The sequence below is a fragment of the Boleophthalmus pectinirostris genome, unplaced genomic scaffold (genome assembly GCF_026225935.1).
Source record: "Boleophthalmus pectinirostris isolate CB_2022bp ecotype Guang Dong unplaced genomic scaffold, ASM2622593v1 HiC_scaffold_13, whole genome shotgun sequence".
In the NCBI taxonomy this organism is placed as follows: domain Eukaryota; kingdom Metazoa; phylum Chordata; class Actinopteri; order Gobiiformes; family Gobiidae; genus Boleophthalmus; species Boleophthalmus pectinirostris.
In genome coordinates this window covers 34,646,320-34,718,408 of record NW_026571036.1, presented here as the reverse complement: position 1 = coordinate 34,718,408, position 72,089 = coordinate 34,646,320, and the positions used below count along the sequence as shown (strand labels likewise).

The window sequence follows — 72,089 nt, the reverse complement described above, 5'->3', positions numbered from 1 at the left end:
CGCGCACCATTTAAGAACCCTTAAATGATGATTGATGATACTTCGGCACAATGAACACAGCCCCCTTTCCTCTTACTTTGGAAACAATCTGTTATCCTCCAAACACCAAAAGCAGGCCCACTTTGGAGTATTAGCTGCTCATTTCTTAGCATCAGGGGAATGGGAGCTATTAGGGGTCTAAGTGACAGGGTGGAGAGGAGAAGGGCGAGCTGTCCGGAGCGGAGAGGGCTGGTTAAGTAGGGGTCAAAGGTCGGCGGTCGGTCATGCTCTGGGGGCCTACCATTGCACTTAAATGCCTCATGTTAAAAGATAGCCCCCCAAAACATACGGGCCCATGTTGTTTATCATTCTTTGACTTGTGCTGCAGAAGTCGACGAGGTATTCAGACAAAGATGGAACTATAGAGAGTCTGCTCACAGGTTTGGCCTTTGTTAGATGAGTGGAATTAATTGTTCTAAATATATAAACAAATAAATATGAAAAACAAATAATATTGCAAAAGTTTACTGAAGTTAATTCTGTCTTAATTGTTTTGTGTAGGTGTCTCCTGGTGTCAAAAATTTTAATAACAATAACAATGGCCGTGTTATCTAATCAGACATGTATTCAATTCAGTTTGGTACATTTACACAAATTTATAACGTTTAATTTCTAATCACAGATATTATCGTCTTGAAGGTATGTATGTTTCCTGTTTGAGGGGTACTCCATTGAGATGTTTTTCTATCACCTGGAATGTTCCACAGTATGACATTAAGCGTATCCACCTTGCGTTTATTCAGTTATTGTGTATTTATGAGCTGAGTTATCTCTGGCCTGTAATGTTGCCTGGTAGCGTGACCTGCTTGTCTCCATGGAGGTAGATAAATTTAATTCTATACCACGGAGCATTCAAGGTATAATAACATCTCCATGGGGACAAGAAAACTAAGGACCATCAACCAAAAAATATGCAAAGCGCACCTTCAGGATCAGCAAGTATAATAGGTGTAGGATTAACCTATACTGAACATATGTTATTAGGTTCATTTTTCAGACCAAGAGTTTGTTTTCATACTTGATAGTTTCATCTGCTCACTAGTGGTCTTCCTGAGAGTGGTCACATGATGTTGTGACATGTCCAGTCAGCTGAACAAACATCGTCGCTGGATTAGAGGCAACTGAAATACAGAAAGGTGCCCACGAGGCTATAAACCATGACGAGGGGGCTTTTTAACTCTCACACACCTGGAATACTGTTGTGAAGAAGTCGGACTGCAGATGGCGCTGTTGTCCTGCCTCCACCGGTATGAAGACGGCGCCAAAACCTGTTTAAATCAGCTGATCGGACATGTCACAGCAATATCACATGACCCCTCTGAGGAAAACCGCTAGTGAGCAGTTGAAACTGTCAGGTATGAAAACAAACTCTTGGTCTGAAAAAAGAACCTAATAACATAAATTATCAGAAAACCAAATGAACCTCATTGGACTATATTGAAAATAGACAGCTTGAACAAACTCTTCATAGAAAATTCATCCCATGCTCTAAGCACTGAAACTATGCATGACCTTGTTGTTATGAAGCAGGCATTCTAAACCACATGGCTGTTGGGTATTTTGTTCAATAAACCTTTTGAATAATGAATATTGCATTGATTTGATACACTACTTTCAAGCACCTTTGAGACTTTCTATTCATACTTTGCAGCTGATGCCATCAACATTCCCTGAAGGTGTGACACTAACTTTAGGCTCTGCTCTGTCTAAGGCTTTGTTAGGCTTTAATCTGTTCTTCGTTTTAGCACAATCTGATCAGAAAGAGCTGATGTAGTTGGAACTACAACAGATGAGATCATTTGTGCTGTTAAACGAGTCTGTCACACGTAAAATTACAGTAACAAGCCATTTCTGTTGGAAATCAAATGCCTAAACAGTACCGTGAACGCTTGTGTCAATCCTGTACCGGGTCGGGTCCCCGCAAATATTTGCTAAAATGGGCAGGTTTTAACCTTCCGGAATTTTACGGGGGGTATGCGGGCGGGTAGTGATTACACAAGGACGGGTCAGGTGAATCAAATGAGCGACGAACGGGAGAAAAATACTTGACGCAAGTCCAGGACGTCCGTTGCCCTGGAAACAAGAGTCATTTCCTGGTCATGTCCTGGAACGATGACAGAGAGTGACTTTAGTGTATTTATTACACTAAAGTCACTCTCTCATACACTTATTATTTATTACTAAAAACCCATCAGCAGAAGTGATTGGTTTAGCAGTTGTGCTCCTGGTTAAGTCCTGGTTTAGACCTGGTTCAATCCTGGTTCAATCCTGGTTCAGTCCTGGCAATCGGCTCTGTGGTTGCAGTGTGTATATATTTATAATCTACTAATGACACAGCGTAGGTTCAGTACTGGACTATTGGGCTCTCGGACTAATGGGCTGACCCCGATTTATCATGGGCATGGGTGGGTAACGGGTGAAATGTTGACGGGTCTGGGTGGGTGTGGATTTAACTTTGATATAACCACGGGTTAACAGGCGAGTGTGGTGCTGTACTGTGCAGGTGTGAGTGGGTGCAGGTCTCCAAAAATTGATCAAAGGCTCTGGGATATTAGTTGTTTAAATCCAGTTTGTATTTTTTCTATCTTCAACCATTTTTGACAGTGTGTGTTAATGTGCGCATTGTGTCACAATAGTAACTGCTGAACATTCCACCACACACATATACACATAGAACATCCCTACCTTTTTTTTGTTTTGTTTTCTGAACAGTGGAAGGTGAAATTGTATGCACTTTTGGAGAGCCCACTACAAAAAGGCATGCCTACTCCACTCAGCCCCTCACACAAAATTGGAGTTGCCTTTTCCAGGAATCTCTGAACCTCAATCTTCTTGGTGAGAGGGAGCACCACTCAGCCACACCGCGCATCCACAAATTTGAGTTATAAATCAATTGGACTGTATACGATTGTGATTGAACTTGACATGTGACACATATCTATGCCTGGGTGAATTACTTATCTCTGGCAGCAGATTGCGAGAGATAAAATCAGAAGAAAGCGCCTCATTCACAGAGACAGGCCTGGGTTTTCGTACCTGCACAAAACATGGCTGAATCAACAATGAAGACAAATATGATCCAGAGCGCAGTCTTTGGCTCAAATTGATTGTCAGTTTGGTATTTTCATTCCCTCCACTCGTAATAAATTGTCCTGTGTGGATCTCTATTGACAGTACAGTGTGTGAGAATAGGAGTGCGGAATCGAAAAAGCCAAGGAGGACAGTGAGGGATGAAGAGACAACATGGGGAAAAAGTTCAGTTGTTGTGGGATGAGGAATTGCAAAAGATGAGTAGTTTTTTAGTGTGAAGGGAATACATTTGTGGAGTACTTTCAGCAACAATATCAAAACATCATGGATGATAGCAGCATTTTGGAATAATATATGTCAGCAAATTAGTTGTGCATTTAAAGGGCTCATATTACGCTATTTTCTGAGCTATGTTATAATGTAGTTTCTTCATCCAAACACCTGGAGGTGTGCTGTTGAAGAATTGCCAAAAAGAGAGACAGAGAAGAGTGATTTCATCAAAGAATCCTGGACATTAACAGCATTTTGGAATATTATAAGCAGCAAATTGAAATATTTAAGACCTTAGATCACGGGTGTCAAACTCAAATTCACAGAGGGCCAAAATTAAAAACTGGGACTAAGTTGTGGGCTAAACTAAATATTTATTGAAAATTTTCAACAACATCTGCATATTTTCTCTTCTTTCAAGATATGTAAGATAAGATATGTGCCTTTTCTTATTAAAATAAATGTTTAATAATAGTTTTGCTTAAACATTGAATCCAGAACAAGCATAATATAAAATAATAACACAATTTTAAATAAATAATGTCTCTATAGTCTATCTAGTTAGCAGGCCAGCTCTAATACATATTTGATATGATCTCGCAGGCCAATTATAATTAAATCGCTGGCCAAATTTGGCCCCCAGGCCTGAGTCTGCCTTGGATCTGATTTTGAAGAATTGTAAATCTTGAAGGAATATTGATTAAATGTGAAAAGACATATCCTGCTTTGTTTTGGAGGTTTTAAGCATGTCATAAGTAAAAATAAAATTTAAAAAATAGGTATGGAAACAAATTTTGAATACTGAAAGAATATGGACTCGCTGGAGCATAATGTTCATACTGTAATGTTCCCTCATCCAAAACATTCCTGGAGTTGATCTGTGGAGAGGCAAACCTGCTCACAGTCAGAATGCTTGTTTTTCCAAGTATTTTTGAGCTATAAAACATGTAATTGAATAAATGTAAGGTAGAACCATTTGTTAGACTCCGCTGAAGACTGAACACTCCAGACAGAGCAATAACATATCCATAGTAACAAGCAGCAGACAAACCCAAAACCAAAAGTTATAGTGCACCTTTAACTTGCTTTTGCGCTCAATCCCATTAGTTTCTCTCAGCTCCCTATCATTTCTTTCTTTCAGACATTTTTACAGTTTTATTTATTTATCTATTTAGCTGTCTGTTTTTTGTCTGAATGAAATAAATGAGAAAAAACAGCAGCAAAATAGCAAATTCTTGTAAACCTGAACAGCGTGAAGACTAAACCCTTTAAAAGGATTTTTTCATCAATGCTCCTAACACAAAATAGCAGGGCTTATCGGAGCGCCTGGCGAGCCCTTTGCCCTCACATTACGGATTTCCAAACAAGAGACAAATGGGAAAACCTGATCCTTTGTTTCTGCTCGCTTCGGGACAACAAATCTTTGTGTGTGATTACGGCCAGCGCGAAGGGACCTCGAATTATTGGGATATTGTATTTCTCTTACCAGAACTGCAGCTCGCTCTGGGCTTATACAGACAAAACACGAGCTATTCACAATACAGCAGATCAGAGAGGAGGATTTCAAACGGAGTGTTCTCATGGACAATGGGAAACAGTGGCATATGCAATGAAATGTTCTAAATTAAAACAATACAAGCAAAAATGTGTACAGTTAAATGGAACTCAGTCGCATTTAATTTGACATTTAAGTCAAAATAGAATTGTCTTATTATTAGCTTTGAATTTTATGGTTTTTCACATCTCTGAAAGCTCATAAGGCCGTTCTTTTACTCAGTTTGTGAGGGTTTTGACAATGCTACAATATACGCTATTTTTTTCATGAAAAGCCGATATCCATTGTTTGGAGTCTAGAAAAATTGACAGTTAATAAGCTCTGCTGATATTTTTGTGACAATATATAGGCATACTTTGATTTTTTTCTGTAATTTACATTTACCACTAGGGTTGGGTAATAGGGCTGGGTATCATTAAGAAGTTACCCATACGATACATACCTCGATACATAGACCACGATGTGAAACATATCTCAATACAGTGCACTTTTCATTCGATACGATATATTTCAAAATGATTCAATATGGTTCTATAAAAATAATGGCTAAATCATGGCTGTGATACTATAAATCTTTGTCAAATATTTTAATCTCCAAAACTTTTCTCATAAACAAGTTTCCTTCCTCTAAACAAGCAACAATACCGTAGTGCTGTAATAAAATAATTGAGTAAAGTATACCAAAAAATACTCTTGACAATATATCAGTGCAGCCCACAACATCGATACTGTATCATCACATTAAACGATACGATATATCGATATTTTTGTTCACCCCTACTGGGTATCATTACGAAGTTGCCACATACAGACCTCGATATATAGGCCAAGATATGATACACATCTCGATACAGTGCACTTTTGATTCGATACGATATATTTCAAAATTATTCAATATGGTTCTATAAAAATAAAGGCTAAATAATGGCTGTGATACTAAAAATCTTTGTTAAACCACTTCTTGTGCAAAGTGAATATGAAACACACACATTTTAATCCTCTAAACAGTGAAAATGTCAAATGTGTCACATAAACAAGTTTCCTTCCACTAAACAAGCAGCAAAACTGTAGCCCTGCAATGAAATAATTGAGTAAAATATACCAAAAAATACTCTTGACAATATCGATACTATATCATCACATTAAACAATATGATATATCAATATTTTTGCACACCCCCACTGGGTATCTTTACGAAGTTGCTGATATGATACATACCTTGAAACGATATGATATGTCGATACAGTGCACTTTCGATTTGATACAATATATTTCAAATTGACTCAATGCAGTTCAATAAGAAATAAAGGCTAAATCATGGCTGTGATACTAACAGTTTTGTTAAACCACTTTTTGTGCAAAGTGAATATAAAACACATTTTAATCCTCAGTGAAATATCAAACGTGTTGCATGTTCCAATAAAAACTGCCTGAGATCTAGAAAACACACTTCTCCAATACTTTAGGAAGATGCAAGTCTGGTCTCTGTGTTTTAAATTGTTATGTATTATTTTTATGGACAACTATATTTCATGTTAAATAGCTATTTTAATTGATGACAATACTGCTAATGAATACATATAGTCTAAAATATAACCAACATTAAATTATAGTGTTTTATGGGAATCTACCTCTGCCTATTTGAACTACTGTGCATTAAAAGATTACAGTCATGTTTCATTCTGATTACGTCCAAGTCCGTCTTACTGGGCTGCAAAGTCAATCTGAAAACTATTTATTCTGGAGGATGACATGATGGCCATTATTGAGGCTTGATGGCCAATTATAACCTCCTCCGTCACCATCTGTGCGAGCGGTGGAGACAGACTTTCAAACGTTCGAGCTGAGTGCTGCCTTTTTAATGACAGTTTATACAGAGGACGTCTCTTCATCACTGAACCGTGTGGAGCATTCAGCCAAAAGTGTCAAATACCAACAGCAGACTCCAGTCCGCCTCCTCCAGACAGCCCCTCACTGCTATAAATGAATTTGGTCACTGTAAAGCCTCGCCTGACGACAGTTTAAAGAGCAAGTTGGACGGAGACGCAAAATAGGGAATTTGAAACGCGCAGTGATCAGTTGAACGGTAGACACAGACAGACTGATGAAAATTTCCTGGTTGACATTTGTGGTGTATTTTTAGCTTACAGGGCTGATAAAATTCCCTGAAATCTGGCAAGCAATCTAGTGTTAAAATGGTGGTGATTCAGTGGGAGTAAAAGCAGGCTTTCTGAATGGGCTTGGGGTACGCAGCGGTGTACAAGAGCGCGCTGACCCGGAACCTCTCCATGGGGTGATCTTGACATTTAAATGCACAATGTAATCAGGCAGTGGGATCCATGTAGCCCCCCCTCGTCCTCTCTCGCTGTCTCTCTTCCTCTCTCTGTCTCTCTCTCTCTCAGAGCCCCTGTGAGTGAAGACGAGCAGAACAATGGCAGAGATAGTGTCCAATATGTTGCTATTAAAATGCAGTGGGATGAGATGAGTCACTATGAACAGCTTAAAGAAGAAAAATGATTTCTTATTGGGAACAATGCCAGTAAGTATCAACAAATGAGAAGAAAAATGCCTTGTGAAAATTTTATTTATAGCTACCTTAAAATGTATAACAATCAAGGGGCGGAGGCAGCAGTCTAAGCAGGGACTCCCAGACTTTCTTCACCCCAGACACTTCCTCCAGCTCGTCCAGGGGGACCCCAAGGCATGTCCTAGGTCTTCAACAGAGCCTCCTTTAAGTGGGACATGCTGGGAACACCTCCCGAAGGAGGCACCTAGGAGGCATCCAGAACAGATTCCCGAGCCACCTCAGCTGGCTCCTCTTGACGTGGAGGAGCAGCGGCTCTACCCCGAGCTCCTGTGCGTCTGAGCCCCTCACCTTATCTCTAAGGCAGCCCCCCTGCAGAGGAAACGCAGTTCAACTGCTTCCACGATCTTGTCCTTTCAGTCATTACCCAGAGCTCATATCCATAGGTGAGGGTAGGAATGTAGACTGACCAGTAAATCGAGATCTTCGCCTTTCGACTCAGCTCCTTCTTTTACTACAACAATTTGATACAGCAACCACATCACTGCAGAAGCTGCACCGATGTGCCTGCCTGTGCAGCGGCGGTGGGCTTCTACCCATAAAAGTTAATGCCGCTCTGCAGCTCAAATCTTACAGTGTCACAACAAAAATCTCCCCATAATTGTACCAACAATAAATATATTGTTCCAGAGTTTATATATTAAAAGGAGAAGTTGATGGTAATTATCGTGACAGGCCTAGTCACAAGCAGGTATTAGACCCTCCACCAGAAAAGCTCCACAGTGCAGCTTTAAACATTCCTGGCAGGTATCTTTTGGAGAAATATACTGTGAACAAAGCTCCTTGTCTCTGTGTAATGCGCTTCATTAATGTCATAAATCAGAGCACAGCTTCAAAGTTGACTGGTTTGTGTCTAATTGTGTTTACCAAAGTGCCATCATCTACAATCACAGTTACGGTTTCTGATGAATTACCCTCCAGATGTGAGCGTATCCAACCCAACTCAAGGACAGACACCTGGCATCCCCGCTGTACACTGAAAAGCCAAAATCTAATGCTTTTTTCTTTCTATAAGGGCAGATAATTATAGACAGCAGTGATGGAACAAGATCTCGTGAAACAAAATTGCCACAAGAAACGATCTTGTGAGATTTAAGTTTCCAGAAAAGTGCTAAATAAATACAATGTTTTTTCCTCATATTTTTACATTTACCTTGGATTAAAAAAAAGGGATCAATTTGCTGAGTAACTGCTCTTCAAAGGCTGTACTGTGCTACAATGACAGCAAAACTATAAAATTAAATGAGTGAAAATTGTGAAATGAATAGCACAATTTATTAACAGTCCTAATTAACTTGTAGCCATGTTACAATGGTATCTCCTCAAAAACATTCACACATGAGTATCTTTTAATCTTTTATTATGAGTGTGCCTACATCGCCAAAGCTCAAAATGCTCTCTTCCACCTTGTGATGTCATGAAGCAATAGTTTTGAAGTTAACAGCTACATTTTACCTGTAGCTCGTAAGAGATTAGCAATTCCACGGCTGAAATCATCCAAATGATTCTAGTGAATGGTTCTGGTGAAGATGTGATGAAGAAACAACACTGAAACAGATCAGAAAATAGCGTAACCTGGGCCCTATAAAAATTTGACTGTAGACTGAAACTCATAACATGTCTCATCTCGTATCTCGGCTCATCCCAAATAAACAGAGAGAAATCGTGATAGGAGATCATTTGTACATATTACGAAAGGTATGCGCAGGACCACACAACTGCAAAAGCATACAGAAAGAGGGAGTGTTCTTGTGTTATCATTACCCATCCATCACCACAGACAGGACGGGCTGGAGCTCTGCAGTGTCAGGTGGGGACAGACCCTCCACCGGCCCCAATCTGCGGCCTCTGAACCCGAGCAGCTCTGTTTGTTTCTTCATTCATGCAGTTAGATGGAGTTAGGGTTACAGATATTTCAATAATGTCAAGCTATTTCAAAGGCGTTTAGTAGCTGAAAAACAAAATGAGACAAGCCTAAGTCCAGTTGATTTGTTCACATGCTTTTGAATCGCTACTTATGATCTTTTGTTTTGTGCTTTTGGTAAACAGTTCAGAAATAGTTATAACGAACCGAAATAAAAGGACTTTTTAGGGCCCATATCACACTATGTTCTGATCTGTGTCACAATGTTGTTTCTTCATCAAAAACCTACCTGGAGTTGTGTTTGCATTCACACATTTAACACACAAACCTGTATATTTAGGCTGTGTTCTTCTTTCAAGCATAAAACACACTGTTCCACCTTGTGATGTCATGTGGTAGTACAGCAAGTGCTCCTATGTGTTTTTCAACTCCATACACCTTCACTAGAATCATTATTTTATCAATCCCTACTGAACAAAAGGTAAAAGGTAGCTGTTAACTTGAAAACTACCACTTCATGACACATCTAGGTGGAAAAGAGCATTTTCAGCTTTCAAGATGTAGACAGACTGAATAAACTCAGACATTTTGCATAATATAGGACCATCAGTCTAAGTTACAGGTGAGATTTGTATAGAGGCAAGCCCACCAGTGTTTCCAAAATTTTTTTTCTGGGGAACCATATTTTAAAAATCACAAACCTTTATGACCCAAGTCAATAGACATTATTCATAAATCACAAAATAAATTTGTGACCATTATTGAACATTAATGAGCATACTTTACTGTTCACTGAGTGCTCGTGTCTCACTGAAGAAGTATTACCGTATTTTTGGACTATAAAGTGCACCAGTTTATAAGGCGCATGAAGCAAAGTACTCAAGTTTTAAACAAGGCAAAATAGTAATCAGTGTTTCCCACAGAAAAATGGTTAGGCAAGACAATGCTGCCCAAAAAGTGAGGAGTGGGGGTGCGTCTGACCCCCCCAAAAAATCTCTTGCAACCCAGTCTTTGGGAAACAATGCTGTACACCACACACGTAATTGTAGTTTTAAGTTTAATGCCCAAATATGTAAAAAAAAAAAAAGGACTTACTAAACACAAAATGAGGGAGAAAGTATAAAGATCTAAAATATAAAGATCTACAATTTAACAACAGAATAACAGAATAATAAGAAACTACAGTGAAAAATTATAACTACAATTAAAATGATTTCTTTTTAATTTATCATGCATTTATAGTTTTGCTCTTATTAGTTTATATTGCGTATAGTGTGAGCTACTGTGTCCAAACAGTTTCCCTTGTGGATCATAAAGTTTGTCTAAGTTCCCTTCCATTTTCATACACAGAACTTCTCCATTCACAGTAGTATCCACTATAATATGTTTAGTACTTGTTGACTTGATCAAAACATTACTTCCCAGTGCAGTCTTTCCCTTTTCAAACACCCATCACTCACTTTTCCCATATGTGGATTTTTATCTCCTTTCCCCAAAGCACCACATTGTTTCTCTCCGTCTTGCACTGTCATGATGTCAACAGACCATTCTCCCGTCTCGACTTCTTGGCACCACTCATAAAACTGCTTTAAAACTGCTTTCATACCATGTTCTTTTTGTCATTTTCCCAGTATATGTCTGTGCTGCCATTAAAATAAAATCCGAGCTGTATAAATTATTGCAAGTAATTCCCATCTTCGTGACAGCGCTGTGAGGTTTACTTGGTTCAAACATAGACTTCGGAGTGAGAGCAAGATGGGAGCGTTGATGTGCCCCATTCATCTTGATGTCAGCAGCCCTGGACTTGCGTATACGCTGAGTGTGTATTATTGATAGATGTTCTGACATGTCTTCCAACCTGTCTGAAGAAGAGGAGGCACGAAGCAGGCTGTTTGGATGTGAAGAGAGCTCCAAAAGTTGTCAAAATACTCAAGCGTGAATCTCGTCTTGAAGGTAAAATAGAAAAAAAAAAAACATGCAGATATTGTTGGGTCTGTGCAAAACTACTGCAGGGTATTATCTGAGGAGTAGTCGGCAGAACTTCAAAATAGAAAATATTTTTTAAAGATAAAAAGTGGGTAAACAGAACAACCCTGGTCAGTATTTGAGGAAAAGTTAAAAGCCATGTTGTTTGTCAAAATTATTAACTGCACTTGCTTTGATATCTTAAAATTTCATACTGGACATGAATGTTTCTTCTTCTACTTCCACAAAATACTTTTTACTCCATTGCCTGAGATCCAGAATGCACACTTCTCCAATACTTTGCAAAAATGTAAGTCTGGTCAACGTTGAATCTCTTTCAACATTTTCTGATGGGCATGATTGACAGCTGTATTAGCCAATCATGCAATCAGGGATATGTATGGCCCTTCTGTAACAAACAAAAATGACTTTTATGAGGAAAAAAGAAAAAATATACCATATTTTTTTAACTATAAGGCACAGTTAAAATCCTCAGTAGTGTGCCTAATGTATTAATTCTGGTTGTGCTTACGGACCTCAAGCCAATTTTACGTGGTACGTGGTTAAAATGTTTTAGTACAACTTTGAAAAGAAGAAACCCAGAGCCCCAAAACCCTTTTGACATCTAAACTGAGGATAAATGTATGCTATGTATAAAAGAATATGTTGTGTTGGATTTATGACATCAATGAAATGCTACAGAGATTATTATATATGTGTGTGTGTGTGTGTGTATATATATATATATATATATATGTATATATAAATAAATAAATATATATATATACATACATACATATATACACATATACATATATATGCATACACATATACACAGTCTATGGTATGAACTGCAGATTGCAGACGCCATTGGCAGCACATCCTATTTCACAGAGACAACACTCATATTCTACTGATTTGTGTCCTTTAATCTGACAGAAGGTGAAAGCAGCAGAGCACAAGGAGCGAGCTGTTTTTTCAGAGCTTATAATTCATGCAAATTAGCCATGTGGTTTTAAGTTTAATTTCAGTAAAAATGTAAACAAATGTTCACAAAGCTCCAAAAAAAACCTTAAACAATCCACCCACATTCACATTCATAATAAACATTCACCAAGACAAGGAGGCAGCGCCGGGAAATTTACGCCATGATCTGCCAATGGATCGTGGACGTCTGGGCTAAGGGATCAGTCTCAAATGTCGTCCTTTTGCTTTGTTTAATGCGCCGTATAATCCAGTGCGCTTTATGTATGAAAATAGAAGAGAGAATTCAACATTGTTGATATTGCGCCTTATAATCCAGTGTGCCTTATAGTCAGAAAAATATGGTATATCACAGTATCTGAAAAAGCTGAAAGAATCAACCATCGAGGTTTTAAATTGAGGTGAGACAAGTTTCACTTTGTTCAAAATGATGGGTCACTGCAGTCAAGGGTGTGGTGACCAGACCAATATCACTCACTCTATAAAATAAATCCAGAGATGTCATTCTGAACTTCCCAGGGAAGAAAATCTCACTATTTGTAATGCTGAATGATATTGCCATTTTGCCAAGGAAATTCTGCTGGATGAGAATCATGAGGCTGCGAAGGCAACTGCTGTGAAGAGGTAATGTTATCCAGGCACAACATTTTTGGATGAGCTCTGTGTGTAAACAACTGCCAGTGGCTACCTAGACAGTTGCTTCTCGGTCATGGTTCAACTTCAGTGTTAGATAAAGTAGAGCAGGGAATACAGTTCATTCTGAAAGTTATTGGTTCAAAATAGGCAAGGCATTCAAGTTTATTTGTATACCACAATTCATACACAAAGTAATTGCTTTACAGAATAAGACATACATTAAAATCACAATACAAACAAGTCAAAACATAAATAAGCTTAATGAAATTAAAAAGAGAGAGAGAGAGGCATTAAATGAGAGAGAAGAGTGCAGAATGAAAACATAAGATAAACACTTAAGATAAAATTAACCCAGATTGTGAGCTTCTGCCGTTTAATCACATCGTAGCATGATAAGATATATCCAATATTCACTAACGTACAAATGGTTAACTGAATTTAGTATTTGCTCAGGAAATACTAATGAATGCTATATTTAACAGGTAAGCACTAACCGTACATCTGTTTTCCCAATCTACATGACCTCCCACTTGTTTAATTAAAAGGAGCTTTAATGTAATTTGCTGTCTTATATCCCTCTCACTGCATTTCTATAATCACTGAGCCGCGGCACACGTTTTAGTTTATCCTAATCAATCCCATTGATTCTGATGCTTAATTACTTTGTTCTATCAACAGCAGCAAGGTAAGCAGCTCATGTCTCCTTCCCTTACTCCTCATGTGGATGTTTGGATCAGCACAATTTATTTTCACATGGTGGTTACACGGGATCTGATTAGACTGTGGAGATTTACGCAGACTGTGGCATAAGCAGTATAGGCAAATGCTAAAGGTGCGCTGTGATGTGATGGGAGGGGCACCAGTCACTAGTCCTGTCATCATAATTACTGTATTGAGTAATCATTCAATATAATATTAGATCAAACAATTTTTATTTATAATTTTTATTGTGGGCGAGTTTTTGATATTTTTCTGTTCTAAGATTAGATTAGAGCTGTAGAGGGACGAACTCACTACTTATATTTATTTATCGCCATTCATGCTTTTTTAACCATATTATACATTTAGAATCGTTTTTTGGGGAGGATAATACTACTTAAGGTTATTATATCAGTGTCATAAATTAGTTTCAGTATTATCAATTATCATCTATATTTTCTTCAGTAATATGTATGTAAGTTTGTATGTTTGTATGTAAGTTTGTATGTTTGTATGTATGTATGTATGTATGTATGTATGTATGTTTGTATGTATGTATGTTTGTAGCTGAATGAGCCTGATCATTAACAGTGAATGGGCTCAAGACTCTAGAAAGTTTGAAGTACAAAATGATGTCCTACAATTTCATTTGATACAAATTTTGGACATAGGACCTCTTTTCCTAGTGAGCCAGAGTGTTGGAGGTGAATGGAGACAGTTTTTGAAATATTCCATCCAGTCCTTTTATTTGCAGAGGTCGCTGGTGCTAGGCTAGTGCATGTCAATGGCCAGAGTTATCCTGCCACTAAAAACAGTCTTACCCACTCCACAAAACACTCAGCAAATCTGTTATTAAGTCAGACTATTGATGTGAATGTCTGTGTCAATAGAATAATTTTAGATGTAGAACCAACCTTGCATGTTAAGGATTTATGTCTGAACAGCAGCAGCGAGTTGTACTTCCTGAAAGCTTGGCAGCGGTGGACTGATATCACCTACCAGCAAAGTAAAATTCCACTTCTGCTGAGAAAACAGTCCCTCAACATGCAGTGATTCATGCAATGCAAGGTTAGTTTTATTTCAGACTTTATTCTATCAACACAGACATTTACATCGACAGTCTGGTATAATAGACTATAAAAATAGATTTGCTTCGGATGCTTTGTGGAGTGGGTAAGACTGTTTTTAGTGGCAGGCTAACTATGGCCATTGACATGTGCTAGCCTAGCACCAGCGACCTCTGTAAATACAAGGATTGGATGGAATATTTTAAAAAGTGTCTCCAGATGTCTCTAACACTTTGGCAAACTAGGAAAAGAGGTCCTATGTCCAAAATTCTACACTGTCCCTTTAAGTTCAGAACTAATTGCTAATGTAATATGCTCCATTTATCAGGGTTTGGAATACTGTCTCCCATTCTAACACTGAACCATGATTTACTTTAATGCATTGGCAATATTATTCAATGTAATCTTCCTGCTGCTACAACACATTGCATAAACAAGTCTTTAATGTGAATAGCAAATACACTTATATAAAGTTTTAGATTCACAGCACCACAGAGATGCCATATGGAAGTCAGGCTTGTACAAATCAAAACTATTTATTTTAATACTGATAAGAACTAAAATGCATGGCCGAGTACCAAGTCATGACAGCATATAATAAAATGTGTAATGTTCTGACCTAAACTATTTCAAACGTCTTTGTCCAATATCAATCAATCACCTTTTTGTTGCCGTATTTACAATAAGTAGGTTTTTAATAGATCAGCATTCAAATGTGTCTTGACTGTCTCTTGTAGCAGATCTTGGCCATCCAAGGTAGTACAAGCTTGAAGTAATTTCAATGCTCATTTCAATGCAGAATGAGCCTCTTGAAGAAAAAAACTAAACAAAACAAAAAATAAGGTGGAGTAAAATTGAATTGTTAAATCAATTTCTCCAGAGCACATCCTGCACATGGTAAAGCTGTGAGTGATTTTGGCCGGGGTCTCCTGTCTCAGTGAAAGCATTACGGCCCTCATCTGTATCAATAAGAGTCACTGTGAAGCACACTGGATTCTTTAAGAGCACATGCATCACTGAAGACGCTCTCCGAACACATTTGAGGCTGATGTCAAACAGGCACAGTCTATTAGAATGGATGGGGCAGGTTGGGGATGTCATGAGGGTGGACAGACTAAAAATCCAAATGACTCAATTTCCCTCTAAAGCAATTTTATTTTATTTATTTATTTATTTTCTTCTTGTTTTTATTACATGGTTCACTCCAAATGTTGCCTAAAAGATGCAAACCTAGGTGATGTTCCACAGTGTAGCATTTCATAGATAAACCTAAACCGCTACCACGATGTCTTCTGAGCAAGAAAAACAACAATAAACTGAATAAATGCAATACTGTGGAACATTCAAGGTGAAGCAATAACATCTCCATGGAAACAAGCAGGTGACAGACCGCCCACCAGAGTTTTAAAATGTAGAGCAGTTTAAAATATCACAATATGGCATAATACCTTACATGAATACATTCTTGAAAGTGCATATTACTTTTATTGACTGTTTTATTTAACTGTTTGAGACCTGTTTCTTCACTTTAATTTGCTGCAATTCTTCGATCTTTGGCTCCGTGTTTTGTTTATTCAATCACAATGAGCTTCTTTAATACAGAATACACAAACAATAAAGGAGATAGGGTTGTGTAGATGCTCTCAGTTTATAGCGAAACTATAAAATATGAATAAAATCATTTGAAGGAATATCAAGTAAACATAGAAATAAACAAGATTTGGTAATATTTATGCAAATGTGTATAATGTATCTTGTGTTAGATTATGTCATGTGTAGAGTGCAGAGCTTGCAGTGTCGGAGGTGCTGATGAGGAACAGTGGGATGAGGCTGGACTTGTTCTGTGAGGTGATAATGAACACGGGGCCTGACATGGAGCAAATGAAACATCTATTTGTAAAAAATATATAACACTTCTATTTTCATGAATGGTGTTATTTATTGGTTTTCAGATTCCAGAGTGTGGCGATGTTTCGAGAGATTGAACTTTGGTATTGAATATACAAAAGATAAATTCACAAATGTTGAATCTGATCATTTCTATGACTTGACCCAAGAGCTCATTGTATTACATAAAAAATCAGCATATTAACAATACAAATTTTAGCTGTTTCCATCTGTATTAAACATTACTGGCCAATGGAATGTTGTGATGACATCTGAAACCCAACAATTACTTTGGAAACTGTCATGTTTATAAAATGTGCTATATAAATAAAGTGGATTGGATTGAATTTGCCTTTTCTTGACTGAAATTGAACAGTTTAGATGAATGGTGTAGTGCTAACAATAGCTTTTGCGATGTTTTGTAACTTCACTTTGACCTAAACAATAATAATTAATACATAACAAATCATTATATATTTTAAACAACTGAAAACAGACACTTGCATATTCTGTTTTGATGTGAAACTCATTACTTTGGACGAACTTTGCCAATACAGAAACACACATGGATAGCTGCACATTTTCATGGAAACACCACTTTCATTTTGACACTTTCTTTTTTTCTAGATTTTGAGACGTATTTATGTTACATATATTAGCATTGTAAATTGTTAGGGTTCAGTCGGTTGTCCTTTGGCTCCATCTAGTGGCGAGGTTACAAACACTGATTTCAAAACAGTTAAAAAGGTTCCTTTTAATGACCCTCACAGTATGGTAGCCCAGCAGGGACACAATTTTCAGTAAGTATGATAATTCAGAACAAGTGCTTGGTCTGCTTTATCCATCTGGACAGAAACACTGTAGTTTCTAGTAGCCAAGTATCTTTTATTTATTCCTTTAATTTCACAATAGAACCATTTGATTTGAATCATATATTTGGCTCATTTGTAGCAACTGACAGGTCCACAAAAACCAGCAAGGCTCTCAGTGTACATCAAAACTCCACTGATACTTCTTGACAAGACAACAGAACACAATGCACTTTTGATTTATTTTTGTTGAAAAGGCCTAAACTCATTCTTCAGGGTTGTGGTATCAGGTGTCCAAGGCTGAAGTCCATCATGAAGACAAAAGATTGTTTTCCCCAAATATATAATTGAGAAGATGGACCATTTCTCTTCAGGACACTGTGCCAATCAAAGCTAGACTCATGGGCCAGATGTACTGAGAAACACTCGCTCAGGCTGTATATGTTCTTCAAAAAAAAAAGAAGAAGAATGTATAATTGTAATAAATGAGGACAAAAATACTTGTTTACATATGAGATATCGTTGAAATTTTAAGAATGATAGTTCAGAACAGTCAGAACAAACCACGTTTCTTTTGCAATTGCCTCATTTTTAGAATAATACTGTAAAACATTTCATACTGTTCTCTGTGGATACTGTTCACTGACTTGCACCAAACTAAGATTTCAGATAACCCAAAAATACTTGAAATAAAAACCCATAGCAAAAGTGAATTACAGAAAATGGTCACATTCATACAGCGCTCCAGTGGAAACTCAAAGCATTTTACATCAAGGAAACACTCACACCCATTTACACTAACAACCACGAGACTATACAAACACTGAATGTGAGGGGGCCTGGGTTAAGTGTCTTGCCCAAGGACTCAATAACAGCATGAACCTGTGGGAGCTGAGATTGGATCTATCAACCTACCAACCTATGGGCCAGTGGATCTGACCTCTGTTATTTTTGTAACCGTATTGGATCATTGACCAGCCACCAGAAACAGAAAGTCACACCCATAAAGACACTAAAATTTTTCTTAAAAAGTTTGATTGAATTATCGTATTGAAGTAACACTATACTCTACTGTTTGGTTCTATTAGATTTTAAATTGGTTTATTTAGACTACATTTATTGTTATTCTGCCTCTTTACAGTCATATTTAAAGAAAGTATGTAGGACTAATGGCATTTGTGCATGACATTCTAGCCAGTAAAGAAAGTAAATAAACTACCTCGATTAGCTTTTAGCGGTAAATGTATGCATGCTGTGGTAATTAATTATATGCGTAAATGCAGATCATTCATACCTCTACTCACAGCTCATTTACATATCAATGCAGGTTCAAAAACACATATACAGCCACTATAGTCACTTTACAGTAAGCCAATGTCAGAGAAAACAGGTTGTTTATGTGTGAGAGCTACAGCAGCTAAACAATGAGAAAGAACCAAAAGTAGCTTCAAAACTGACACATTTGCAACATTCACCACTCACACAGACACCTCAGGTCTTCACAAATAAGTGTCCTTTCAATCCTGACTCAAAAAGATCGTCCGTAGATATAATATAATCCAGCATGTTGACAGCAGCTGTGTGCACACGAGTGATGTGACTCTGGCGTTCAGGGCAGTATGGCGCATAGACACAGACAAATTACTCCGCAGATAAATATTGATACGGAGCCACATATTAGGACAATTATCTGTCTGTAATTTGGATTAAATGGACATAATATTGAGAGTCTAAGCTTTATAACGAGGTGTAACATGCCCACATGGACTATCAGACCATATCAGCAAGATTTAGGCCGATAGCAGATATGTCTCCAAGTGCCCATATCGGCTGATAATATCGACCAACCAATATTTCGGTTGGACCCTGCTATATGGAATGTGGGCTTTGATTCTGATGCTTCCTTTAGTACAGCAGACATCTTCTACAGAACACTAGTATATGTATAGAGAATTGCAAGTTATTGTTATCTTTGAGTACTGCAAAAAATCTAGTTGCCTTTTGTGCATGTGGAGTTTGAAAAGCAGAAAAAAAAAGAGAGATCTATAGAGTTGTCTGCCGTTTCTTTTAGTACACATATAATGTACAAACTACTACTATGCAACTAAATTAATTTGAATCAAGATTCTGTCATTTCTAATCGGCATATTACCAACAGCCCTAATCCAACCTATAATGCGTGATAGAGTTTTGCCCTTTGCTAGTTTCCCTCTTTCTCAGGGCTCACTTGCAAAATCCCTTCTAAAGTATGGTAAGCAGTGGGAGCCTTTCATCAGCGCAGCTTGAGTCCAAATATCCTGTGAAATACTATTTAATATTAGCCGCCCCTCAGTGACGTTTCCTTTGTAGTGCAGTAACGCGCGGTGTCAAGGCCCATTGTACTCTATGTGAAAACTGCAGCAGCTTGCCACATTCGGCTCTCACTTAAATGTGTAAAAGGATCTATTCTTCATCATGGTGGATTTCTGTGTTTGGGCACAGTTTGAATTTCTGCTGGATTTTCAAACAAAGAAAAACTCAACTGTTGGACATATCTTTCACTTTCAAATGTTGTATTGGAGTAGTAGTACTTCATTTTGGAAAAAAAAAAAAAAAAAACAGGACTTCTTCAGTTTGCAATGGTCCAAACTTATTTCTCATGTTCCAAACACATCCTAGCATCCAGATTATTCAACTCCTCTTCCCAACATTCAGAGGCCAGAGTGGAGTTTTGGCATCACTAATGACTAGACTGCTATCAGTGCACTTCCTGGACTTTTTGGACGATAAAGCATTTTATAATTAGATACAAATGGCACACAGTGGTCTCATTCCTATCTTAAAGGCTGTTTTTAATATTTGTACCCTAAAATAAATAAGACATGCTCAAATGTGGAGAGAAATCAGGTTCAATCACTTTTAATACCGATATGATTGCTTAGAATACAAAGAAACTAATGGCCGTTGTGGACTGTCGATATTTTGGGCACATTTAGATTTTTACTCCAAACTCCCCCAAGGCTTTGTTTTAGTTTTTAGTTTTTTGTTAGTTTTTTTTAACCATAAACCTGTAAGAGAGCTGTATAGTTATGTTTTGTGCCACTATTTATTCATATTAAAGTGTTGATTTAAAGCTTTGTGTGTTTGTAGGAAGCAGATCGACCAAAACAAATTATGGAGATTTAAGGCAGATAGTCGATACACTAAAAAGTCCAAATATCATCACTATCCCTATTCACTATTCCAAAGCAATATTATACAATGGTCTCTGCTTTTCAGGTGAGATTTGATAGACTTAGACTTTCCCACAGAAATTTGTTTTCACTGTCAGTATCAAATACATGCATCACAAACATACCATGCAGCAACTGGGCAAAACACACTTCAATGAGGAGCGTATTTTATTTATTTTTTCCCAGAAAATGTACTAGTACTACATTTTATACTTTGCTCCAATGGAAACTCAAAACACTTTACAACAAGGAAACCCATTTGCACAAACATCTATACACTAGACTAGGGGTGTAACGATATCCAAGTCTCACGATACGATATCCTCACAGTATGATATTTATTGCAATATTGTGGGAAAGCTCACAATATGGTGGGGAGGCTCACAATTAGGGATGTAAGGATAAAACTGTTAATGTGCTACTTCTCTTAAAATGCCTTGACAAGACTTAATCCAAAGAACTAAGACTTAAAAGAGCTTAGAAGTGTTATTTCTTCATGTAGTCTGCACTGAAATGCACTGATTTTTTTTTTTTTTTAAACTATTGCTGCACCATAGCTCTTCATTTAAGCAAAGAGATTTGTAATTCGATATGATGTGATGGTCCACGATATTATTGTGAGAACTTTGAAGAAACGATATCACAATATTTGGGTTATTGTTACATCCCTACACTAGACTATACAGACATTGGGGCGAGGTGGTTAAGTGTCTTGCCCAAGGACACAATGAGAGTATGGCCCTCACTTTTTTAACCATATCTGATCAGTTTATGAACACTCTCCCAACCACCAGAAATTGTGAAAGTTATGGTATTTTCAGACAGTGTGTGCAAGGACACGTTAGGGTCAACTAGTACTAGAATTTTCTTTTGTAATGACATAGCAATTAATAATTCAACTAAATATTATATCATTTAAATGGTCAACCTTCCCCAAACTGGCAAACTTGAATACTTTTATTACACTAATAGTTTTCGAGTCCTTCATTTGATTTGAATTATTATATTTTTGTAAAGAGATCTGTGGATAGCTCTCAAACCCAGTGCCTGAAAAAGCTAAGTAATATCATAATTCATAAATCCACTATTTGGATAGAGACGGACCTTGAATGACATGGAGCTCCGAATTCACAAAAACTGCAGGATTTGAGCGAGCGGAGACATCTGCTGGAGTGGTACTGGATCAACCACACAATAAAACCACATTTATTCTGTCAAAGCAATGAAGCACTGTCACCAGGAGTATTAGAAGGCCGTTTTCAAGTATGTCTATCATTACTTAAAATAGTGAAAAAATTATCCAGCAAGTTAATAAAATACTTTACTTCATTTCATCTGTTCCTTTAGCTTCGTCTATCAAGGTTTACATAGTTCTTTTGTCCCAGATTAATATCAGGTCTCTTATTCTGACATAGAGGAGTTTATACAAGCCCGAGTGGAGCTATAACTATGCAGAAACAATGGCCCAACGGAGGAAGGGCCCTGTCAACGGCACAGTTAATATGAACATGATGGATGTCGTTATTAAAAGATGGGGGAAAGTTGAGTGCGGAGTACAATAAAGACACTTTGGAAAGACAAACTGGACACGAAAGACGAGGCAAGTACAAATCTGTGCTTAAAGAAATGTCTTGTGATACTGAATAATGTTAGTTTTGTTTAGTTGAGATATTATTACAGTGGAAATTACGGTCCATGAAATGTTAAATATGGATCATCTATAATGCTTGTCAAAATTTCACAATGGCAGTCTGACTTGCTTTTAGTCTTTGCCAAGGATTGAACTGTAAATTCTCTGGTTAGAGACGGAAAGACTCAAAGAAATGAAGTGCTACATGCCTTGTGCCCTGGAGATGTTTTTGCTTTTCCTGGAATGTTCCACAGTTTGACATTCACATGACCCCGCCAGGCCAAGTTCCAGATCAGATCTGTGGAGACGCAAACGCATTCACTGTAAGTCACGTTTTTTCAAGGAAAGTTCAAGCAATAAAATCACCTGCAATGAAATAAATTCTAGCTAGAAATGCTTAAAGCTATATTGTGTTTTGTTTCATTTGCACATTTTTGAGTAATCTTTTATTATTTGTCTGTCTATATGTGTGCAAAGCTCAAAATGCTCTGTTCCACCTGGTGATGTCATGTAATTAGGGAAGTAACAATAACCGAAATATCGTGATATTATATCATCAAAGGTCTCACAATAATATCGTGGACATTCACAATATATCGAATTACAAGTCTTTTGCTTAAATTAAGAGTTATGGTGCAGCAATAGCTAAAAGACCATGATCCTTTGCTCTATTTTGGTGCAGACTACAAGAAGAAATAACAGTTCTAAGCACTTTTAAGTCTTAGTTCTTTGGGCATTTTAAGAAGAAAAAGTAGTAAATTAACAAAATATCGCAATAAATATCATACCGTGAGATGTATATCGTGAAAAGATTTGGATATTGTTACATCCCTGATCGTGAGCCTCCCCACCATATCATGAGCTTTCCTACGATATCGCAATAAATATCGTACCATGAGGTTCATACTGTAAAGATATCGTATCGTGAGACTTGGATATTGTTACACCCCCTAAATGTAATGGTAGTTTTCGAGGCAACATCGTACCTTTTGTTCAGTAGAGACTGACATTACAGGGCTGTTTGAGAGAAGAACTCTGCCTAAATATGCAGGCTTTGTGTGTTAAACAGTGAATGAAACAAAACACAACTGTGGGTATGTTTTTGATGAAAAATAACATTATAGCATAGATCAAAAATACCATAATAAAGGCCCTTTAAGTTCATTACCCTTTGTGCTTCTAGTTTAAATGCCAACCAGGCCCATAGCAAAGATGGGAAACAAGATGCAAACACAATAAAACTTCTTTGGTTCAATTTACTTCACATCTCCATACTAAAACCGAGCGCAAATATCAAAACATCAATAGCCAGCTTACCTCAAATGGCATCAGAGAGTTCACCCAGAGTATAGCGATAACACTATTTCTGTCAGTTTGCGTGTGTTTACTATGGCTGGAACATTGAGCTATTTTTCCCCATCACAAAACACTTATCTGACAGTGTGCAGAGCTCACAGCTGAATAAACTTGCTAGTAAGCTTCAACAATAATAGATGTGTCTGTGTGGAAATACGGCTCCTACGATTCAGTGGAGTCAGACGTTGTGCTTATTTCAAATTCCCACAAATCTGTTCCTACTTAGTTACCTTATTTGGTGCAGTCAAATAAAACCCACATGCTTCTGTTAAATCAAACCTGCATGGATCAACACGCTATTTTCTTTCTCAGACTTTCTAAAGAGGTAACTTACTTTCAAGTACTAATGGTTTGGTACTATAGTTGGACAATATACCACAATCAAAACGAAATGTTTGGGGGTGTGAAATTGGTGAAAGTATCTAACCACAAAGACTGCAATTATTTAGATCGATGGTTCTTAAACGTTTCACACCAAGCACCACCTAAGAAACAATTTGGCTTTTGAACTACCACCAGATCTAAACCAGAAGTATAACAGGACTATTCCAGGTCTAGTCTAGGACTAAACCAGGTCTAAAAGTGGACTCCAACATTTCACAGTAGTTCTAAACAAAACAAAAATCTAAAGAACAACAAATTGATAAAAATTCACCCTACATTAGACGCACAAACTGAAGAGATGTTAAGAACCACCTCAAAGAGCTTGTACATCACTGTGGTGGATGCCTCTGTCACCGCTCTATAGTGTCGGTATAATTTCATTTCATTTACATTAAGTTAATCACATTATACATACTTTATTTAGACTTATATTCTAATTTGAGTGCACACATTTTTGTTAATATAAGTCTGATTTACTTACATTTGTTTTTTGTTTTTTGAGCACCGGACAGAGGAGTCTCGGGAGAGACCATCGTGACTCAACAAGGGGGGGAGGGAGCACTATTTAGTTAGTTAGTTTGTTTAGTTTGCTTTAAGGTCACTTTATTATCACTTATTATTTTCTGTATTATAATTATTTGCCTTTTTGTTACTTTGATTAAGTTAGTAGTTTATTTAATAATTTTGTGTGATTCTCTCCTCTTGTGTTTAGCTCTAGTTGGTCCTCATGTATTTAAACACCCCTGTTCCTTTGTCTGGTGGGGTTAGTTTTGTTCTGTTCAGTTTGATTTGAGTTACCCCAGATGTCTAAGTAACTAACTAACATTTTTAGACAGCCAGAAACATATTCTGAAATGCCTGCGATTCTTGTATTACTTTATCAGTTCTTATTGCAGTCTCTCACAAATGCTCCTAAAGTGGTTTACAATGTGCACTCCGAAAAGAAAACAAATATTTAAACATTTATCGCAAATCTAATCACAATACTTATCAGAGAAATTGTAATTTTATTTTTCCCCCAAATCATGCAGCCCTGACTGACTTCTGAGCAATCTTTTTGACTCTTTAAGTATTACAGATTTGCCTTACATACCTGAAGTGATGTTTTGTTTCATTCATGCACATTTGAGCAATTCTGTAAATCTAATCTGGCTCACATTTCGGCTCTCAAAACGTGCAAATCCGTTTTGTATTGTATTGTAAAGCTCCTCCGTGTTTTGTTTTTATTACTTGATACTCAAAGAAATGCCTTAGTTAGAAACCTGATTTGACCTGTTCAGTGCATCTTAGTTCAAGGTGGACAAATGTAGTTTAGAACTGTTCAGAAGCCAGTAAAAGGTTAAATATGGGACAATATAATGTGCTCCAAAAATAACACGTATACTTCTGAGCAATGCCAACTAGGCCTGCCCTGATAATTACTATAATTACTAATTACTTATAAACTATACTGATTTATCATTCAGTACATATTAGATGGAACGATAATTTTGGAGGTCAATATTTATCATGTGTACCTTTCTTTGTACTAGTGAGGGACTTTTTGTTATTTTTCCTGTCCTACAATTAGATTTGAACTACACTACACTACACGTCATTAGATAGATTTAATTCTGCTGTTTATTTATTGCATTTTGGGGATAATTCTACTTTTTATTCACTATTATGCTACTATATGTCAGTGGCATAAATTAGTTTTAATATTATTGTTATTAGGGATGCAACAATAACCAAAATATCGTGATATTGTATTGTCAAAAGTCTCAAAATAATACTGTAGGCTGTCACAATATATCAAATCACAAGTTCCTTTGCTTAAATGCATTGTTTTATAGTAGCAACAGCTTATAAACATCGGGAACTACATAGCCCATGATTCACTTCAGCGCAGACAACATGAAGAAATATGTTTTTTTTACTTGAATTCTTGCAATTATGACAGTAAGAATTCACACTAAAATATTGTCAGGGTATTTTTAAAAGCAAAAAAATAAAAAAAATTAAATCATCCATCCATCCATCCATTTTCTTCCGCTTATCCAGGGTCGGGTCGCGGGGGCAACAGTCTGAGGAGGCCTCCCAGACTTCCCTCTCCACACACAAGTCCTCCAGCTCTTCCAGGGGGATCCCAAGACTTTCCCAGGCCAGCCGAGAGACATAGTCCCTCCAGCCTGTCCTGGGTCTTCCCCGGGGTCTCCTCCCAGTGGGAGGGAGGCGTCCAGGAGGCATCTGAAACAGATGCCCGAGCCACATCAGCTGGCTCCTCTCAACGTGGAGGAGCAGCGGCTCTACTCCGGGCTCCTCCCGTGTGACTGAGCTCCTCACCCTATCTCTGAGGGAGCGCCCAGCCACCCTGCGGAGGAAACTCATTTCGACCACTTGTATCCGCAATCTTGTCCTTTTGGTCACTACCCAGAGCTCATGACCATAGGTGAGAGTAGGAACGTAGATTGACCGGTAAATCGAGAGCTTCGCCTTTCGACTCAGCTCCCTCTTCACCACAACGGTCCGATACAGCGACCGCATCACTGCACCGATCTGCCTGTCAATCTCACGCTCCATCCTCCCCTCACTCGTGAACAAGACCCCGAGATACTTGAACTCCTCCACTTGAGGCAGGGACTCTCCACCCACCGGGAGAGGGCAAGCCACCTCTTTCCGGTCGAGGACCATGGCCTCGGATTTGGAGGAGCTGATCTTCATCCCAGCCGCTTCACACTCGGCTGCAAACCGCCCCAGTGCATGTTGAAGGTCCTGGTTTGATGAAGCCATCAGGACAACATCATCTGCGAACAGCAGAGATGAGATCCTGTGGTCCCCAAACCGGACCCTAAAAATTAAATCAGCCTCTCCAAAATTTCGCAATAAATATCGTACCATGAGATGCATATCATGACAATATTGTACTGACAGATTTGGATATCATTACATCTCTAATTGTTATACATCTCTACATTTACTTAAGCAATGTGTAGTACTGCAAAATTTGTCATCGTGACCTAATGCCTGGCTCGCAGTGACTTCACAGTAAACCAACCAAAGACCAAACGAATAAAATTATGAAAACACACTGGATAAACGAGACAAGCAAACGATTCACAGTTCACGTTCATTGATAGCCAAGTAAGCTTTTCAATCTTTAATGACAGCAACCTTTGGAAAACACAAAAGATGTATTGGAGAAGTTGTGATTCTACCCTTTTCAAAAATCTATAAATTTGACACCTGAAGATGAATAGTGTTTTGCCAATGAATAGCTGACCTGGACACTGGGATGACGGATTACAAATAGGATGCTTACACTGGACTGTCACTGCTGATAATGGAAAGGTTGAGACAAAATGCAATTCAACAAAATAAATAAACTGAGAAGACTGGTCACAAATCGTTGTATACAATTCACAGTCAGCAAAAAGAACTAATATTATAAAAAGGTATTGTCCCACGTGTTCAGGTGTTTAGAGACATTCTGGTCCATGAAACATTTACATAATAATGCTTATCTTACATACAGTTGGTCTACTACTAATCGACTTTCTTTAGTGCATTGTTTAGCTTTTCTTTTCTAGTGGAAGGTCCGTCAAATGCTTTTCTCCCTGGAGGTGTTATTGCTTTGCCTGAAATGTTTCACAGTATGGCAATAAAGCTTTCTATCTTCATAGAGACCAAACCAGACCAAGTTACAGGTCAGCTATTTTGAGAGGCATCCCTGGTCACAGTAAGAATACCTGTTTGTCTATTTTTGAGCTATAAAACTATCTGTAATTGAATAAATATAAGGTAGAGGTGTTTAATGTTATACTGTGGAACATTCCAGGCAGAGCAATGGCATATCCATAGAAACAAGCAGGTAACGGACCCCCAACCAGAAAGTTACACAACGCACCTTTAACTCACTTATTAATAAATATTTAGGCTGAATAATTTGTGAAAAACATGTAATGGCAACTTTTTCAAAATTGACAAAAAGATTCAAATATGAACTGACAAACTAATACAAGAATCACATTTCAAATCTCGCTTGAACAGATCTAAACTACAGGGTCAGCAGTTTTTTAAGCAGTATACAACAGGAGATTTTGTTGTTTCTGGAGGACATTATGGTATTTTAGAAATTGCAGCCTCTGCAATTTGCTCATTTTGTCCATTCAAAGTCCAATTTCAGTACAATTCTTATTCATTTTGCAGCCCTAATAAAGTTTACAGCAAACTGAGTACACACCTGAAAAGAGCTGCAGTGTTGGAGATACTTGAATTTCTTGGATCATTGCTGTTGGTGATATTTATGCAACTATTGTATTATACTATTATTCTCAGCTAGCTGAGCTAGCGTAACTTATATCAGATTGTTATGGGTTAGTGTTGTAGCCTGCCATAACCTTTTGGATTCCATACCATAGGGCAAAATTAATTAAAGCGTCATCAAGCAAATTTTTACTGGAAATTTCTATATATTTTCTGCTAACATCTCTAGTATTTGCAGAATCACTACTAGGCTGTGATGCTGGGTTTGGGTTGGGCCTGCGCTAACATTTTGGATTCAATTAGGTTATATCATTTTAGGCTAACAATGTCTATTATATGAAAAATAAATAAAAACTCAATATTAGACAATGCCATAGACTGTATATAAATGGACACAGCTAACCCGCTGTGATCCAAACAGGAAGTCAACATGCACAAGCTTCCAGCTCCATCAACTCTGGTTCCAGTTCACGTATTAAAAAAAGTCACCCACTTTGTAACTTTTGCCATCAGGCTCCTAAATGTAAGTATTAACCTGTTCTACATGAATGCAGTGTTTTTATTTTGTTGTTTTTTTTTTTTCATATATATGTCCATCTATACAGTCCGTGGACGATGCCTATATTAAATCTACTGTTTTTTTCTCCTGGGCCTACACCCTAGATTTCAGTAAAGTAAACCCTTAAAAAGCACACATGTATTTTTCATGGAGACAGCTGCTTTTACATCAGATGACATCAGCACAAAGAGGTACGCCACACTCATGAAACATTCAGACACAACACTGTGACTGTGGGGGAACTGCATCGACTTGAATTAAAATGCTGTCACTTCAGTCCTCAGCACGCAATCTCTCTGCATAGTCATGTTTTTCTACACGTTTACATATTTTTGTCAACTTTATATCTGTTGTTTGTTCCTTCATCAATTATCTTTAAAAGCATTACAAGACAATAATGAAATATTCGACCTTACAGACTGATAACATTAACGCTACTCACTGCAACTCTAGTGGAGCAATACTGACATCTAGTGGTGATAGAAGGTAAGTGCAGCTATCCAAGAATACAAGATAAATCCATTTTATTATTAGATTAGAATCAATTAGAAAACATATTAACATTTTCACGAACAACTTACCGGTATTAAGTCTTCAAAAAGTCAAAGCTGATTGGTTCAGAGAGACAGCACAATCCATTTATTCAGCCAACCTGAAGGATTGCAACAAGCAAACATAATTAACCATGCATAATCTCATATAAAAGAGCAGAAATTGACATAAACTTAAAGAGTTATATTTTAGTATGCTAAAAGTAGTAGGCCTAGGCCTATATTTTTAGTACGCCCAAACACATAGTCCGTATGTCATCTTTAAGCCTACATAGGCCTGCATTGTAAAAGTAATGCCATGTGTGTCCTGTTATAGCGTGGGACTTTATTTCTAGACTTTTAAACGGGATGGATCAAGTCCTTTTTTCTTTGTTTTTTCACAAAAGCCTGTATTTCTTGGTGAAAAGGGCCAATAGAAGGACAACTTTCTGCGGGCCGTAAATATCAGCGTACAAACATTGTTCCATGTTCTCGTGGAAAAACAGAAATTGGGATCTGAACAGTGAACTTTTGCATTCCGCGCGCTGAGCGCCGCATTGGGGATGGCACAGGCGCACAGCACTTCCGGTGCACGCAGTGCGGAGGAGAGGCGTAGTGGGCGCAGCATCCCGGGATACAAAGAACGCAGCCACAATGGCAGATATCTCTCTGTATCTCACCAACGTCAACGTGTCTGTGACGCGGAACATGGATGGAGAGGAGGTGAGTGACGCTCCTGAGCGCTCTTATCTCGAATGTCGGTGCTGTTGGTTTGTGTTTATGTCCCGGTGCACTGAGAGGATGCCGCCCTGAGCCCTCCACTGCTCCGCTCTGTGCACGTCACTGTCTTTGTGACAGGGACATTCCGCTTTTGTCTCTCTATCAAGTATTATTGTCCTCATGTCTACTTATTCTTGAGTAAAACGTGTTAGCTGCATTTGAACAGACCGAATATATTTAACCGAGATACGATACTGTTTTTCACTTTTACCTTCCAAGGTAGAAAGAATGACCCTATCCTATACCCTATGAAAGCTTATCTTTGAGCCGCAGATATTGGCCATTTGTCATAAAGCTATTAAACTTTGATGAAACAGGAACCAGGTTTAGGGACTGTCATTCAGGCTTCACCAATGGTTAGCTTTTGTCTGACCCTATGTTGTTGTGGTCGCCTCTGAAGAGTTCCAGCCCCAGCCCGGTGAGGGACTTTGAGAGTGTGGAGCTGGGGGAGCTGGAGAGGCCAGAGGAGCACAGCCCCAGGCAAAAGGAGAAGGTTCCTCGAAGGATCATTCACTTCTCCAGCGGTGAGACCATGGAGGAATACAGCACAGATGAGGAGGACGAAGAGGAGGCAGAGAAAAAGGACCTGCTGCCCCAGCCCGCCCCAGTGGTACGTATAGGAGGTCACTTGATTTTCTACATGAAGATTTTAAGTTTTTAAAGTCTGAAGTTTAATGCCATACAGTGAATCATGGCAGACATGGGGATCAGCAAGTTGCAGCTTATCCATTACACATTGCATAAAGCACTTTTAATGAGACTAATTAGTGTATTCATGATGTAATGGCTAAAATCCCATAATATATGTCATTTTTCACAGTTTCACACATTTTGTATGACTAGCCTCTGGTGGCGAGGTCTTTAGTATGCATTTTGACAGATTTATTTTAACCTCATTTAGATGTTCGTTGTTTTGTTTCTTTTCAGTCCAAGATGACGTGGGGACCATATTTCTGGTTTCACATGTGGAGGGCTGCAACTTCCACCATTTCAGGTTTGTTTGACAGTTTGACTTTACAACCTCTTCATGGCGGTACGGTGGCTGAGTGGCTAGCACTCATGCCTCACAGCAAGAAGGTTCTGGGTTCTGGGGTCGCCTGGGCCTTTCTGTGTGGAGTTTGCATGTTTCTCCCCGTGTCTGGATGGGTTTCCTCCGGGCACTCTGGTTTCCCCCATCAACCCAAAACATGCTACAGGTCTCCATAAACAGTTGATAGTCATGGTTAGTTAAAATACAATCAATTCAGTCATTGTGTCCTTAGGCAAGACACTTCGCCCACATTGCCTAGTATGAAAGTGGTGTGTGTGTGAGTGATGGTGGTGGTCGGAGGGACCGATGGCGCCGAGTGGCATGGCAGCCGCGCTTCTGTCAGTGTGCCCCAGGGCAGCTGTGGCTACAATAGTAGCTTACCATCACCAGGGTATAGAGTGAATGAATAACGCTGTATGAATGAATGCTGAATGAATAATGCTGAATAAAGTGTAAAGCGTCTTTGGGGACAGAAAATGTCTGTGAAAGCGCTATATAAATAAAGACTTACTTACTTACTTGCCTCAGTTACCATATCACACACACACCAAACCTTACCCAAAATATAACATTTAATTAGTCAGTAAAAGTTAACCAACCAACCAATAATCAATGTCAGTTTCTTGTGATGATGTCAAAATATTCCACCATTTTCATATTTAATCAATTAATTATTTCACAATAATTAATAGATTAAATAATCAATATATAATTTAATAATAATAACAATAAATTTAAACATGACTATTTTCTTCCAGCGTGTGATTACCTGGGTGAGAGAATGGCCAACCTGTTTGGCATCACATCTGCCAAATATCAATACGCCATTGATGAATACTACAGAATAAAGAAAGAGGTATGTTTTAGTACCTTCGGTTTCACAGTACTGTATATTTTAAGCTTTTCTTAGTACTGTTTGCATGTTTTTCCCTGGGAGGGATTTGAGGTACTCCTGTGGGCCCCATTAACTTAAAATATTCACCGTAGTCCTCAGCAGCTTCTCCAGCTACTGCACTGTGATGAGCCACTATACAGGGCTGAAATATTTTTGATATTTGTGGTTATGTTCAATATTTAACAAACAAGGGGATTGAACAGACACAGACTAGGTTAAAGGCCCTGTATTACTTGTGGGTCATGTTTGAGTAACCATTTATTATCTGTGTGTCTATGTCCAAAGCTCCGAAGCTCAAAATACTCTGTTCCGCCTTGGGTAAAGAATAGCAATTTTATGGGTGAAATTATCCAAATGGTTCTAGTGAAGCTGTATGGAGTTTAAAAACACAGTGGAGAAGTATATGTATTAGCATATGACATCACAAAGTGGAACAGAGAGTTTTCTGTTTGAGAGAAAAACTCAGGGTTTGTGTGTTAATGTGTGAAGGAAACAAAACATAACTCCAGGTATGTTTTTCATGAGGAAACAACATTATAATATAAATTGGAAAATAGCGTCGTATGGGCCCTTTAATTTAGACCTCAATTTTTGCCCTGGCTTCATTAAAAGAATTCATTAAATACCATCACATTTCCCTATGGGGCAATAAAGACTGCCATACCCTTATTTTTTGTCTTATTGTTTTCTTTAATCAGAGAGAAGAGGAGCAGGAGGAGACGCGTCTGTCTGAAGTGGCTGAACGAACCTTCGACCAAACTGAAGAAGACGAAGAGGAGGAGAAAGAACAAACCCCAAAGCCGAGAAGAGAGAGGGACACTTCTGCATCTGACGTGGGCTTTCAGATCGAGAACGAAAACCAAGTTGCCTCAAACACAATCAGAGTCCCGGCTATTGTCACGGCAACCTAACTGGATAGAAATGGACTGCAGCAGTAATGTCGTTATGTCACAGAAGAAGGAGCACTGTTTTATCTCACTAAGCACTATTATGGTTTGTGTAATGGGCGAGATCCACTCACAGTATACAGTAAGGCAGGCTGGTACAACAGTGAAAAAAAGAGGTACAAGTAGCTCATTGTACTGCAAAAGTAATATCTAAGTAAGTTAAAATGACTTAAATTAAGAAGATTTGACTTTATTTGAGTAGATGCAACTTCAACCACAAGTAAAATGATCTACCAGTGGATTAAGTGTGTTTTCAAGCAACATTAGAGTATGTTTCTTTAAGTGCAAGCAGTTATTTTTCTTTTCTTCATTCATATTTTAGGTTAAAAAAAAAAATCTTCATTTCCACTGGTAGATCATTTTACTTACTCTTCAGTTGAATTTTGCTCAGACCATGATCAAACTTTCTTAATTCAAGTAATATTAACTTGGCTAGATTTGAGTTGTTGTGCAATATGACAAAAAATACAGTATAGGCCTATCATATTTTTTTCCTCATACTGATTGATCACAGTTTTCAAATCAGTTGTATTCTGTCTTATGGTGCTTAACAGTGCACCCTCACTCAGGTTCTGAAAGTACATTTTTCCATTCAATTTTCCATAAACTTTCAGAAAAATTCAAAGATTAAGAGTTCAAAGGTTCAAATCACGAGGCTAACCAGCTGCTATTATCCATAATGCGAATGGTTTAAGCCCAGAAAGAATATTTAAAATACAAAATTTGTCCAAATGCTTACTTAGCGGTTTATAACATCTCAGAAACCGATTTTAAATACAAGTATAGGGCTTGTGGTCATTAGTTACCACATAACTGATTAACCCTGAGGAATGTAATATTATTTTCTTTTAGGAATGACATGGGAAATTTACATCTGGAACCGGGGAGTGGGCGTTCACATGAATTTCCTGAACATAAATAATGCAGACTTTTAATCACTTAACCCAAATACATCAAATTCACTTTTCTGAAGTCTGAACTCTGCCCCAAACCACATGTTTTTAGTGACACAAGATTGGCTGTGGACCATAGCATATCATTTAGGATTAGAAATCACTGAACCTCAATCTTTATTAAAATGAGATTAATTGAACTACATTTCAAATGCAACCATCCAGAATAACAATGGCAAAAGATCAATGTTTGCTAATTATGTTTGAGCTGTACTGCAGAGGAGTTGTATACAGTATATTATTGTACCAGCCCAGCCATGTTTTACTGCTTAGTGGAAATTAGGCGAGATCTTAAGGGCATTTTAAACCGTTGTGGCTTTTTCAACATCATAGCAACTGATGGAACTGGCACTTAGTTTTTCTTTGTGTCTTTTTGTAAATGTAACTACTTATTTTCCACAATTTCTGTATGCAAAACGTGATCCTAGGTAATGTTTAAATTACTTAAATGACAATTACTTTATCTTAATTTAAGACGATTTGACTTGTAGGTTAAAAAAAATCTTCTAAAATAAGAAAAAAAAAAAGAAAAAAATTACGGTAAAATACATTTGAATTTCAATTTTACACGTCATATATTCTTAGTTGCACTGTGTAACTTTTCTGGTGGAGGGTCCGCTACTTGTCTCCATGGAAATGTCATTGCTTTGCCTGGAATGTTCCATGGTATGACTTTAAACATTTCCATCTAGCATTTATTCATTACTGGTGCTTCTACTGCTCAAAAATACCACAACACCTTATGTAAATAGAGGCGAATCTCCGCAGATCTGAATTGTAATGTAGCGTAGTGTAGCCAGCTTATACCTCTTGTGATTTAATTTATACTGTGGAACATTCTAGACAAAGCAATACAATTTCCATGAAGACAAGCACGGGACGGACCTAACACTAGAAATGTTACACAGTGCACCTTTACGTTATTAGCCAGTTTTTGCAGTTTATTTTGCCATTTCATCAGTTGCTACGGAGACCTCCCCTGTAATATTCTTATCTGGGGAGAGAGGTTAAAGGTTGCTCTTACGTGCACCAGACACTGTGCCTAAAACTCTACAACAGCCAAGTGGATCATATTTTTGAATAGGTCTTTGTCTTAACACGAAAAGTTCAGTATCTGGATCTGAACAAGTTTACACCTGACTGCACTGTCTACTTAATGTGACCACAACGTTAGTCATTGTATGAGTGGATTAATGTGTGTAGATGATTTGTAGTTGTAATTATAATCAGATGTTGACAACCAATGAATTCCAGTTGAGTTTTGATAGCCTTATTTTGTCTAAAACACTAAATGTTGTGTGATCACGTATGCAAGACTACTGACTTGTAATTGTTCTATAATTGGACAGTTTGACACTTTTCACATCGGTTTGAATGAACTGACAGAGCACTTATGTTTGAATGGGTTTACTGGTATTTTATATTAATGCTTTATTTATACAATGTTTTGTTTAATAAAATATTTCTCTTGATTATTATGGCTTGTATATTTGTCATTGTGAAGATTCCTGGGAGTTCAATACACTTTTTTTCTTCTTTCTTTCTCGTTTTGTAGTAGTTTGTACCACAAAATATTTGGAACAGACTTACATGTTTACAAGGAAAGTAAATGCATCTGTTTCTAATATCAGTTTAAGCGTTATACATTATACGCAAATACTTTGTCTGTTGTTAAACCTTTCGGTGTTCATGGAGATTAAACCAGATCAAGTTACTGGTGAGATCTGTGGAAAGGCAACTCCACTCACAGTCATAATGCCTGTTTTTCTAGGTATTTTTGAGCTATAAAACCACCTGTAATTGAATAAATGTTAAATAGAGCTGTTTAATGCCATACTGTGAAACATTTGAGCAAGAGCAATGACATATCCATAGAAACAAGCTTGTGACGGACCCCAAACTAAAAAGTTACGTAGTGGACCTTTAAGTTAGAATGTACTGCTAAAACTTAAACCTAAATGAGTTAACATTTTTTTAAGAGTATATTATCTTGATGTGAGTGGATTTGACTTGGAAAGTAAAATATCTACCAATGGAACAAGATGGTTTTTTTCTTACAACAATTATCATTAGAGTTATGCATTCTTTTCTCTTATTATAAGTGGAACAAGATGTTATTTTTTCCTATTGTCAGTACAAAAAGTTCCAATGGTAAATAGTTTTCCTTGGCAAGTCATATGTACTCAAGTCAAGATAATGTGTTCTTAATTCATGAAAATTTAACCTAGATATTACTTTTGTCAGTGTGGGAGACAACAGTTCCACAAAAATGCCACCAGATCCCAGTGTTTTCATTTGCTTTGTCATTAAAGGCCAACATCTGACAGCTGAAAAATGAAATAATCATAACAATAATTGATCATGGAACAATATAAGAAACATGATATTTAAAAAAAAGGAAAAAGTTAACGAAATGTATGTACTTATTATGATCTCATCTTGTATTGTTCTTGTGGACCAAATATGATGTCACCTTTTCCAACTCATAGTTCCTAGCTTGCTGTAATATAAACAAAAACAGCTTACCTAATTCTCTCTGTGTCTGGTTCTAAGAGTGACATGTGATTTTGAGCTGTTACAATGATCCAGTGTGGTGCGGTCTCCAGGCAGATGAGGTCACAAACCCACTGGCCTTTCAGCACAAAGATCCCATTCTGAGGTCAGAGGGGGACGCAAATGACACTGGCTACTTCATCCTACGCATGCCCCAGTCTGCCCATCTCAGTACATGGAGAAGGATAGAAGGACACTGTGTGAATGGCTAGAACATGAGAAGGGGATGACATGAGTGAAGAGTTTCTGTTGTTACATATTTAGTTCATTGGAGTTCGATTTACAGTAAAAATGACTAATCAAACTGAAAAATACACTTAGACGCCACAAGAGGGCAGTGTCTGTCTAAAAATTATGCAATGTTCTCTATATTTCCATGCTGTATACTGCCTTTTTTATTATTATTATTTTTTATTTTTTTTTTTTTTCATTTTTTCATACTTAGAGGATGGAACATTCCGGGGAACGCAATGATACCTCCATGGAGACAAGTAGGTAGCAGACTCTCCACCAGAAAGGTTGCGCAGTGCACCTAACTTAACTAGAAGTAAAGCAAACACTACATACATGGGTTAATAACAGGCCTAATACTCAGCCGGTGAACATCTACAGATTTAAGATGGTATTTGCAAACCTACCCACATTTGTACAGTGCATTTTTGGCCACCCACTTATACAAATAAAAAAGTTAATCATAAATTAGACACTAATATTGTTTTAGTTCTACAGAGGGACAGACGCTGACATGATGCTGACTTACTGAAACATATTAGTCACACAGACAGTCCAGGCTGACACAGCTCCTCTATTCAGACTTACAAGCACCACAAAACAGCCCAACAGCGCCATCTGCTGGCTATAATGACAGTTGCCTACTTAAATTGCCTGTATCAGGATTCTCCAATTTGTAGTTCAAGAGCTACCAGTAGCTCTCCACCCCCTTCCAAATAGCTCTCCAAGGGATTTCTGAATTATATATTGCACTGAATAAGTCCAATTTGATTAGTTAAATGCTTATTTCCTATGTAAATGTATAATTTTGATGCCTAATTGTGTGCACTGATAACTGGATAATGGGTTATGTTTCATAGACATCTAACTGTACCTCATTTTCGGCTTACTATGGCTTAGTAGCTCTAGTAAAATAGTAAAATTAGTAGCTCTCTGGCCTTTTCATTTTACAAAAAGTAGCTCACAGAAGGAAAAAGGTTGGAGACCCCTGGCTTACATTATGCAAAATTGTCTGTTGCAAGCTTTAAGTTGTGTCATATTGCTGTTACTTCATCAAAAACAAACCTGGAGTTGTGTTTTGTTTTATTTGTGCATTTTTGACTAATCCTGCATTATTAGTCTGCCTACATCGCCAAAACTCAAAATGCTCTGTTCCACTTTGTCAGGTAGAGACTGGCATTTCCAGGGCTGAAATTATCCAAATGATTCTAGTGAAGGGTTTAAAACACAGTGGAGCACTTCTTGTATTACCGCATGACATCACAAGGTGGAACAAAGTTTCTTATGTTTAAGTTTAAGTTTATGTTTATGTTTAAGTTTTTTAAGTTTTTTATGTTTGAGAGAACTCAGCCTAAATATTTGTGTGTTGAACATGTGAAAATGAAACAAAACAACTCCATGTATGTTTTTAATGGGGAAAAACATTATAAGATACTTCAGAAATAGTGTATATAGGCCCTTTAATGAACTCTATTATCCTGCACTATGTACCAAATCATAATGACTTTATTCCATAATTGTATTCATTTGTTATCAATGTTAATAACCTCTAGAAGGTATTGTGTTTAAACAGTTTTGCTGCCAGATATAGTCACCGCAGTTTCATACTTTTACTTGAGTACCATGTCGTAATATAATGTTCAACTACATGACTCATACATTGGTGAAGTTGAATTCCATGAAGCCCAGTCAAATGGCATCCTGCCCCTTTATAAAGATACATAGACTCTGACTCATGTGTAATTACAGCTGCACCAGATCCAACATTCTCTTAAAATGAGGAGCATGCAGTAACACAGTTGGTACAGCGCTCTCCCCTCACTCGAAGGTCTGCGGTTTGATTCCCATTCTCAGTGTTAGTGCATAGGAACGTGCTGTTGTGTCCCTGGGCAAAAATCTAAATCCACCTTCTTCCCATGTTGGTGTAGTCTTATGAATGTATGTGTGACTATATGAAATCTACAGTCATTTGATCATGTTATCTATTACTGTATAGTAGTGTCGTAGTACTCGATACTGGTCTTGGTCTCGAGACCGGCCTCGAGACCATTTTTTTTTACAGTCTTGGTCTTGTCTCGGACTCGACCGCATTTGGACTCGGTCTTGTCTCGGTCTTGAAGGTGCCTGGACTCGATCTTGTCTCGGTCTTGAAGGTGCCTGGACTCGGTCTTGTCTCGGACTAGAGGTTTGAAACTCGACAATGCAATCATATTTCATTATTGCCACTGCTGTCGACAATTAGGAAAACGGGTTTAAAAATCCTACCCATTTTCTTCACTTTCTTCACAGTTTTGTGTGAAGTGCCAGTGGAAGTTTTCTTAAAGAAGGGGTTTTCAAAGTGTGGGTGAGTGTCCACAAAATGTTCAAAGATAGAATGAAGATAGATTTATAAAAACATTGATATATATGTTCCAAAATACCAGTAAAATACAAATACATGTTGAGAATGACAAAGATAGTCTCGATTTGGTCTCGATGGACCAATGGTCTTGTCTCGACCCTGAAAGGTCTTGGTCTTGTTTCGGTCTCAGGTACCTGTGGTCTTGGACTGGTCTTGGTCTCAATTAGTGCGGTCTTGACTACAACACTACTGTATAGACAAACAAAATTATTCTACAGAGGCCAATATATGCTTCAAAATGTGTTATAAATTTAAATACAAATTTAATAAATCAAATAAAAATATGTTAAGAAAACAATTTTAATATATAAAACCATGCAACCACTAATAATGTTGTCATGATACTAACTTTTCAAACTCAACTTCAATACCAATGACCAAACTTGACACTCACTGCCGATTCTGATAGTCAAATGATCATATTAAAAGTTATTTTTTAAGACAATACTGTAATTTACATCACAAAAATAATAAAATTTGTTTATTATAGCATGTGGTCTTACAGTAAATTTGATAACTCAAGATGAAACTGTTCAGTAAAGGTCAAATTGTACATGATTTTTTAATTTGATTTTTTAGTATCTGCTCAAATGACTATATAGTTTCAATACAAGTGTTAGTATCGATAAACATCTGATTTTAGCTACTTTTGACAGCTCTGTATTGGACAGCATACTAAAAAAAACCTGATTTGATAGTTTGCACAGCTGAAAGGAAACTGCTTCCTGCTGGATATGAGAAATACACCAGTCACACATTAACTTTAGGGGGAAACCCAGGATTTACAATGGGCTTCCTTGAGACTCATGTTGACTGTTTCTCAGCCTGGTCATGAGTGAATGCCATTTGCCCTGTCCTGGTCCCAACTGATCTGAAAGCAGTTTGAAAGACGCCATAGTCCCATGTGGTGCACTTATGTAGCATGAGGCATACCTGACATTTTTGTGGGCTGAAGAATTTTTAGGGGTAAGAGGAGGGGGAGTCCATATTTGGTTGCAGAAAATGTCCACACGTGCTTGACAAATGCTTTGGCATAACTACACAGACTTTCTCAAAATGATTCAGAACGCTTTGTTTGACATGTGAAGTTAATATTTCAATGCTATGATGGTACGATATCAATACAACAGTTTCCACAAAAACAAGCAAGTATGTGGCATCTGACATTTTTTCTGTTGTTGTTTTGCGTAATATGAATTTTTAAACAGGAATGAATGCCAAAATCAGTCATTATAATAAGAAGAACGTCTAGACACACTATTCAAGTGTGGCCCAGATAAAAATCTAAAATATACTCTTCCCATTGAGTTCATAGACTGTAAATATAAATGGACATAGCGAACCCACCAGCCGTCACGTTCCAAATAGGAAGTGAGTAAGGGGGCGCTTCCGACTCCATCCACTCCAGTTGGCTCCAATTGACCTCACACAGAAAGATCGTCACCCCTCTTTCAGTGCATTTTGGTCTTAACATTTTCATATTAACCCAGTCTACACAATCCTGGTGTTTTCATTTTGCTATTTTAAGTTTAAAATTTAAATAAATTTCAATTCCTAATATGTGAGCTTCATTTGGGTGACATCACACTCCCCTAGTCCAATTTTTTATCCAGTCTATGCTTGAAATCAGGGTTAAAACAAGGTAAAAGCAAATGTTGCGTGTTATTTCGTAATATAATGAATCACTGATTAACATTTACCTGACTAGACTTGACCAGATGTGTTTTATAGAAGATGCTTGAACAATGACCAATATTGGCCAGGTATTGAACAGCTGTTGATGTGCATCTGTTTTTTTGTGTTTAAAATAACAGTACGCCCTCTGCTGGTCTAAAAGTATGTTGATGCTATAGAATTAGGTATATTAAAATAAGTCAAAGGTGCAAGTATTTTTAATGATACATAGAGACATACACTATCGGTCAAAAGTTTTAGAACACCACGCTTTTTCCAGTTTTTTTACTGTTGACCAAAACATATTCTAAACTTTTGATTCATGAAAGTGTCCATCTTTGGCAGATATAACAGCTGAACACACTCGTGGCTTGTTCTTTTTACAATAGAAATCAAATATTCTTCAGAAAGGTCTGTCTGTTGCAGAAGTTTCCATAAATGTGTGGCACTTGTAGGTTGTTTCACTCTTCTGTCCTGTTCATCCCAAACCAGCTCCATGGGTTTAAGTCTGGAGACTGTGCAGGACACTCCATGTTTTTAAGTTTACCTTTGTTTTTTTTGTTGTTTTTTTGAGGTAGTTTTGTCAGAGCTTGGACATGTGTTTTGTTTTCATTTATCTTTTTTAACCTCTGACTGTCCAGTACTTACCTTTGTACCATTTCAAGCTCTTCATTTGACTTACACAACTTGAATTGCAATAAATAACTGGAAAAATCTGAGTGCTCTAAAACTTTTGACCGGTAGTTTACATAGTGTGGCGAGCGGGGCATCCGGGAGGGGTGTGAGGAGCACCCCAAAGTAAGATAATCAACATAAAACCAACAACGCCACTGGGCGTAGCCCAGAACTAAAACTAAATTTACTAAACTAAAAGGCTCACAGGTTCGTTAATTGACAGACAGAGACAAGTGACTTACAAAACATGAAATTATTTATTATTGCCATAATTCATTTGTTAGATTAACTTTAAGAGTAGACTATTCACTGTTCACATAACTGCCGATAACACAGTCACCAAAAGCAGCTGTACGGTGATTTTGTCCTTAAAATTAAAAACACAGTAAAACAAAGCAGCAGCTCGTTCACAGGGCCACCGCTCCACCAGATGACGTGCCGAAGACCACCCTGGACCCTAAAATGAACATTATATTTTATCTTTCACTTGGTGGTAGCCCCATACATGAACCTAAACCAATGACCAGCCAACGTACCACAAAACACACGCTTCTACATCCACGAGGCTTGACGCCGAGCGGCCGGGGCGTCTGACAGCAACACCGACCCAACCGTGGACAGCGGCTAACAGTGGCGCTTGTGGCGATCAACAGCAAATACATGCAGGACCTTTACTCACGAGCCATAACTTCGATCAGGCACGTCGAGACTCTAGGAGCGGTGGCACTACAATAAAGCCACACATTAAATTATAAAATTGTAATTAGAGAACAGCGGTTGTTTACCTGTGCGCGACAAGGCGGAGCCCTATCCCGGAAGTGCGCCGAGGTCAGAGAACGAGACGCTACGGGGAGTGCCCTTTTATAAGCCCAGGCGCCACCTGGTGGCAGAAGGCAGCAGGCGCGCACTGCTACAATAGTCCCTTATAAATGAGTTGAATACCAGACGCAGCATATATTGGGCATTTTCTCATAGTGCCATTCCCGTCTATCCTTCTCATTTCCTGTTTGAATCTTCATTTAATCTAATAAAACAGAATAATCCCCCAAAAGAACTTCATTATGTCAACATTCACATTTCCCATGTTAGTACACAGTGAGTCTGTTGTGTATTTTAGACCGTTGTGGTCAGTCAGATTCAGCTGTTATCTTACCTTTGACACATAAAACCACAGACACAGAAAACAATGTATTTTTGTACATCATCATCATGACAGCCTCAAAATAAATTTCCCCCAGAAATTTCAGAAATCAACCCATCCCTCAATGACACAGGGGCAACCTGTCAGGAGAAATACGCCCATTTCCAAACCTTGACCTTAGATGGAGAATTTTACCAGGGTACCAAACTAGTATGGCATCTGTTTTTTGTTTATTTTTCCATGGTGTTGTATGTTTTAGCCTAATATTGTTGTATGTTAGCTGGAACATTTTAAATATTGTGCATTTTGGGTTAATGGAAAAACTTAGACACGGAAACGCCCAGAATTTAACCTGGAATCCTCTTGTTGTGAGGCTTGTTTTTCTAATATGATTTGTTGTTTAATAATAGACTTAGACTCAGACTTAGACAAACTTTATTGATCCACAAAGAAAATTATTTGAACACAGTTGGTCACACATCACAATATAATATAATATTAAAGTGAAACTAAGTGAAAATATAAATGATAATAACACATTTTAAAATAAGTAACAAAAAATAGCAAGAGACAGGTTTCAAAACAAGACATAATTATATAAATGCAAATGTACAAGTCAAAATAGAATTGAAAGATAAAAAAGTAATAAAACATAAAACCTCTAAAAGTGATATGATGATCCATAGGGCATAGGGTTATCTGTTACATAAAGGTGAGTTGTTGTACAGTTGTAGGGAGTATTATCTGTTACATAAAGGTGAGTTGTTGTACAGTTGTAGGGAGTATTATCTGTTACATAAAGGTGAGTTGTTGTAGAGTTGTAGGGAGTATTATCTGTTACATAAAGGTGAGTTGTTGTAGAGTTGTAGGGAGTATTATCTGTTACATAAAGGTGAGTTGTTGTACAGTTGTAGGGAGTATTATCTGTTACATAAAGGTGAGTTGTTGTAGAGTTGTAGGGAGTATTATCTGTTACATAAAGGTGAGTTGTTGTAGAGTTGTAGGGAGTATTATCTGTTACATAAAGGTGAGTTGTTGTACAGTTGTAAGGAGTATTATCTGTTACATAAAGGTGAGTTGTTGTACAGTTGTAGGGAGTATTATCTGTTACATAAAGGTGAGTTGTTGTACAGTTGTAGGGAGTATTATCTGTTACATAAAGGTGAGTTGTTGTAGAGTTGTAGGGAGTATTATCTGTTACATAAAGGTGAGTTGTTGTAGAGTTGTAGGGAGTATTATCTGTTACATAAAGGTGAGTTGTTGTACAGTTGTAGGGAGTATTATCTGTTACATAAAGGTGAGTTGTTGTAGAGTTGTAGGGAGTATTATCTGTTACATAAAGGTGAGTTGTTGTACAGTTGTAGGGAGTATTATCTGTTACATAAAGGTGAGTTGTTGTACAGTTGTAAGGGAGTATTATCTGTTACATAAAGGTGAGTTGTTGTACAGTTGTAGGGAGTATTATCTGTTACATAAAGGTGAGTTGTTGTACAGTTGTAGGGAGTATTATCTGTTACATAAAGGTGAGTTGTTGTAGAGTTGTAGGGAGTATTATCTGTTACATAAAGGTGAGTTGTTGTAGAGTTGTAGGGAGTATTATCTGTTACATAAAGGTGAGTTGTTGTACAGTTGTAGGGAGTATTATCTGTTACATAAAGGGTGAGTTGTTGTACAGTTGTAGGAGTATTATCTGTTACATAAAGGGGAGTTGTTGTACAGTTGTAGGGAGTATTATCTGTTACATAAAGGTGGGTTGTTGTGTACAGTTGTAGGGAGTATTATCTGTTACATAAAGGTGAGTTGTTGTACAGTTGTAGGGAGTATTATCTGTTACATAAAGGTGAGTTGTTGTAGAGTTGTAGGGAGTATTATCTGTTACATAAAGCTGAGTTGTTGTAGAGTTGTAGGGAGTATTATCTGTTACATAAAGGTGAGTTGTTGTACAGTTGTAGGGAGTATTATCTGTTACATAAAGCTGAGTTGTTGTAGAGTTGTAGGGAGTATTATCTGTTACATAAAGCTGAGTTGTTGTAGAGTTGTAGGGAGTATTATCTGTTACATAAAGGTGAGTTGTTGTACAGTTGTAGGGAGTATTATCTGTTACATAAAGGTGAGTTGTTGTAGAGTTGTAGGGAGTATTATCTGTTACATAAAGGTGAGTTGTTGTACAGTTGTAGGGAGTATTATCTGTTACATAAAGGTGAGTTGTTGTACAGTTGTAGGGAGTATTATCTGTTACATAAAAGGTGAGTTGTACAGTGTAGGAGTATTATCTGTTACATAAAGGTGAGTTGTTGTACAGTTGTAAGGAGTATTATCTGTTACATAAAGGTGAGTTGTTGTACAGTTGTAGGGAGTATTATCTGTTACATAAAGGTGAGTTGTTGTACAGTTGTAGGGAGTATTATCTGTTACATAAAGGTGAGTTGTTGTACAGTTGTAGGGAGTATTATCTGTTACATAAAGGTGAGTTGTTGTACAGTTGTAGGGAGTATTATCTGTTACATAAAGGTGAGTTGTTGTACAGTTGTAGGGAGTATTATCTGTTACATAAAAGTGAGTTGTTGTAGAGTTGTAGGGAGTATTATCTGTTACATAAAGCTGAGTTGTTGTACAGTTGTAGGGAGTATTATCTGTTACATAAAGGTGAGTTGTTGTAGAGTTGTAGGGAGTATTATCTGTTACATAAAGGGGAGTTGTTGTAGAGTTGTAGGGAGTATTATCTGTTACATAAAGGGGAGTTGTTGTACAGATGTTGTTGTAGACTGCACACCGGCCAGTCAGCAAAGAGCTGTGAAGCCATGACGTTAAACTGGGTCCCTTTTGTGGTACAGCACAACAGTAAACAAAGTCGTCAAGACGGATGTAGACGAAGCCATGCATTCTGTGTTGGCAACGATTCCTGAGATTGAGGATTTAAAGCTGGAACAGAGAGAATGTTTGGTGAATTTTATCAAGGGGAAAGACGTTATTGCCCTTCTTCCTACAGGATTTGGGAAAAGCTTGATACACCAGTTAGCCCTGTTAGCGGCACATTACATACATCACGACCAAATAGCAGCAAATGGTTAAATCAAAAAGTACCTGCCTACCGTCAAGTGAATGAATCCAAATGCTGTGAGGTCAGACGGTTTCCAGGAAGTAATCAGGCTATGAATAGGTATTCATATATACATGATATATAGATGCTTTATTGATCCAAGAAGAAATTCAAAGTTCAGCAGCAGCACCATACAAACAAACATAGCAACAAGATATTTAAAGATGCACTATGAAACTTTTTGGCTGGGGGTCCGTCACCTGCTTGTTTTTATTGCTCTGCCTGGAATGTCCCACAGTATGACTTTAAACAGCCCTACTTGACGTTTATTCAATTACAGGTGGTTTTACTGCTCAAAAATACATAGAAAAACAAGCATTCTGACTGTGAGCCTGGTCAACTCTCTGCAGATCTGACCAGTAACTTGGCCTAGTTTGGTCTCCATGAAGATAGAAAGATTTAATGTCATACTGTGTAATATTCCAGACACAGCAATAACAACCCCAAGGAGAAAAGCATTTGAAGGACCCTCCTTCAAAAGCTGTATAATGCACCTTTAAAGTTTGCAGTCCATCCTCTTTTCTTTTCCTTTTTTTCATTTATTTATTTGAAGTTGAATTAAGCAATTGTCCATTCAATGTCATTTGCAGGCCAGAGTCAAAAGTCTGTTACCCAAGCAGACAGCGGGGCCTCTGATGAGCGAAGCAGCAGCAGCAGTATATGGTGGTATCTTTGAAGTGTGATGGAGGGGGATTTCCAAAAAACAGCCAGCCTCTCTCCCATCTCTCCCCCACGTCCTGTGCCTCGTCTCTGGGCTACGAGCTCTACCACCACCCCCTCCTCCTCCTCCTTACCCTCTGTCACTCCAAACTGACAGCTATTGTGTTGGCTCTGGCCTGAGTGGCTTTGGGGTTGAACTAGATATGCTAACGTGCGGCTTACCTCACCGGGGGGCTGCGATCCATTCTTCAGTTTTCCTCCTCCGGGGGGATGTAATATTTTCAGGGTTGCATCAGGGACTTTCATTGCTGTTTCGGTAATATTTCTCTCGCACACTATTGTATAAAGTTTAGGTTTGAGGCGAAAGATTTCCAGTTTGGACTTTGGTGACATTTTATATGAGCAAAGTTTGAAAACATCCCCTAGATCCTGGTATCGACTGATGAGATAAGACATGAAGAGATGTTTTCCATGAAGTGTGTGTTTTTGTATGATGTTTTCAAGTTTATCTAGACACTCAGAAAAATAAACTTTGTGGTAGCAACAAATTAGGCAATACATGTGATAATGTGAGAGAATACAGGATTACTCAATGTGATGTGATTGTGTGTGACCTAAACCACTGTAATTTTTGATGAGGAAACATGGTAGAAATTATACTATTACTACTATTTGAATAGGTTCTTCAGCAAAAACTGAACTGAAACTGTTTTTCTATTGTCTATAAAAGGTCGTTACACAAAATTTACTCTTGCACTGCATATTTCTAGATTTTAAAAGTTATATCAGGTTACTCATCTTGTTTTCAGATTTATTATGTACTTACTAGTTCAGAGACTGCTTCATTTTAGTCTAGAGGTAGTTTATTTGAAGATAATTTGTCAAGTAAAATGATATTGCTGCATGGACAGATAATTTCACTACTTTTAAGTCATTTTCTGATAGTGTTTATATCTTAACTTTTGGCCAAGCTTTTTTGCAGTGTGTGAGCTTTAAGTAATGTTATAATGCTGTTACCTCATCAAAAACATCATTTCATTCACACATTGGAGTTTGAGTAATCATTTATTATTAGTCTGTATTTCCAAAGTTCAAAATGATTCAAAGCTTCACCTTGATGTCATGAAGCTGTAGTTTTCAAGTGAGCAGCTACATTTACCTTTAGTTCAGTGGAGATTGACAATTCCAGGACTGAAGTGTGATTATCCAAATGACTCTAGTGAAGGTGTATGGATTAAAAACACAGGGGAACACTTTCGGTATTATATAACATCACAAGATGGAACAGAGTGTTTTTAGTTTGAGAGAAGAACTTCACCTAACAACTCCAGGTATGCTTTTGATGAGGAAATATTATAACATATATCAGAAAAAAAGCATAATATGGAACTTTTAAACATGTATTGAAAACAAAGGGTAACAAAAGACATCCAGGCAGTGATGAAAAGTAGTAAATAATAATAATAATAACATAAATAATGAAAAAGTCCATATTCAACCAGGCACTCTGATATGCCTTTATTATGTGTTAACCTGAGCCCCAAAGGGTTAGGGTAGGTCTTGTCTTTAATAGTAAATAGTAAATAGTCCTCTAATAAGAATAGCTTGTCTTATTGAGATAGTTACAAACTTTTTTCTTCTTTCAAGGTAATGATGGTATATATTTATTTATTTATTGCATTAAATAATATGGCAGTATTCAGTAGTTTGGACACACCTAGTCTATGCATATATTTGTTTTACCCTTTACAAAGTGGCAGGCCGACCTGACACGAGTTTAGAAGGTGCATTTTGTGATCTTCTATTTAAAGTAGTCCAAACACCCCCCTGTGTTTGTGGTTCGCACCTTTGGTAAACCAGGGAGTCTACACTATCTTCCACTGCAGCTAAAAGAGTACAAAGGTTACTGCTGTGGTTGTCGGTATAGCAAACACTTAAAAAAATATACAGTTAAAAAAAATAAAATAAAAAAGTATATTTGTATTTTTGGATACATTTTATATATGCATTATGTTCTGAAACTTCTGACTAATTTGAATTTTAAGAATAACAAAATTAACAACAATTTAACTTAATCAAAAACGTACTTGAAGTTGTGCTCTATTTTGTTCATTCACTGCTGATTGGTTACAGATTTGACCCTTGATTCTCTTCATTGGAAACTTATTTTTCCCCTTTGTGGTATTTGCAGGATATCTTTCATCTCTATTATACAACTAGCATGTTAAAAGGTGCATTGTGTAACTTTTCGGGTCACTTGCTTGTCTCAGTGGAGATGTTACTGTTTTACATGGATGGTTCCACAACATTGGAGTAAACCTATTAGACTTAGACGTCAGCAAACTTTATTGATCCACATTGGAAAATACATATCTAAATATATATGTTCAAAGAAAAGCAGGTGACACCACTAGGCCAAGTTACAAGTCATATCTGTGGAGATGGGTCCCCACTCAGAACCAATGCATGAATAATTTAAACATCTGCAATTGCAATGCCTTTGAACATTCCTGGCAAAGCAACAGCATCTTCATGGAGACAAGCAGGTGCCGTATACCCTCCACAAAAGTTACAGAGTGCATCTTTAAAGTTTCGATGTCAATGCATTCAAAAGTTCAGCCTGGGCAAAATGTTTATAGGCATTAGTTTCATTATTAATACTTTGCAGTGACGTCACGCTGTACTGCCTGTATGCTTATAGGGTGGAAAATTCAGCAGTTACAATGCATACTTTAGCAAATACAGTCAAAAAAGTTTTAAGATAGATATAAACAAAACAGTTTCACTAGACTGTGAAAAATGTTCAACATAAAAGGTGAGAGAGATTAACTGTGAAACTGGATTGTGACTGTGTGACTTGTTTAACAGCACACATCACAAACATCACACTTACTTCCATCTTAGTCACCTCTTTCTGGTCTGATTGCATTAAAACAAAGCCCAGGTTAAAGGCTAAACTTGACTAACAGACCTTCAGACAGAGCAGTGTCTACAGTTAGCTTCACGCCCCCAGAGAATATTGATGACGTCAGCTGCAAAGTATGAAAACACACATACTTGTCATTCTACAAATGCCCCACCAGCCCAGCTCTCACACCCAGCTAACACGCATTGTCTGTGGGTACATTGGCCCTGTCACGCCCCGTGTCCACACGCACCCGCAGCTCTCACATCTGACTGTCAAAAACAAAGCAGGACTAATACACTTGAGCTGAGCCCTGGAAAGTCCCTGGCACGGCACTTCCTGTTAAACTGCTACAGGTGCCATGGCAACGCAGGCGGCTGACCTCTGAACCCTGACCATGTTTTTGCAGCATGTGCAAAGAATTAAGATCAGCATATATTTGAATGTAGAAAAATAAACAGAGTGAATAGTTTGAGCCATATGTGCTGCAAAGTGCAAAGTCTCGGTTGTGTTTTTCTGTTCATTTTGGAATTCAACCTGTAATGTTAGACTTTTAAATCACATAAACTACACCTTCACTTGAATCATTTGGATAATTTGGATCATTTCTACTCAGCTAAAGGGTAACTGTTAACTTGAAAACTATGGCTTCATGATGTCACAAAGTGGAAAAGAGCATTTAAAGCTTTGGAGACTTAAACAGACTAATAATAAAGAGTTACTCAAACAAGTGTAAATTAAACAAAACACAACTCCAGGTCTGTTTTATACATTATAACATGGCTTAAAACTCACAAGAGTCAATTTAGCGTAATATAGAACCTTTAAGAACGACAGGACCTTTAAGAATGTTATGACCAGTCGTGAACAGATGCTTTATAGGTCAGAAATAATTACAGTAATTAGTTTAATCATCTGAATGGTTTTAACTGCTGCTAATTATTATAACAGGCCAATTGTAACACATTTTGCTCTAACTACACCACAAATGTACCATGAACCTAATCTGCAAAATCAACAAGGTTTTTTGTCCACGTTTAATCCTCCAAAGGAAAAAAAAAAAATTTATACAATAGCTGGTTTAACTGGTTTTATAATATTGAATAATTAGTCATTTTGTAATACTGAAATGATATTTACAAACACAAATTCACTTGTATTGAAAGATCTATCTAAATAAGTTGTTGTTGTGGTATTCAGACCAGGAACTAAGAATTCAAATTCACCAAAAAACTCCAAGTAATTTCTTATGTATAATGCGTTTCTTGCATAAGTTCTCCATTAGAACCTAGTATCTACAAAGTGCTTGTGCTCTGATGGTATCTAGACTTTATCTGATACATGAGTCATTTTACCATCTAACCTCTTACAAACAATCTATCTATTTTAACCTTTTATCGTTTAAACTTTGACAACCGAATAAAGCCTTCTGAGAAACCCCAAGGTTTTTATGCTTTCTCTTTCAACTCCGAACAGTAATTTATTAGCGGTATGGGTTTAGCATTGTGGAGCGGTCAGTGTGCATGTATTACAGGGTGGAGTTATGGCTTATGTAAGTAGTGGTCAAAGAGGAAAATGCGTAGTGAGACATCCCCTGTACAATAATACGTCTGGGTGGTGGCTGGCGCTTTGACGGACGCAGAGCTGCACTGGTGTCTTTAGGTACTTTCCTCACAACGGAAAGGCCCATGGAGGATGTCAGTCAATAGCAGGGGATGCAACGCCCCCCACAACATCCAAAAAGTTTGCACGCTTTATGCTAGATGCAAATACAGAAAAAAAGGAGGTAAACTAATCTATTCAGCTCAATGTCTGGTGTCACTTTTGTCGTATGAATCTGTGCACTTTAAAGATAAACATGTTTTGTAGTTTTATTGATATTTTGCAGATGGTCATCAACATGTTCAAAGTTGTGTTACTCAAGTTAGACTTAATCTGAGCTTTATTTTACACAATCTGGCCAGAAAGAGCTGGTTTAGTTGGAACTACACAGATGAGATGAGTCGGGCGCTTAAAAAAGTCTTGCACATGTAAAATTACAGTCACAAACTTCGCACATTAGCCAACAGTTTTTCAGTTTGTCACACCTTTATGAAGAATGCTGATGAATGCTCGTTTTGATCACAGGCTCCTGAAAATGTGTTGTTTAAATTTATTTTGGATTTTTTCTTGAGTTTACAGACAATCTAATAAACTTTTTTGTCTTTGTTTCCGAATGTGTGATTGTGTCACCGTAGTAGCTTCTGGAAATTCTGCTGGATTCATCCAATAGAGATACATATAGAACACCCAAAGCATTTAGGTTTTAGAATGAGAAAAAAAAAGTTGTGATGAACAATTTAACCAAAATATTATGTCCTTTGAGGCAAAATATCTCCTCAATAATTTGGCAAAAAACTGGAAGCTGAATTTGTTTTCTTTGCTGCACATAAAACAGCAGCCTGCCTCTGAGTTTTCTGATTTCTGATAATATAATAAAATAATGTGAAGAAGCATCAGATGGTTCTTTTGTGGTGTCCAAGGGAATAGAACATTCACATTTAAACACATGTTCTTGAAAGACAAAAGAAAGTGAGAATATGGAGAGAAACAGTGCACATGTTGGGCCCAACCCAAAACCTCCTGGTGTGGGGTCAGATGAGAATTTGTTGACCTCACCCTACAAGAAATACAAATAAAGTCCTTGATGAAATCGAGAAAACAAAGGCATTGGCGCTAGCACTAAAGATAAATAAAAATACTCCAAAAAGCAATATCTATGTAAGTTAAAATGACTTTGAAATTAAGAACGTGTGACCTAATTTCAGTAGTTTCAACTTGACAAGTAACATGATCTACCAATGAAATGAGTGTGTTTTTCTTAATTCAAACATTATTATTATTATTATTATTATTATTATTATTATTAATAATAATAATAATAATAATAATAATAATAATAATAATAATAATAATAATAATTATATTATTATTATTATTATTATTATTATTATTATTATTATTATTATTATTATTATTATATTATTTATTTATTTATTTTTATTTTAAGTTGTTGTTTTTCTTAAGTGTAAGATGTACTGGTATTTTTATATTTATTTTATTATTATTTATTATTATTATTTTATTTTTTCATATTTTTCATATTACAAAAAGTCTTGTTCCATTGATCCATAACTTTGCTTCTTAATTTGAGTCATCTTAAAGGTGCATTATGTAACTTTGTGGTTGGGATTCTGTCACCTTTTTGCATGTCATTGCTCTGCCTGGAATGTTCCGCAGTATGAATCTGCCTTACATTTATTCAATTACAGGTGGTTTTATAGCTCAAAAATATCTAACAAAAACAAGCATTCTGACTGTAAGCGGGGTTGCCTCTCCACAGAGCTGACATGTAAATAGGTCTGGTTTTGTCTCTATGAAAATAGAAAGATTTAATACCACACTGTGAAACATTCCAGACAAAGCAATAACATCTCAAATATTTCACGGGCCCTCCACCAGAAAAGTTACACAATGCTCCGTTAACTTGGGGAGATTTTCACATTTGCAGTGACAGACAGTGGCTATAGTGGTATAACTGCATGACTTATGTGTTAGTCTGGGTTCACACTTTTTTCTGCTGTGTCATTTGAGTCCACCACATAAATGTGATGACAAACATGTAAAAAACAAAAACACAAAAAACACATGGTTCAGGAAAACATCACTTTGTACTCTATATGTTCCCAGACACATGACAATGGAGGCTCTATGTTAAACCTAAAGAAATTCCCATTTCCCCTTTTGTCTGTGCTCAAAGGTCATAGTCTATTTCAGGCCTGATTTCAGTGAAGGCTTGCTTAATTTACGTCAGCACTTTGTTGTAAACACTTCTCCATTGTGAAAGGTGGATAAGGTTTGGTAATCCACAAAGCTATGCTGCATTGTTATGTCACATGCAGGTAATACATGCACATAAATAAAGCACACACAGTTTCATTCACACATGTTTCACAAACAAATCCAGCATATTTAGGCTGTTCTTAGGCTTAGGAGTTCTTCTCTTGGACAGAAAACACTTCCACCTTGTGATGTCATGTGCTAATACAGAAAGTTTGCCACTCCATACACCCTTAGGGCCCCATCCACACTAGTACATATTTGAGTCGGTTTCGTTGCAGATGCAGTGTTTGTCCACACTAATCTGATGGAAAACAGCTGGTGCCACCAGCTCCCATGAATTCATCTGAGTACAGATCTGACCAGGCACTGTGTGGACGCCTGAAAACACTGATACGCTGATGTAGGTCTATGCACCACAAAGTAATTCACCGCCAACACGCTAAGAGGCTAGAATATACTGTATGTTCATTCATATATATGGTCTGTGCATACAACCTGCAGACGTATAATCTCTGAAATGTTTAACATGAACCATCTCCAACGTGATAGAAGCACAGAACAGACTCACCATCAGCAGAACACGCCTCTGTCACAGAAAGAACACATATTCCACTAAGTCGTGCCCTTTAGTCTGACAGAAGCTGAACCGAATCAGCGCACTAAGAGCGAGCTGTTTTTTGCACCGTTTCTGTAAAACATAAACAAATATGCTTAAAGCTGTGTATAGAGAAGGCTTGCAAACACAGAAACAACTTGTCTGGAAGCAAATCGTTTCCAATACGGAGACACAGTGATTCATTTCAGTGTAAACGTAGCTTAGTAGAATGATTGGGATCATTTCAGTTCTAAAATCACCAATCTCTACTGAACATAACTTAAAAAGTAGCTGTTAACTTGAAAACTACCACTACGTAACATCACAAGGTGGAACAGACAAATAATAAATGATCACTCAAACATGTGTGAATGAAACAACTCCAGGTATATTTATGATGATATAATAACATTATAACATGTCTTAAAGCTCACAAGAGTCAATTATGCGTAATATCTGGTCATTAATCAACCACAACCCCTGTATTAAAATGTCAGGAACAGTTGCATAATAAATAATGGTTTTATCACACACAAGGCCTTCTGTGGTGAGCATGACAAACCAGGGTGGGACCAGTGGCATAGGGCCCATGCAGAGGAAGGAGGCAGAAGCAGAGGTAGAGAGTGGTGCAGGGGAGGTTCTTACGGGCCAGTCCAGTCACAGCGCTGAGGTCTCTGAAGCCTCAAAACAATGGGGCGGAATCACCTGCTCACTGCACACACAGACCACAGAGCACTTCACACAGACACATTAAACAAGCTTTTCATGTGCAGTCAAAACAATGATACGCTACACCAGCTCTCAATGACTGAATGTCTGCAGCAAAATGCAAACTAACCACTGGAATTATAATGGAATAATCATTGTTTTTAAAGCTGCACTGTGAAGCTTTTGTGGTGAAGGGTCTGCTATAGCTGCTTGTCTCCATGGAGATGTTATTGCTTTACCTGCATGTTACAATTTGGCGTTAAACTTTTGTATTTTGCTTGTACTTACATGCATTTTTATCACTCCAAATTACCTTAACAGCATGCATTTTCTCTCCACAGACCTGACCTGTAGTTTGGCCTCATGACACCACTCCACCATTTTCATGCTGTGGAACATTAACATTTCCACTGAGACAAGCAGGTGCCTATACAAAATAGTTTGAATATGCTTCCTGTGTAGGAAAACGTGCCAGACACAGGGCATCTAAGGTGAATCAGTAATTGCATACAACATAGAACAATGAAATAAGCCATAATTCATGCAAAATTGATATCAAAAACATCAAAAAAAATGCTTAAATTGTCATTATAAATCACTTCATTTGAACCACCATTTACTGGCTCAAGCCCCAGTCTCCAGTTTGGCCAGGAGAACCACAATCTTGAAAAGTTTAGTGCAGCGTTTAATCAATGTTTAGTCAAAGCAATTTCGTTGTATTATGTTTAATGAGTTCTGGGAGGGAGCCGTCGTTAACCTTGCACAATTACATAACAACAATAATAGTGCGATTAATGAGTGCCACACAGTTAAGCGTGTTTGTACAGTCAACAAAAGAGCAAGATAACAAACCTGAAATGTGTTATTCATAAATACAAGTCGAGTCCAGCCTGGTTGTGACTAATGCAGTATTTGTGGAAAGATCAGTCACGTTTTTACATTTGGATTAGTGGAGGTTTAACTAAGATATTGCTACTGGTCAGGTCATGTCATTTTAAATAGGTAAAAGTTATTAATCATTTATATTGCAACTTAACATGTGCCAATATCAAGATTTAATATTTCACCTTAAGATCACTACAATGGTGCTTTGAAATCTATTTAAAGTACAACTGACACCAACTTTTAAATGCACTGCAACCTTTTATTTCCAAAAATTGAATACAAAACTATATATATATGATAATCTATGTGCACTTGTCTGTTCAGCTTGAAATAAAAACAAATAAAAAGACATTTACACCAGGAAAAACAAAATAATAATAATAATGTAATCTTGAATGTAATCTTTGCATCAGGTCAACATAACATGACTAAAATTGAAAAAATCTTATCTAATATTTTTAAATAGAGTCAATTTTTCATTTTTTTCATTACTTCTTAAGCATTTTGTTGACCTTCATAATCATATGCTGCATTTCCTGATACCAGCAGATCTGTATCCATTGCTTTGTAAGTGTATTTTTCTTAAACAGTGTAATTCAAAACTTCCTTGTACATCATAAGAAAAGCTGTGCTGGTGCTTATCTGTGGCATATTATGTTTGCACAGTACACCGTGTCCCCTCAGCTCCAACATTTCCATGTACCAGGGAAAATAAAAAGAACGTATGTAAACAAAGTGTCCCCACAGGTTTGGCCAGTTCTGATTGTTACCTACTGTGAACTTTTGGTTTGTTACGAAGGAGCTAGACAAGGTGGAGGTATTCTGGAGAACACAATATGAAACAAATACTCGTGGGGGAGTTACCAGATTTTTATTCCATTGTTACTTGGAAATCCATTAACATTTGCACTGCAAAAGTCCAAAGCCGTCAATATAATGACTTAATATCAGAGTCCAATAGAAGATTATGAACTCTCCATGACCAGAAACTGCATATCCTATAAAAGTGCTTGAGTTTCTAATGTATTATGCAATTTCCTATTAATCACAGACTTTCAGTTATCCTTTCATTTTTTCTTACGTTCTGTTTATTGTCTAAAAAGAAACATGTGTTCACCAGATTACTCCTGCAAATGAGAATTTAACATCAAAATGGGTCAGTACCTGATTTTGTCCAACATTTGTAAAGCTATATTGTATAAGCAGCTCTTGAGGTCAAAATATGTTGCTTTATGGTCCAATAATCAGGAAATGCACCTTAACATGCTAATTGTTGTTATCTTTAGCTTCCACTCTGGTCTCTGAGAGCTGCAAAAAGTGCATATAAACACATCGTGGTGAATGATTAAGATGCTGGGAATGAGTAAGGTAAGGTAGAAATAACTGTGGACCACTGCAGCTTGTTCTGTTTTTCACATAAGACAGTAAAAATCTGGTAAATAAATACAGTTTCATAAAGTAAAACAATGCAAAGAAGTATTGCTAAAATAATTCTAGACTGAAATGTCAGCTTCCTGTCCTCCTTTTAAATAAAGCTGTATTTAGGGCTGGCTTAGGCTGTAGTTTTGGACTATAGGGGATCTCCCATGACGCACAGAGCCTCCGTGTCTCCACTGTCCCCTGTATATAGACATGTCTCACTGTCCAACTGTTTATTTTTATGTCTGTATTGAAAGTCATTACATTTTACCCAAAGACTCTGAGTTATTTTTTGTAATCATCACTAGTTTTGCAATTCCAAAACTATTCTAATGCATGTTTCTGTGTGTGTGCTTTCTTTTTTTTTTAAAGGAGCTCTAAGTAACTTTTCACCTGCTTGTCACCATGGGGTTGATATTGGAATATTCCACAGTATTTAAATGAGGCATTATGAAACTTTTCTGGTGGAGCGTTGTCACCTGCTTGTTTCTATGGAGATGTCATTGCTCTGTCTGGAATGTTCCACAGTATGACGTTAAACATTTCTATCTTACATTTCTTCAATTACAGGTGGTTTTACAGCTCAAAAATACCTAGAAAAACAGGTATTCTGACTGTGAGCGGGGTTGCCTCTCGATGTATCTGACCTGTAACTTGGTCTGGTTTGGTCTCCATGAAGACAGAAATGTTTAATACCAGACAGTGAAACATTCCAGACAAAGCAATACCGGGAAAGTTACACAATGCACCTTTCACTTATCTACTTTGCATTTATTCAATTACATGTACAAAAACATCTTGAAAAACAAAAGCATTCATTCTGTAGGCAGGGTCTTCTCTCCACTCCTCTATCCGACAGGAAGTACCAAAATTTCCCCTGGCACACTCACCCATAACCATCAAAATACAGCATGTCTTGTATCAGCATGGGATCTTCCCGTTTAAAAATAGAGGGATTGATAGGTACTCTCCTTTACCAGCAAATATGGATTCCGGGTAGTCTGGCTTCCTTCCACTTTACGAAGAACTGGTGACTATATAAAGTTCATCCTAGACTATTACAGCGACACTATTACAAGAAAATGATGCTTGTTTTGTTTTCAGTTCACTATGTGCTTTGCGACACACTACATAACACATTACACTCAATAAATACATGTTTTGAATGACATACCTCACAAATAGGGCTGCAGCTAATAACTATTTTAGCAGATTCTATATTTTTTTTTAAATATATCTAGAAATTTGTAGTATTCATTAGAACTCACAAGATATATGTTCAACAGAACCTCATTTGGTCAATCATCATTCTCTTACAGAGCTTATAAACCTCTGGAACAGCCTCCCACATGAAATTTTATCATGTACTAATTATAAAATGTTTGCACGCCTGACCAAACAACAGCTTTTAACCAAACAAATCGGTACACATGAATCTGGCCTGTATGAATGCAGCAATATGAACTGTAAATATGTAAATAGAGTATGGATGTGGTGACTGAGACTGAATGAAACCAGTTTTACTTATTGATTGACTGGATGAATGATTGCATCAGTACATTGCATTGCATTTTATTGGCACGTGCACCATTTATGACATCAACCTGACTGAAGGTGGAAATGAGCAATTTTGCAATAACCTGCACAAACATATGACTTCTATGTGTAGCTTAATGTTTTTTGTGCATTGTCCCTGATAAATAAACAACTAAACTAAACTAAACTGGAAACTTGTCTCAATTATTTCATAGCTGATGAGTCTAGACTACGTTGCCATGGCAATTGTAATTCTGATCCAGGTTATAATGTTGTTTCCACATCACAAACATACCTGGAGTTGTGCTTTGTTTCATTCAAACATGTTTAACACACAAACCCTGCATAAGTTGAGCTCTTTTTTGAAACAGAAAACACTCTGTTCCACCTTGTGATGTCATATGGTAAATCAGGAAGTGCTCCACTGTATTTTTAAATTCCGTACATCTTCTTTAGAATCATTTGGATAATTTCAGAACTTGATTTTGCTGATTTCTACTGACCAGAATGTAAAAGGTAAACATTTTGAGCTTTGGAGATGTAGACTATTAATAAAGGATTTCTCAAAAATGTGTGAATGAAACAAATCACATCACGAGGTATGTTTTTGAAGCGGTAACAACATTATAACATGACTAAAAGCTATAAAACTGTAAAACATTTTATAGTGAATGCCCATTGAGCTGACCCTCCAGTATCTTAAACCATCTTAATCCCAATAAAAGGAAAACTCCCTACATCCTGCAGGAAACTCCCTTCTCCCCTCGTCCTGTGGCAGCCCACGCAACAACCAAACAATGTATTTTTATCCATTTGTGCAAATTTAACACACTTACCAGCACACATCATCTTAAATTGCTATTTACATTTCAGCGAGCTATTCAGGCAAGTGTAAGCCTGTGAGGAGACAGATTTGCATGTTCCCTTTGTCATCCTGAGGTGAGCTTGAATCCCACATTACTAAATACAGTCTGGTGCGGAGTGCTTGTTATGTCTCATACGTAACCCACTCTTTCATCCTCTCCTTAAAAGTCCTCAACAAAAAGACCCCAAATAAGTCTGAAGTCATCGAGTCACAGCCGGAGCGGTCTGTTTGTCAAAGGTTCATGACACGAGACACATGAGAGCAGGAACAAAAAGAGAGAGAAGGGGGCAGGGTGAGAGACGGAGAGAGAGAGGGAGAGAGGGAGGCAGGAGAGAGGTGTATTCTTGAAAAGGGCACAGGATCCTGAAAAGAGTAAAAACATGTTTAAGGTGTGCCATGTACGTTTTCCAGTCTCCATGGAGATGTTATTCCATGTTATTGCATTGACGTTTTGTATCAAGACCAAACATATTTCAATCAGGAAAAACTTGAAGTGAATGAAAAGTGAAAGGTGTGTTGAAGATTTGTCAGTGAACACAGGCTTAGGTTAGCTTTTAGATTTCACGTAAAGAAATCAACATTATGATCACAGTATGAACTCAGTCCATTTGCCACCATACCTAAATACTTTCTAAGAAATTTGTATTATATTTAAGAAACAGCTTGAGTATCGAGGAGTGGAAGCTGGCCCTGAAAACAATAAAAAACAAAACTGAACTGAAGCAGACATATCTAAATATAAATAAATATGAACAAAAGTAAGTGTCTAAAGTCAAAAGAAAATGAAATAATAATAATTTAACAATAATGAAACAGCTTTTGCATTATAAAGGGGGTGGGAGTTGACCCTGAATACAATGAAAAACAAAACAGGATGGAGGATATATCTAAATATAAATAAATATTAACAAAAGTACATTTCTAAAGTGAAAAGAAAATGAAATAATAATAATTTTACAAAAATGAAACAGCTCTGGTATTGTAAGGGGGGTGGGAGTAGCCAGACTGGCTCCACCTAGAGCAATTTAATTTCTCTCCAGCGACTAGGTCAGGAATCAGAATACACTAGATGGTTCGCAAAAACCCCAGAAGCGTGCGTTTGGGCACCAGCCAGTCAGCAAAGAGCTATACATTCTTTGTTGACAACGATTCCTGAGATCGAGGATTTAAAACCAGAACAAAGAGAATGTTTGGTGAATTTTATCAAGGGGAAAGAGGTTATTGCCCTTCTTCCTACGGGATTAGGGGAAAGCTTAATATACCAGATAGTCCCATTAGCGGTGCATTACATACGTCACGACCAAATAGCAGCGACTGGTTAAATAAAAAAGAACCCGCCTACTGTGGAGAGAACAAATTCTAATGCCGATGAATCAGGCTCTGAACACAATGAAAAACAAAACAAAACTGAAGGACAGCTGTTTTGAAGAAGAATAGATGAAGAGGATGTTGGTCCTACTGCTGTGGAGATGTAGTAGAGGAAAGTTGTGGCATATTAAATGACAAAGAGATTTTCATATGTCTTAAAAATCAGGACAAAGTTGACTCACTTGATAAAATTCCACATACAGTTTCATCTACATCCTGTACGGTTTTGAACATGTCTTTTGAGTCCAGCCCTTGTTTTAAAAAGTCCCTTCTTCCTTGCCTAAATATTGGCCTTTATGTAAAACATTCACCTTATTCTCCTCATTGAACAAAAATGTCTTCGAAAAGTAATCCGTAGCATCTGCTGTCATACTCAGAGCTGTCCGTCTGCGGTTACCAGCACATATGCAGGGAACATTAGAGCAAAAACAGAGTGAAACAGAGGCACTCAGGCTTGTCATTGTCCCGAGTAGGATTGAAAGGGACCAAGGGGGAAGAAAAAAATCTGGAGACGCACAGTTGAAGCCAGGAATTCCCCCAGTAAGTTCAAACACTTGCAGATGTGCGCTGGGCTGCTGCTACTGCCTACATCTGCGCCAAGAAATCGTCCCCCCCAATCCTCCCTCCGAACTCATCTGTCTGCTAAAATACGACTGGAAAAGACATTTAGCCGCGCGTACTAGGTGTAAAGAGGCGCATACAGGCACATCCGCGGTGCAGTGCATGATGGGAGGCCTGCGAAGACCATTATCACGGCGTCTGGAAGAGAGACTTGGCCCGGGGAAAGTTTGGGGGATTTCAGAAGACAAGGCAGTGGAAGAGAAGTGCTACTGGAGGTCATGGCTCTAGCACACGGCACGCTGACTATTCTATTATTAGTCAACCGCACGAGGCCTTGAAAGATTTTATGGAGGAAGGCGATATTTGAAGAATCAGAATCAGACTAGGAGGGTTTGAGTATAAAAAGAGAAGAGAAAGTTGACTGTTCTGAGAAATTACACCACGTATTTTAAAGGGGCACTGGGTAACCTTTTCAGCTGCTTGTTTCTATGAATTTGCTACTGCTCTGCTTGGAATGTTCCACAGTATGATATTACACAGGTCTGCTTTATATTTATTCAATTATGGGTGTTTTTATAGCTCAAAAATACCTAGAAAAACAGGCATTCTCCATTCAATCTCCACAGATCTGACCTGTAACTTGGTCTGGTTTGGTTTAATACCATTCCAGACAAAGCAAAAAACATCTCCATAGAGAAAAACATTTGAGGGACCCTCTACCAAAACTTACACAATGTACCTTTAAATGAATCTACCTATTATTGTTACCTATTATTTTTACCCAAATATTAAGCGCATTGTGGTTTGCAGAGAGTGGCGGAGTTAACAATTTCGGGGGCCCTAGGCGAACTTGAGTTTGTGGGCCCTCACTATAATGCACTATAATGTTTCTTTTGTTATATATTGTCAGTTCCCCCCCCCATTGTTCATGAGACACACACATCTTTATCTGCATCTGAACTTGTCTTATTAGTTCAGTAGCCTACTAGATAACCAGAGCTGAAAGTTGTTTTATTTTTTGCTAGTGTAATTACATTTTTGTTTACATCCTTTATATATGATTATGATTATGTTCAAATCAGGGTCAAGCTGACTAGTCCATTCTAACATGAAAGAGGGAAATGCTTTGACAGTTAAAATAGATTTGATCATCAGATTCTGTTTTGATGGTGTTTTCTTATTTAAAAGTAAACTACTGTCATTTAATCTCATTTCATATTGAGAGAAAATCAAATTGCTCTCAGTCCTCTGCCATTAGTGGCACTGAGGGCAATTGGTTGGGGGCACCTCAATGTTTGGGGGCCCTAGGCAGCTGTTTACTGTTGCCTAATGGTAGTGCCGCCTCTGTTTGCAGACAATGTGATTTTTGGGTTGATATGTCATTGTTAATTATGAATGAGCTATACACATTTTCTCGAGTGCCAGAATTCTGTAAATCCATCTGTAATTGAATACATCTAACGTAGAGCTGTTGTGGAACATTTCAGGCAAGCAATGACAAATCCATAGAAACAAGTGACTGACCCCCAACAAAAAAGTTATATTCTTCTTCCAGGTTTTAACACATTTGTACTGTAATAGAGATAAACATTATTGGATGAATAGGTTTTGTTCATAGTATTTAGTAGGGATGTAACAATAACCGAAATATCTGGATATTGTATTGTCAAAAGTCTCACAATAATATCATGGGTCATACAATATATCGAATTACAAGTCTCTCTGCTTAAATTAATAGTTATGGTGCAACGAAAAAAAAAAAAAAAAAACAGAGAGAGAACTACATATACCATGATCCTTTGCTCCGTTTCAGTGCAGATTACAAATACAATACTAATTCTTTAGATTATGACAGAACCAAAGTCTTGTCAAGGCATTTTAAGAAGGAAAAATGATCATATTCACAATTTTGTTAGCCTCCACAAAATATTGCAATAAATATCATACCGTGAGATGTATATCATGAAAATATCATACCGAGAAATGTGGATATCGCTACATCCCGAGTATTTAGAATTACTGGTAGTTTGTGTACCATTTTCAGATTGAAGAATTTGAAGCTAAATCTAAAAATATAAACACATTTTATAATATTCTTCCCAATGTCTGTATATTTTTTTATATTCAGGAGCATGCTTAAACATAGCCAATGATAAAGCGAATAAAACCGCTGTACTTCAAACACTGCAACTTCCAAGCAAGGGGGAAATGGGTTAAATTGGGACTTTTCCAATCCCACTTCACTCGCACTGATAATGAATGCGTCTCCTGACCAAAACCATGACTTTACCACACATTGATACCATCTAATATTTGATTTATGGAGCTGGTCACCCGAGTGCATCTGCCAGGCTAAGAACACATGATACAAGCACAAAACAGCCCGATTTGTTGTGACACTTTAAAAATAACTTTAAAACACCATTCTATCATTAGCCAGACTTGTTGGAGCCAGCCCTTTCTTAATCTTGGCCCTCAGCTGATCCTGTAGTCCATTATTAGTAGGCTGCGTACATATGACTCGCAAAATGTACTACAATTATCCCCGCCCCGAATAGCTTTATACCTTTATTTAGTAAACAGAAGGGAATGACTGAGCAAACTTGTTACACCACTTGGCACATTATCTGTTCAGTATGTTTCCTGCTATTAATGCCAATTAGATTTGCATAATAAGAATTGGCTAGATAATTCTTACCTCCCTTCCTTGTTCCAATTTTACCTGATTCAATTGTTTGTGTTCTGGTGGAAACAAAAGCAGACTGCACGCTCTTCACATGTATTCACAACACACTCACACTGGGGGAAATTCCCAGCAAAATTCCACTCCAGCAGTCCTCGGCGAGTAACATTCCTGCGTTTTCTAACATCTCGGAGCTGAAATGAAAGTCAAAATTTACAATCGGAGGGGTGGGTTTTGAAGATTCAGTGAGTGGAGCCTCGAGCGGGCCATAAATCTTGTGTGATGGAGGATATTGCATGTAAGCCAATCTCCCTGCCTGGATGTCATGGATGTAGTTTGCTATGAGGAAATATGGTTGGAGCGTGAAAGAACAAGCAGAAAGGAAAATACAACAAAAACGGTTTAACAAAAGATAAAGTGAGATCATTGCACGAACAAGTTACTGTATGTAGCCTTGTAGAGGAAGGCCTTGTGTTTTATGCAGATGTAGCTATATACTGTAGATACAATTTAAAATGACTTTCCCTAATACTAATCTTTTCTTTTATAGATTTGTGAGAATTGTTTTATATTTTGCTGGTTTGAAATCTACAGTTTGACTAATACTCTGGGGTAAAAACTCAATTTATTCATTTATAAGAATACAGCTGACTCTATGTCCCCAGAGCTAGTCTCCATGTCCAGAGCTCCCGTCGCTGAGGTTCAATTGCTGCCCAGATCTCCCGGCTTTGGCCCCTTATGGAACCTCTTGCAGGTGGTTGATCCATTCGACACAAGTCACACAAGAGGAGCTTGGAGTAAAACCGCTGCTCCTCCTCGTCGAGAGAAGTCAGCTGAGGTGGCTTGGACATCTGTTCTGGAGGCCCCGGGGAAGACCCATGACACACTGGAGGGACTATGTCTCTCGGCTGGCCTGGGAACGCCTTGGGGTCCCTCCGGAGGAGCTGGAGGGAAGCGTCCGGGTGAAGGAAGTCTGGGAGTCCCTGTTTACACTGCTGCCCCCACGACCTGACCCTGGATAAACATAAGAAAATGGATGGAGAGAATAAAGCTGCATATCCCACATTTAATTATAAGGTTAATTTGATGTAATTACAAATATTTGTGTTAAAGTATCTAGTAGGACCTCAACAAGTCTGCATGTATACAAAGTATTTTATGCATGCTTCTTCTGGTATTATAGAATTTATAGCTCCATTGGGTGTGAATGCTGCACTTAAAGCTACCATCTACTGTTAGAGTGACTGACCCACCCCTGCTTTATTCTCTCTCTTCACCACTACAGGCTTTCTACATTACTGTTGTCTAATGGTGTAGCAGCTTTGGCCTGACAGAAGAAGATAAGAGAAAACAGGTGAGTTGAGGGGGGTAGGGAAGAACAGGTCATACATCTGCCATCTACTGGTGGAAAAAAAAAAATATATAATATATATATATATATATATATATATATATATATATATATATATATATATATATATATATATATATATATATATATATATATATATGTATACACACAGTTATGGATGATACCTTTAAAGCTGCTGCATGTAACTTTTCTGATGGTGGGTCTGTCATTTGTTTGTCTCCATGGAGATGTTACTGTTTTGTCTGGAATGATTCAATGTTGTATTTATTCAATTATGGATATTTTTATTGAGAAAAAAATATCTTGAAAAACATGTAAATAGAAGCAGTGTCGCCTCTACACAGATCTGACCTGTATTTTGGCCTAGTGGTATCACCTGCTTGTCTCCACGGAGATTAAAAACTTTAATAAATCTTTAAGTGTACTGTGATCCAAAGCAAGAAAAATGATCTGATGAAGGCTTTTCGCAGAAACATTAATTAAAAATAAAAAAAAGCTTTTGGTAATCTGAATTTTTTATTTATTTATTTTTAATTGCTGTTCCTTGCATTTGCACCTTCACAACAACTTTGGTATGCATTTTCTGTGATACTGTGGAACATTCTAGAATAGATAAAGCAATAACAAACAGGAGGACAAGCAGGTGGTGTACGTTTCACCAGAAAAGTTATATGGAGCACTTTTACCTATACCCTATACAAAATGATGACATATTTATTTTTATGCAACACTATACACTATATTTCATGTCTACAGCACTTCTTCGTGACTTCTTCTTATCATAAATCAACAGCACATGTACTTGAAATCAGATGGTGTGGTGTTCCAACAGTATTCTCGCTCTTAAAAATCCAACCACCGAACGACAACACACATCTCATATCACTTTTATTTGGGAACGATCTCTCTTTCCAAATTCCCCTTGCATTCCCCTCTATGACTTCACCGCACAGTGCAGCAATCTCACCCTAATCCACACTAACATAAGCAAACAAGATCGATGGGAGTATGTTTTCCATTTTAACGACAAAATGCACATTCAATTAATGCATGTACGGGTCTAAAATAGGGGGAATTTTACAGGCGTTTTATTGGGGCAGTGTGTGAAATGACTCATTGCGAACTTGGATCGAAATTCCAGTTTGAAATTAGCGTGCCACAAGTGTGTCCATCAAACTGCAGTTCTTTTCCAACTTCTGGTATTAAATTGTAATACAATAGTTGGGTTGTTCGGGTTTGGATGTGCTGTTTGGGAGCATCACTTTTATTAATTGTGCAGTGGGTTAACTTGGCCACAGAGTCGTTGGCGCCAGTGCAAAACAAGCAGGGTGTAGCCTATATCCTCCTATCCGAAGACATCTGATTTTGGACAATTCTTGGGTCTGGTAACTACCACAGCAAATAAGGACAGACAGATATTGTACGCTATTGTATTTTAAAGGTCCTATATTACGCAGATTTTACTCTTGTGAGCTTTAAGTCATGTTAGAATAGTTTTGTTTTGTTTCATTCAGACATATTTGAATGACCCTTCATTATATTCCACCTTGCAATGTCTTGTAATCGTAGTTTTCAAGTTAACAGCTACTTTTTACCTTTTGTTCAGTAGAGATTGGCAATTCCAGGCCTGAAATCATACAAATGATTCTAGTGAAGGTGTATGGAGTTTAAAAACACAGTGGAGCACTTCCTATATTGCTACATGACATCACAAGAACAGAGCGTTTTCTGTTTGAGAGAAGAATACAGCCTAAATACACAGTTTGACCGTTAAACGTGTGTGAATGAAACAAAACTCAAAACTCAAGTTCTGTTTCTGATGACGAAACAACATTAGAACATAGATCAGAAAATAGCTTTAAGGTAAAAACTGTGAAATTGGCCTTCTAAAAGAATCCTAAATGCCTTTTTATTGTGTCAAGGGAGCAGTTCAGGTTCAGTAGTGTTGTCATGATACTAAAATTTTAATACTGAGGAACAGACTGGATACTCAATACCAATACCACAATTCCAATACCACAATTATAATAAAAGCACTCTTTCATTAGACCACAGAATGTGATTTTTAACATTAAATTATAATACTTTCTTTTATATTACCATGTGGCCTTACATCTGTGTAACCCCTCAGTGCTCCAGGTAGGTTCCATAGTGGTCCATGGGCATACACTAATCTATATGCTCTTATACTTGTTCTAATACAGCTCAAGGTCATACTAAAGCTATTGTGAATGTGACTTTTTTAGTATATTTGCTCTAATGAGTATCTAGTTTAAATACAAGTTTTAGTATTGATTAGTATTAGTATTTTGGATACTTTTGACAGCCATATGGTTTAAGTTTTTGGAGTCAGAAGCAGATTGCAATAGAATGGACTTGGGTTTGGAGCTTCAGGAGGCCTAGCAGTGGTTTTAAAACTTTTTCCACCAAATACCACCTAAGAAAATATTTGGCCTTCCAAGAACTACCAGGTTTGGGTCTAAACGGGCTAAACCAAGTCAAAACACTACAGCTATACTCATTTTAAACAAGGACAGATGCAAAAAAGGACAAAAAAGTACATTCGAATAACTCAAAATTCTCCAAATATTACAGGAAGGTGGTTGGTTTCAGAACAGAGAATGCACAAGTTAAGGTAAGATGGAAACAAAGCTGTGGTGACTTCTAAGAAATCACACGTCAAACTAGATATATCTGGAGCCACGCATGTTCAATTAGCCAGAGTCGAGAGAAAATGTAACGACAAAAGCAGGTCAGTGGGCCAGTCACAAAAGTCAAACCTGAAACTGCATGAGAGTGAATGTGGTGTGAAGAAATATGAGAATTCACTAAGCTGCGACAGATGTGGTTAAAGCCCCTTTAAAATTCAGAAGTATAATTTAAGGCATGCTGTAAAATAAATTACAAAGGTTTATTTTTATGTGTTTATTTGTATTATTTATTTGTGTGTGTATATATATATATATATATATATATATATATATATATATATATATATATATATATATATATATATATATATATATATATATATAATATTTTTTTTTCATTATTTTATGTTGTGTGCATCATATTTTTGTACTGCTGTTACCACATGCATTTACTGTAACGTATGGGAAATTATGCTCAAATAAATACATTTCTCTATTTTATTATTACTTTGCATGTATTCTTAAAAGTAAATACATAAATAAATAAATATATATAACAAAGGTCTAGTGTATGGGGACATGAAGGGGAGTTCTGCAGTCGTCAAAGTTTCAGGAAACTGTTCCGAGAATATTTGGGGAATCCCTGCAAATGCTATGGGACCAGATCCATACACGTACCACAAATACAGTATAGACATGCAACATGAACTAATAGCTGTTATTATCTGTTATTAAGTCCTTTAAGTCAAGTCATTTTTAAATCTGAAAATCAAGACCACATTTGGTGCAGAATACACTTTGCCATTTACATAAGGAAGTGTTTCACAATCTGTGGTATGTGGGCTGGGCTACTGATCTGGTGGTACTCAGAATCTATTTGTCGGTCTGGTAAATGTTCAATTTTGAGATAATTGTATGCATATTTTTGTTCTCTCTCTTTATTTAAAACTACATTTACTTTAGTTTACTCAATATTATGCAAAATTGCCTCTTGTGAGCTTTAAACCATGTTACCTCCTCAAAAACATACTTGGAACTGTATTTTATTCACACATGTCTGAGTAACCCATTATAAATCTGTCTTCATCTCCAAAGCTCAAACTTCTCTGTTCCACCTTGTGATGTCATGGTAGTTTTTAACTTAACAGATACCTTTTGCCTTTGGTTCAGCAGAGATTGGTAGTTCCAAAGCTAAAATGATAAATGATAAAAGCACACTGGAACACTTCCTGTATTATTACCACATGACATCACAAGGTGGAACAGAGTGTTTTCTGTTTGAGAGAAGAACTCAGTCTAAATGAAGCATGGTTTGTGTGTTAAACGTGTGAATGAAGCAAAACACAACTCCAGGTCTGCAACATTATAACACAGATCAGAAAACCACTTTCTGTATTTTCCGGACTATTGAGTGCACCTGAATATAAACTGCATCAACCAAATTTTAACAAAATTCTAAAACTGTACATATAGGCAGCACCTGAATATAAGCCGCAGGTGTCCACGTCTTCAAGAACGTTTTCAAGTTCGGGACGTCTGCTTTTATCGTTTCTGAAAGCTTTTGTCATCTTTTTGCATTGATTCAGTTCGTCACACTGCCGTCGCAAAATCTCACCATCGACTCATCAATGCTGAGCTCACGTGCAGCAGCTCTGTTTCCTTCTTCCACAGCCACATCAATCGCCGTTAACTTAAAAGCTGCATCATCTGCATTTCTTCGTGTGTTTTCCATGAGGAGGATGTGTGTATGAAGCACAAAATAACTGTTCAAAACACAATCACCGAGCATCTTCCTCGGCGCATCACTCCCATCTCTCCCTGTGCTCTACTGCGCATGTCTCCTGCAGAAAGAGCCGCTGTCCTGTCTGTATCATGTCAGTGTCTTGGAGGATTTCAGCAGATTTCAGACTCTCCCGGGTGCAGGACTAGATCTATCAATCAGGTATAAGTGGATGTCCGGCTACTGAAGTTTGAGATGTTTCTTCTCGTCATTTACACATGCGGGTAACACGTATCCCCCTCACTAATGTTCATTTAGCAGCATAACTTATTTTATCACACTGCGATAAACTATTTGAGTGTGCTGACAATATCACTAGCTAGTGTAGCAGCTTCATGCTAACCCTAGATCCACGTGTGACCCGCACAGACAGCTGCGTTTTCTGCACCTAGACTGTGTGTATCTGCTGTGTTGCCAAACCATAAACCGTATATATGAATAGAAAATGTGCCAAACAAATAGTCCATCCATATATTAGCCACATCGTTTTATTAGCTGCAGGATTCAAAGTGTGAGAATAAAGTAACATCTTATAGTCCGGAATTTACGGGAATATGGTCTCAGTATTGGCTGAAATCTAAATACTATACTTTCTTAGGTGCCATTTAACGTTAAAAGTTTCAATCACTGCATTTCAAAACAGATTCAATGCACTACTGTAAGGTTTGTCACTAATACCAGAGATATTCCTGGCAACACTGGGTAATTCCACCGTAGGACCTTGGGGATACCCTGTCTTCTTCAGCGGTCCATTTCTAACCCTAACTATCACGTTCCCCCTTCACTCACAGCTCATTGTGTGGTGGACAGTCACTTAGCTTGTGGCGTGTGTGTCATTATGTGATGTATAGCAACGATGGTAGTGCCCAGGGTTCGAGCAGATGAAGGGGGTATTTTTTTCACTGGTGCAATAGAAGCCTGCAGCCCCAGGGCCCTCTGGTCTGTCTATCACTGAGTAATGCAAAACCAGGGAATGCACCAGGAGCTAACTGGCTAAGACAGCGCTCAGTCTGTCATCGGTCTGAGCGGTCGTATTTTGGAGAATTTATTAGAATGGTGGTGTGTTTTGGAGTCTCACCTTACATGTGTTTTCAGTTGATTTATTATGAGGTTTTGGGTGACTGTTCCACTGGCTAAATACAGCTTAGCCAAAGGAATCCTGCATTTATTCATGGAGGTGCAGCTTTAGTTAATTCAGCTGGATAAGTGAAATATACCATAAATCTTTTGTTCAAGTTATTTTAAGTTGTTAACACGATCGCATTTAGGGATGGGATGAGACACAAGATTCCCACCAGACACTTAAGACAAAAATTTAAATAAATTGTATTCAAATTTGGCCTCAAAATTTCGTATCTATTTACATTTGAGGTAGTTCAGTTAGGGCTGGGTATCATTCAGAAGTTGCCGATACAATACATACCTCAATACACAGGCCACGATACGATACATATTTCAATACAGTGAGCTTACGATTCGATACGATTCAATACGATATATTTCAATAATTCAATTTGATATGGTTCAATAAAAAATAATGGCTAAATCATGGCTGTGACACTCTTCTTGTGCAAAGTTAATCTAAAACACAAACATTTTAATCATCAAAACAGTGAAAATGTCCAGTGCATCATGTAAACAAGTTTCCTTCTTCTAAACAAGCAACAAAACTGTAGCTGTAACAAAATAATTTAGTAAAATTTACCAAAAAATACTCTTGACGATATATCGATACAGCAGCCCATGATATCGATGTATGTGTATGTATATGTATCATCACATTAAATTATTCAATATTTTTGCACACCCCTAAGTTCAGTTGTGAAGCCAAATTTGAATACATGGACAAAAATGTCACTGGATCATCCACATATGTGCCCAAACTGGTGGCAATTTTATTATTCTATTGTCCCATCCCTAGTCACATTTTTTTTTTTTTTTTTTTTTTTGCGTTGTATCAGCTTTAAAAAATAGGTAACAGTTAATTTATTTTGTCCCAGAGTTGTAGTTTATTGATGGAATTTTCGGCTCTTTTCGGCTTGAATCTTTTGGATCTGTTCATTTGAAAGAGCCATTCAAAAGTCAGGGTCTTTTTCTTTTTATTTAAATGATAGAAACCAATGTGAGAAGTTATTTTATCTACAAATTAACCACAGAGAGAAATGACCAAGACTCAGAAATGGTTTAAAGTTAGAGTGGGAGTGTGAAATTATGTATGATCTAAATAAATCTTTGCACTAGAATAATAATACTAATACTAAAACTAACTGTATTTATGATGTAAGATTATCTTTTGTGCAAACAATTCTCAGTTTTGTTGCCTTCTCTGCTTATGTGCAAATTCTTGTGTTGGTTCAGGGTTAATTGGTGTAAAAATGCATCAAAAACACAAAACACAAAAAGATATATTACACAATTTTTGTATTTACTGTATGGTATAATGTTGGTTCATCATCAAAATACCTGGAGCAGTGTTTTGCTTCATTCACACACAAATCCTGCATATTTAGGCTGACAATCTTTTCCACCTTGTG

At 37.4% G+C, this 72,089-nt stretch overlaps 1 protein-coding gene and 2 long non-coding RNA genes across 3 annotated transcripts; 2 read left to right on the top strand and 1 right to left on the bottom strand.

The window, feature by feature from the left end:
* The first annotated feature begins 29,915 nt into the window (after positions 1 to 29,915).
* Positions 29,916 to 35,316, top strand: LOC110162851 (protein FAM177A1-like). The gene is made up of 5 exons (XM_055149512.1): positions 29,916 to 30,028; positions 30,486 to 30,695; positions 31,013 to 31,079; positions 31,874 to 31,971; positions 32,709 to 35,316. The coding sequence occupies exons 1-5, from the start codon at positions 29,960 to 29,962 to the stop codon at positions 32,919 to 32,921; spliced, it is 657 nt and encodes a 218-aa protein (XP_055005487.1). The 5' UTR covers positions 29,916 to 29,959; the 3' UTR covers positions 32,922 to 35,316.
* A 6,366-nt stretch (positions 35,317 to 41,682) lies between these two features.
* On the bottom strand, positions 41,683 to 42,358 carry LOC129407706 (uncharacterized). Its single transcript, XR_008631681.1, has 3 exons — positions 42,230 to 42,358; positions 41,981 to 42,170; positions 41,683 to 41,901 (listed from the first exon to the last, which is right to left on the bottom strand). It is a non-coding gene; the product is annotated as an uncharacterized LOC129407706 (long non-coding RNA).
* A 1,643-nt stretch (positions 42,359 to 44,001) lies between these two features.
* On the top strand, positions 44,002 to 45,267 carry LOC129407680 (uncharacterized). Its single transcript, XR_008631665.1, has 3 exons — positions 44,002 to 44,198; positions 44,426 to 44,740; positions 45,232 to 45,267. It is a non-coding gene; the product is annotated as an uncharacterized LOC129407680 (long non-coding RNA).
* Positions 45,268 to 72,089: the final 26,822 nt, after the last annotated feature.

What these genes read in the sequence shown, in the direction of transcription:
- LOC110162851 (XM_055149512.1), top strand. Translation starts at nt 29,960, where the DNA reads ATGGCAGATATCTCTCTGTATCTCACCAACGTCAACGTGTCTGTGACG. An exon ending in GGAACATGGATGGAGAGGAG is followed by an intron (nt 30,029 to 30,485) that starts GTGAGTGACGCT and finishes TCGCCTCTGAAG; the next exon opens with AGTTCCAGCCCCAGCCCGGT. An exon ending in TGCAACTTCCACCATTTCAG is followed by an intron (nt 31,080 to 31,873) that starts GTTTGTTTGACA and finishes ATTTTCTTCCAG; the next exon opens with CGTGTGATTACCTGGGTGAG.